General features: G+C 47.5%; 2 long non-coding RNA genes across 3 annotated transcripts; both read right to left on the bottom strand.

Moving 5' to 3' along the window:
• Positions 1–46,900: 46,900 nt before the first annotated feature.
• Positions 46,901–60,477, bottom strand: LOC128817493 (uncharacterized). 2 transcript variants are annotated; one of them, XR_008440206.1, is made up of 3 exons: positions 60,296–60,477; positions 58,220–58,298; positions 46,901–46,990 (listed from the first exon to the last, which is right to left on the bottom strand). It is a non-coding gene; the product is annotated as an uncharacterized LOC128817493 (long non-coding RNA). The 2 variants fall into 2 exon arrangements; XR_008440205.1 differs by lacking the exon at positions 46,901–46,990 and adding an exon at positions 49,890–50,653.
• LOC128817494 (uncharacterized) lies at positions 57,345–57,959 on the bottom strand. Its single transcript, XR_008440207.1, has 3 exons — positions 57,890–57,959; positions 57,572–57,677; positions 57,345–57,479 (listed from the first exon to the last, which is right to left on the bottom strand). It is a non-coding gene; the product is annotated as an uncharacterized LOC128817494 (long non-coding RNA).
• Positions 60,478–71,809: the final 11,332 nt, after the last annotated feature.

Genomic DNA, 71,809 nt, shown 5'->3' with positions numbered 1-71,809 from the left:
GCCCCATCCAGCCTGGCCTTGGACACTTCCAGAGTGAAGCCACAGCTTCCCCAGTGGTGCCCAGCCTGGTTTCAGCCCCTGCAGTTGGGCTGCACCGTGTGGAACAGGGTGTGCTCAGCACTGACATCCTCCCACCCTCCCCTCAGTCTCCTGCAGGATTTGGGGTGCAGTTAGTACAGCACCTGCCATGTTCAGCTCTTCCTTCCCTCCTTTGTCATTTTAAAGCTGCCATTGTGAGGACTCTCCTGAAATTATGTAAAGCCCGGCTGGTTAGATGAGGGCAACCTGTATTTATAACCCCAGTGTTGAAACACATACTAATTCCACATAAATCTATGGCAAGTTAATCATGCCTGCATTTCCAATCCAGTTTTATGAGGTCAGAGCTCTCGGTCCAGCACTCCTCCCGTGCCTGAGGTGGTGGTGGCTGTCAGCTGCTCCAGGCTGTGACACCCCAGAGCTGCCCCTCCACCCCCAACAGGGAACCAGCTCCCCATGGGCTCCCCCAAGAGGGTTTCCCTTTCCAGGGGCTTTCAGTTCCCCCCAGACTCATCCTACAATGCCAAGAGAAAGCAGAGGGACCTGCTCTGTGTGTCCCTGCTGATTTAGCTGATCTGATCTGGCTGTCGTGTGATCTGCAGACAGACACGGAGGGGTGATGGCACAGCTGCCACAATGACCCCGTTTTGTTGTCAGCCACAGCCCCTGTTTAAATCCAAAGCAGTCAGTGCAGCCCATCCCTGGATTCATGGCTGCTGGAGATGGGGAAAGGTGGCACAGACACCTGGGGCAGCCATGGGGCCATGGCCAGAGTCTACGACCGACAGGCAGCTCCTCTCCCTCACTTCTCCGTGGAAGAGCCTTTTATACCCAGACTTCTTGAGACCTCCAGCATTACCAGGAGCTTTACTGATACCTGTACAGCACCTGAAGTGGGAGTTAAAGCTGGTTAACTCCCAGCCCTCTCATCCCAGCAATAGGAGCAGATACCACAACACCTGCAGCCTCCTGTGGAGCTGCTGCACACACCAAGGTGGGAGCTGCTCCCAGCCTGCCCCGATTTTCCTTCTCTGTGCTGGGAACATAAATCCTTGCTCAGCTCCTGGTGCTGCTGCACTGCCGACCTTGCTGAGGCTTGGCAGTGGCATAGATCTTTGTTTGGAGAAGCAAGGAGCATTTGGATCCCAGCTCAGGATGGTTTTGGCACGGATGGACAGAGAACAAACAGATTTCCTGCCACATGGAATTGCTGGAAGGAAACAATAGCTGGAGGCAAAGAAAAGAACCAAAATCAGGGGCATGTCCTGTCGCTTCCCATTTCTGCACCTGCATGAAATGGCCAAAGCTTTGAGGAACAAAGCTGAGCTCTGGTGTTTCACTTGCTCTTCCCTGTGGATGCAGTTACTGAAGCAGAACGGGGAAAGGTCACTCAGCCTCAGTTATGGTTCCAGTCCATTTCAGGGTTTTAGCACTGACATCAGCCCATAAATAGTAAAGGCATCATTTTGTGAAATAGATTTTTAAACTGTTCTGTTTATACTCGACTCAGTAAAACATGTAAGGGCTTCCCACAGCAAGCTTTTGGAGGGTTCAGAAGGCACAGAGACCTCCAGAAAATAAAGGGAGAGGCCTCTGGCAGTTTAAAGATCTACCTTTTTATCTTTTACTTTATTTTCTAGATATCATTATTTTGCAATAAAGTACAATTTTCTAAACACGTTTCTTAGCTGGTAAATAAATTGGACAGCAAGGTGACTCTAAAATATGCAAAAGTTTTCCCAGAAAAACATGCAGAAAGCGCCACCAGGATTTCTGTGCTTGGATATCTGGCTGCAGAGTAAGCTTATCAGTTTGCTAATAACCATCAGCTCTCCATCCCAGTCACGCTGCACTTCCAGGAGCTGAAATTAAAAATATTGACAGAAACAATTTCTGCCAGGCAAGAGAAGTTCACACTGTTACTGTAATTTCTTGTAGGTTCCTATTGAAGTTTCTATGTGTGCCCTGTATTACCTGCCAACTGCTGCTCTATTTATTTTACATTTCTGAAATGTGAAATATTCACATGAAAAAAATATAATACAGAATGTAATTTCTCCTGCAGAACGTGGGAGGAAGCGAGCTGGGCGCCTCCTGAGCTGTGGTTCTTAGAGCAGCACCTCTCCCTGGGCTGTCCCTGCCTAAGGAGTGGGTCCAGCCAAATCCCAGGCAAGAAGGGCCTTGGGAAGGAGCTGGGACACCCAGGGAAGCTGAGTCCAAGCTCTGTGTGCAGGGAAGATATCACAGGAGAAAGGCTGACAGCTCCTTGTGGCCCTCTGCAAGGTGCTGACCCTGGTGTCCAAGGGGGAATTTCCCACAGGTTCAGAGCACTTTGGGTCACAGGCTCCAGCCACTGATTTTTCATACCCTTTATTCCACATCATTTCTGCTCTCCATCCTCCAGCAGCCACAGCTTAAGCTGCACAGCAAAACCCATTTATGAGCCCTTTTGCCTTAGAATTCCAACCCTTCCATGACTTGGGAAAAAGCTTTGATATGAGACTTTTGGTTCAGGCCCATTTTACACCAGCAGGTTACAATAATCCACTCTTGAACCACAAACCTTGTTTGGGAGGCTGCAGGCCACCAGGAAAGGCTCCCAGTTAAAGCCAGAGATGAAAAAGAAATCCCTGTCTTGGTGGCACAGACAAAAGTTGCTGCAGTGGGTATAAATGACATCCACCTCTTCCTTGTGGGCCCCCACAGCCAGGGCTGCGAGGAGAGGAGGGTGATCAAGACCAGCTCAGTTTCCCAAAGAACACAACACAACCCAATCCTACTTATTTAGGATTGTTTGGAGCATTAAAATAGGGAAAAACCAGAAGAACAAAGCTGTGGTAATTACGCTCAGTGGGACGTATTGTACTCAATTCAAACGTAATGGGAGCAGTGCTGGGTAAATGCACACACAAGAACACTCCCTCCCTCCACACCTCCCTCATTCAAATGGATATTGCAGGCACAAAATATACTTTTAACCCAAATATATGCAACACTAGGATTATTTTTATTAGCTGAAATAAAGGAACACCACGCTGGGTGTGCAGCTACCTCTGGCTGATGTTAAAGTTACACAGACCCTCCTGCAGATGCTGAAGTTACACAGACCCTCCTGCTCAGGCACAGCAGACTTTGCTAGAGAATTTCTAAAAGATTTAAATGGTTTCAATTTTCTTTAGCTTGTGCACCTTGGTTGAGATAGGATTACTATTTTTTTGCAGGTGTCTTTCCCGAGATCATTTACAGGCCTCTTAAATGAGAATTAAACCCCTATTACCTCTGAGATCAATAGTCAGAGCAGGGCTGCCCCAGACCTCAGGGGAGGGGAGGGCACAAGGAGCAATTGTCCTCAGAGGGCTCCAGGTCCCTGCAGGTACCACTGGAGCCAAGATTATCACCCTCTCAGAGGCCAAAATCCAGCAGAGCAGGATCCCCTGACATCCACTTCAGATTCACCTTTGGCTTCAAGAACCCCTGAGCAGCCAAAATCTCCTCCTATTTTTTTTTTTTTTTTTTTTTTTTTTTTTTTTTTTTTTTTTTTTTTTTTTGCCTGGGCCTATCTCTTTCAGTGAGGACAGATGATCTATTTTGAGTTTAGGTACTGCACGTGGGATTTCTCATTGTTGTTGTCTCTTGGACAGACTTTCCCCTGGCAGAATTTTGTCCCCTTTCCTGCAGAGAAGGCCCTGGAGAAGGAGCATCCCATCTCCCTGCTTTGCATAATCAACCTCTGGAGAGGGCTGGGAGGCAGGAGGGGGCTGTAACAGACTTGCCATCATCTCTGCTCTTTTTGCACCTTCTTTTCAGCCTCTCTCTCTCTTTTTCCCCTTACCAGCTTTGCTCCCATCTATGAAAAATCAGCAAATAAAAAGTTACATTAACCCCACCCTGACCTCTCCGACATAATACACTGAGGGCTGATGGGCTGCCTTTGGAGCTTCGCTGAAAAGCTGTCATTCCTCGGCATCCCAAGCACAGCCCAGGGAGCATTTACCGGATAATTAATATATTAAATGCATGAAAAATAGTTACACGCCCCCCCCACCCCAACCTGAGCTTCCCCCCTCCACACATACCCTGCCATCTTTTCCAGGGAAAAGGAGGGATGTAGAAAAGGAAGGGGGAAAAAAAAGATAGATACAGCATGTGCACCATCAATATAAAAGCATCCCCTGAATAGCCATCATAAAAACTGTTCATAATTTTATAGCTTCATTCGTGCTGGAGCACCATAAAGGCAGGCCATATTTTTTACACTCAGGATGCCTCATAAAAAAAAAAAAAAAAAAAAAAAACTGAAAAGGAAGGAAGGAAACTTGGCATGGGGGACATGGAAGCACAGCAGCGAAGCCATCAGCTCACCTGAGGAGAAGAGCTCAGGAAAAGGGGGTTGGAATTTGTCCTCTCTGACCTGTGAGGTTCTGAATCCCACTGAGGCCATCAGAGTAATTATTAATTGGGAAGTCTTTAGGCTTTTTTCCCCCCCTCTTTTTCTCTTTTTGCTGACTGCATATTTGCCTTTTTAAAAGGATGATGGAAGGCCAGGGAGGCAGCCCTGCCCTCCAACTGTGTCCTTCAACTTTAAGTGGGCCAGCATCTTTTTTGGTGCTGTGAATCCCCCTCCCCTTTCCCTCCCCAAATGCAAAATTCATGAGCTGGAGCATGGATTAACAAATAAATTATAATGAAGGCAAATGGGTGGCAATAAAAAATAATAATAATAAAAAAGGAGGCCTCACCTTCACGTGACAGAGGCTGAGCAATATAACAAACCAGCTCGTTTATTTTCACCCAAGCCTGTTCTCTGGCTTGGGAAGGTAGGATTTTAAAGCATTTTATCCTTTATTTCCTGTAATATATTTGGACAAGGTAGCTGTAAATCTGAGGCACGAGGAGAAATCAAAGAGTGGCAGGAGAAGATGGGGGTCGAAGGGAAAGGAGCTGTGTTGGTTTGTGGATATGGCCCCTGAGCTTCTGTGATCCAGGGATTTAGAGCAGTCACCTACACACCCCTGGCTGGCTGCTCTGCCACGCTGCTGCTCCCAGCACTGCCAGCAGCTCACACCAGCCTTTATTCTACACCTGCGTGCTCATTTTGGAGTGGAATAGGTAAAACAGCAGGGATGCCCCTTAAAAATGTACACACAAGGCTTGTTACACTCATCAGTCATCCAGAGTCGAGGGGAAACCTTAGAGAAATCAGCTGGTTTATCTAATAAGGCAGAGCAGCTTTAAGAGAAATCCCTGGACACCAAATTCTTCACTCAGAGACAGTTTCCTTCCTCCCAGAGCTGTATCACAAAAATGAGCCTTTTCAACCACAGGAAAGTTTCAAAGTAAACTTCATTTCAATTTTCAGTCAATATTTGGTGAGTTTCATTTGGGCTTCATTTGTTTGTTTTGTAGGTTAGGGTTTTTTGGTTTTTTTTAATGGGATTTTGTGTTTGTTTGTTTTAATAAATCAACACTAACACCACCAACATCCTGCAAAGAACCATTAAAAAGACTTCAATATTTGGTCCCACATTAAGTTTTCTGATTGAAGGAAGTTTATCAGAAAAAAAAAAAAAAAAAAAAAAAAAAAAAAAAAAAAAAAAAAAAAAAAAAGGAAGAAGCAGTTACAATTTTTTGCCCCATCCCTCTCCAAGTCCTTCCTTCAGCTGAGCTGGTCCCTCGTGCCCTAAATGTTGACCAGAGTGGGAGAGGAGACCTGAGTCCCTTTGGGCATGGAGCTGGCAGGTTCTGGGAAATGCTGAACTGCCTTTGCCTGACAGGACCCTCCAAAAAGCTTCAGCAGAACACGTTTATCTGCCAGTCCGAGCGTGGCTATGCCAGTGCGGCTCCAGCCTGGGGCTCTGGGTGCCGGGAGAGGAGCCCAGGCTCCGCACCGGAGCCAACAGCCCCAGAGCAGCCCCGAGGAGCTGCCACCCCAGCTGGAAAGCCCTGGACATGGCAGGGCTGTGGAGCAGTGCCTTTGGGAGCCCTGGCTCTGGAATTCCTGCCTCATTTGTCTCTTTCATGTTTATTCATGGCGAGCTGTGACAGGATCCGGCTCCGTTCGGGAGGTGCCAGCAGGTGGCCTAATAGTGGGAATTAGTGAGGCACAGAGCCACACTGGGGCTGCCTAATGCTGCCGGGATTAAGGCACGCTCAGAAATGAATAAAGCTTCTTCGAGGGGAAAAAATAACAGCAAGGGGATGAAGAGGAGTAGGAGGAACCGAGGGGGAGCCCAGTGTGCCGCGCTCAGCTTGGCCAAGGCTCAGTCATGGGAAAGTGTTCCTGTGCCATGCGTGTGCTGGCAAGAGCCCCTTCAGCCATGGCACAGAGAAACGTCCTGGGGGGAAAAGCCCCGAGGTGACCTCTCCATCCCGGGAGGTCTGCTGGCCTGCAGCATCTCCTGAGGGTGGCTCCTGGAGAGAGGGGGGAGAGCTTTCCTGGGCCAGGTGCGAGGCACCGGCAGCTCCTGGGGCGCCAGGCACAGGAAAACAGCCCCGAATCTCTGCCAGCCTCATCTCCTGGTGCCTTCTCTCCACCCCTGTTTTTCCAATACTGTTTCAGCCCCCACGCAGCCTCTGGAAACTCCTTGGGAAAGGATGGCAGCGGACTCAAGGTGATTTTGCTGCACAACACCAACCCTTTTCACAGCCTTTCACCTGCTCCTTGGGAATCAGGGCGGAATTTTACAGAAGGGAGAAGAACGAGCCCTGCCCTGCCATGTCCATCCATGGCAGGCTGTGCTTCCAGTCATCCTATCCTGCCTCGGATTTTCACAGCTAGCAGCACTACAAATAGCAGGAAGAGGAGCTTTGTTTCTTCTGCTCATAATTATTTTCCATGATAAATGTTAATTTTGTGTTTTCTCCAATAGCTTTGAATTATTTTTAAATGCCAGACATATACAGGTGAAAAAAAAAATCTCAAACCACAGGCAAAGCCCCTTTGCTCTCATTCCTGTTTCTTGCAAATAGGAATCACACACAGAGACACATCCCACCAAACACACACAATTCCTGCCTAGCACTGCAAACTCCTCTGTCTTATTCCCTCTTTATGAATTAGGCACCCAGTTGTTGGTTTTTTCCCCTTTGGAATTTTAAACAGATTTCACACCTGGTCTGACGAGGGTTCCAGGTAAATTACCGAAAAAGCACTGACTAATTTGAAAAAATATTTAAGAAACTCCAAGTTCCCTGCCTTTTTTACTATCCTCTGCTCCATAATTACATTGCACTGCCTGATATTTTCATGGAACATTAACCGAAGTCAGGTGACTGCCCCCTTACAGTCTACGCCTATCCGTTACCCATAAGACCCCCATGGACCTTGACATTATTAATAGTCCTATTCATTAAGTATTACTCTTGTAGAATGAGTAGCATAATATTGGCCTGGAGATAGGAACAGGCAGAAGGAATAAGTCAAATTAATTTTCCGCAGCAAACGCCCCGATTCTGTAAATGACATTCTATACTGTTAGCATTTTAAATGTGACACAAATGGCAGGAGATACAATTTGAAAGCAAAATAGTAGAAGACATGGCTCAGGGTGTAATGTGCTGCATAAAAATCCAATAACATCAGTTACATGAAGGAAGGGAATGAACCAACCCGATGGAGGGTTTTAATTTGCATTTGTTTAAAATGGCAGGTAAGGGAGCAGCTCCCTGATTGGGGTTTTCTCCCCTTCTGCTCGGGATGAGGGTGCAGAAGAGCTCAGAGCCATTCTCACACCTTCCTGCCACCTCCACAGCTCTGCTCTGATGGTGGCCAAGGGGTAAATCCCAGGCTGGCCCATCTTAAAGGCTCCGTGCGAATCCAGGAGGAGCCTGCAAGCTCAGCCTGCCATGTTTCAAGTCCCTGCAGACAGCTCAGCTTTGGCTGCAGCTTCCCCAGGGAAAGGATGGGAAAATGTCTCCACTGGAAGGGTTATCAAGCGTTGGCCAGGCTGCCCTTGGAGTGGTGGGTCCCCATCCCTGGAGAGGTCTAAAAGAACGCGGCTCAGTGGTGGCCTTGGCAGTGCTGGGGTAGTGGTTGAATTTGATATTAAAGATCTTTTCCACCCCAAATGATTCCATGACAGTGAGTGGCTCGTTGGTACCACGGGCTCAGTGACATCCCCTGATTTTCCATGTCAGGGACCTGCTCTGCAACTCAGGATCTGGACATGGATGATCCTCATGGGATCCATGGGATCCATGCTCAGGATACTCCCTGAGCTGGTGAATATCTGATCTACAGCATCTCCTTCAGGAAACACCAAAGCCACACAGCCAGCTCCTCTGGGCTTCTCTGGAGCTGGGGCCAAAGCCTGAGCCCTGGATTTAAACCCAGCCAAGCCCAGACACTTCGGGGTGGGGTTCAGACCCAGAGCTAAAGGCACATTTTTGAGGAAATGTTGCCAACTTGGCAGCGGTGCAAATCAAACTCTCAGATCTACAGTCCCCAACAGCTGCCCAGAGGATGAATGGGGCTGAAATTCAACACCAGTGCTGAATCCTGGGCTTTCAACTTTTTTTTCTCAATAATTTTTTAATATCTAAAGGCATCTGTTCTGGGGGAGGTACAAGAATGCAGCTCTCCAAGCCATTTTGCATTTTTCTTCATTTCCTTTTGCCTTCATTTTCTTCCTTACGAAGTTCACTGTACCAAGACAGCAGACCATCAGACAGCAGAGATCTGATCAGAAAAAAAAAAAAAAAAAAGCAAAAAAAAAAAAGCCTGACCTCCATTAGCTTTACTTAGGGTAGAGCCCTGCACTGTAGTTTATTTATTAACAACATAAAATGACACTGCCTATAGAACATAGAATAAATACACATAATTTCCCCAGAAAGAGCATTGAGCTGGCTTCCTGAGGGGGAAAAACTATCACTTAATTGAAGCAAGAAATGTTCAATCCAATAATCTATAATTAGATATTTTATGGAATACGTTACCTAGAGATGTTTATTTATAAAATGCTTCCATCGATAATAAGTTGTTGGGAGGGGGAAGAGAAGGCCCTTTCCTTGGCTGCTGGGATGAGTGTTTGTGTTGGAGGGAGTTCCATGGGCAGTAAAGGAAGCTGTTCCTGCAGCTCACCCTCTGGAGCTCAGGATTCTCCCTGAGCATCACCAGAGAGAGAGCTCAGGAGTCTGGAGAACAGAACTCCAGCCATGGAAAGGAAAGGAAAATGCTTTTTAAATTTTTTTTGGGGACGTGTCCCTGCCCAATAATAATCTTTGGTCCCTTCCAAGCCAGTCCAGTCTGGGATTTTATGCTTAAAACCACCTCAAAATAAAGAGATCCAGCACGAGGAGCAGGCCTGCGAGAGGTGTGGACACCTGAGAGCCATCGCTGGAGCCACAACCTGTGACACTGCCATTTCAAACCCATTCAATTCCCTCAAATACCCTTGCTCTCACATTCTGTACTCCCAGAACACATTGGGCAGCTCACAGAGGGGATGTGAGCAAATATTTGAACGCTCTCTTGGCAAACCAGCAGGACTTCAACGGCAGAGGAGGAGAAGATGCCTCTAAGAGTCCCACAAACCCTGCAGCCCCAGATGACACACACAACCTCCACTCACGCCTTCCCACTGCTGTTTTTCCTCCAGACAAATTATTATTTCTGCTGGTTGCAACCCTACTGCCATTCTTATTACAAAGGCAATTTTTCCTCTCCCTTTAATTTGGGGTTGCTCAGTGCTCCAGCTACTTCTGCAGTGTGGCAAACTGTAAATTGTGTTTGAAACTACAAAGTGCAGAATAAAGCAACTGATTGAAGCAGTAAAAAGGAAAAAGAAAGGAGCAAATGCACGTTGGTGGAAGGGCTGTAAAAAAGAAGATTCTTCATTCATCAAGGTAACAAGATTTGGGAGGGAATATACATGTCAGAGATGAAATACAGGTGATAATTAACAAATATCCTACATGAGACCGTGCTGTGGCATAGAAGTACCTGGGCAGAACTTCCGGTGACTTCCAAAAAATCAGACTTAATAAGATTTGTTATAATCTCTAGCAGTTCACGGAGTATTACCAGGTTGTGACAAGAAAAATAGTCTGTCCAGAAGTGGTGGATTTGCACAGATACTCAAGACAGGGAGGCATTAACAACAGCAAGTGCTCACGTCCTTTTTTTCTCTTTTTGTCCTAAAAACACAGTGGGAAGTGCTGGTGCAGGGAGAGTTTGCATTTGCTCAAAAACTGCCTACGAAGGGCTTGTTTGCCCTTGCTGCCTCTGTGCCAGGCAGCTCCCGTGGAGCAGGGTGTGCTCTCTCATTAGGTGACCGTGGGGACAGGGGACACCAGAGCCGAGCTCAGGGCAGGCAGAGCAAACAAAGCCTGCGAGCACCGCGGAGCCAGGGCTGCCCTCGCCCCGAGAACAAACAATTCCACTCCTCAAGTGGGACTTGGGTTTGGTGACCAAAGCAGCGTTTGTGGGGTGCCAGGGAGGTGACACTGCTGAGCTGCACAGAGCAGAGCTCTCAGCCCGAGAGCGGGCAGCGAGCGCGGCGCACAGAGCGCAGGGCAGGGAGCTGCCCTGGCGTGGAGGAAAAGGCCGTTTTCCACAGAAATGCTTTGTCTGGCACTTTGAGGAGGTGCCACCTGCAGCCATCACCAGCACACCGGGGCTGCCCAGCCCCTCTCCCCATCCCCATCCAGTGTGAGGCAAGAGCTCGGCCACCGCCGATCCATCAACGGTGTTTACACTCGGCTCCCTCACTCTGCCACGAGCAGGAAATGGGGGGAAAATTATAATAATATCACAAATGAAATTGAATGAGTAACAACATTTTCTAAGAACAGAATAAATACAGTTGGTGGTGCCTTTTTTTTTTCCAATTTAGTATTGTTTAATATGCATTTAATCAACCCATTCAGTATTATAGAGTCTATGTACCGTGACACCCTCCTATGCCACAGAGGAAGCATTCATAGGCCATTAGGCTAAAGTAATATGTATGAGGAACCACTTTTCCCCAGGGTGTAGTAACTATTTTTGCTCCCCAGTCGTCCCCATTAAATCATTAAACCTCATGACTATGCTTTCTGAACTCTACCCTGATCTTTAAAAAGCAGAACATTAAAGGGCAACTGTCACCCTCCATTGCACAGGCCTTGTGTTTTATATATTCAAAGCATTAAGCCTTTTGTCAGTCTATACATCATAAGCACTGGAAGAGTGTATGCACAAACAGGAAATGTTTATAACTGATGTCCCTTTTATAGTGGATGTGCGAATGGGCAGGATAAAAAAGCTGAGGCTCGGCTATTTTATGGAAACTGAAGCAACGTGATTTTCCCCAGCTGCTTGCAATAAAACCATCTCCCTTACTTATCTTTATGTGGCCAGTTGCAGGAGAAAAGAGCAGCAGAGTAGCACAGGCAGAGAGTTGGAGGAGTCGCCAGCTTTGGACTTGTAGATCCCATTTCCCTACTTCATGGCAAAAGCTTAATTAGAGAACAGACAGAGAATCTACTGAGAAATGGTTGGGCTGGGCTTACGAGATTCTTCCAGCTCCCAAATGTCTCTTTAAATGTGTCACTGCTGAAATGCAGCCACATCTGGGAAGAAGGAGGGGGTGAACAAAGAATGAGAGGTGCAGCCACCTCTACCACATCCCTGACAGGTCAGTACTGCTCACTTCTCTTGAGGGGTTTCAAAAGACCTTCCACAGCAAACTCTTTGCCATCTCCACTTTGCTCCTCCTCACACTGGGGGCTACAGGTACAAGGAACAAGGAGAGGTCTCAGCCTGAACTCTGTGCTTTGCACAGCTGGAAAAAGCCTGGGAGACCATTCCCAGCTCCCTCACAGAGCCTTGGAAAAGATGGCTCACTGCTGCCTTGTGAGCTTAAATAAAATAATAAATAATGCTTCCTATGGCACGTGTTCAGGGCAAGGTGGTTTTGCTTAGGCTTCTGGAATTCTCTCCTGGGTTTCTGAGGAGTAAGGTGCTGCAGAAACCCTTGTGTGACTTTGATTAAGATTTTGGGCAAATCGCTTCCCTGCACCTGTGTTCTGCCCTGTATGACCTCCCAGTATGACAGCCGAGCTTTACAGACCATGAATATTCTCATGAGTAAATTGGGAAACAATGAGCACAGGGCAGAGCTTTGCCAGGGCTTTTAGCACTGGGGCAAGGGGCGGCAGAAAACAGACCCTAGGAAGGGTAGCTGAGATAGGCACAGCAGCAGCTCCAGAGAAGAAAACCGGGAAGTTCCTTGCAAAGCAGGGAAAAAGAGATCAAAATAAACATTAAGGTCAGGCGAGGGGCAAAGGACAAACACACCTCCATATCCTTTAGGCTGTGTTGCACAGGTAGCACTGCACAGCTCCTTCCCCCCGTACCACATCCCCTCCCCATCCTTAGGCAGCTGAGGACACTTCCCAGTTACCTGCAGATCCCTTGTAAAACAACAGGGAGTGTTAGGTTAACATGACTTAGGGAGCGATAGCGGGGCTTGCAAAATGTCACAGCTTTCATGCTGTATGTTAACTTCCCAGCCAGCGGTATCAATCTGCAGCAAAACACAGTTATTTCATCATGACATCAGTTCACCTTTAAAGGCATATGGTAAAGCCTGCTTTGTGGCTTGCAGCAGATGAGCTTCCTATAATTACAATTTGAACTGTTCCACAGGCAGCTCTATAGATAGTGGATCAGTGATTAAAGTTGAAATCACAGGGTAAGTAGTTCTGTGACACCGTGAGTCACAACAATCATCAAAGACTCAACTCTGGTTTCTGATGAAGTGGAGATAGCGCAGTGATTCAAGTAGGGGACTGAGACTCAAGTGCTGCTACTTGGAGGCAGGAAAAGAGCAGACACATTCTTGAGGAAGATACTCAGTGCGTGCTATTGACTGGCCCCAAGCAAATCTTTAACCCTGCGTCTGGGAGAGAGCATGACTGTGCATCTCATTGCGGCGGGGCCGGTGTCACACCTGAGGATCACAGGCTGCAGTTAAACATTGCTGCCGCCGATCCCCCTTTGATTTCAGGAATAATGCATGCCGGGCGCAGGACTGCCGGCACTGCGGGGCTCGGCAGCAGGCTGAGGTGTGCGTTTGTTTTTCCCTACAGAGCTTTCCTGCTCCGCGAGAATCCCGGCAGCACACGAGGCGCGGGAGGGAAAGAGATGTGCGCTCACACTGCTGTCCCCCTTGCTGGCCCCCAGCAGGAAGGGCTCCGTTTATTTGTGTTATTTTAAACATGCAAGAAGCCTGGTCTGCCTGGCAAGGAACTGAGGAAATCCAGCCACTGCCTCTCCTGGAGGATAATGGGCTAAAGCATTCCCTTTCCCTTGTGTATCTCCATTAGACTTGGGTGAAGCTGATGCCGAGATAATTTTGGTCCAGGAAAAAAAAAATCAATGGGTTGAAATTTGTACGAAATAGCCCACAATGGAATTGCTACAGCAAAAACCCAATGCAGGTAAGAATTAACTTAACTCCCAGCAGAGAGGAGTCTCACTTGCATGTACAGTAAAATGAATTTTAGCACCTGCAAGGAATTGGATCTTTTCTCTCAGGCTGTAAAACTTGCTCCTTCTCAGCCCTACACATTCCCACTGCAGGAATGCACAAATCCAGGTGCTGGAGAACTTCTACCAACCGTAAAATGGAGGAGAAGGATTAACTGAGGCACTGGGGGATGTTACAGCCATGGCTCAGGTGACACCAAGCCACACAGCCGTGTCCCAGCCCAGGTGGACTGTGCTGTGTCCCAGGGGAAAGGGCCAGGAGAGGACCCCATTCCAGAGAGAGAACCTGTGCTTTTAAGGTGAGCCAAATCCTGTAGCTGGCGTGAAGAACTGCCCTGATTTTGAAGGGAATCACTTTCTTTTCTATTTCTTTGAAAGATGAAAGACACTTCGTGTGGCACGGGGAGGGGGAGGAGTGGCATGCAGGACTAAAAGCCACAAGCTGCTCCTCAGAAGGTCCTCAGAAGGCTCACTGGAAGGAGGTGACCAGCCCTGCCCAGCTTTCCCACCTCACCAGGTGTCTCTTCATACAGCTCAAGGTGGCTTTAAAGGTGGTACACAACCTTTGTATTTGGGAATATCTGTGCTGCACGCTGGTGTGAGGAGGGACTGACAAAAGGAAGGCAGAAGAAGAGAAGCTAAAGAAGAGAATAAATGTGACCCACCAGGTTACAAGGAAATCCTGGCAAGAAAATGTCATCCTGGGGACTTGTGACCACCCAACACTCAGAGAACAACAAAGGCTTTAGCGCAGGAATTGCAGCTTCTGAGGAATTTACCAGGAGGTTTGGTCCTAACTTTATGGTGCTCATTTTAAGTGGATAAACCAAAGTAAATACATGAACTTGCCTGGGAAAATTATAAAATTATTTCCCACAGGATATTTTGAAGCAAATATTCATAGGGTTTTCAGAACCACAACCCTACACACTTCCTTAAGCAGTAGAAGACGGAGCTTCCCGTTTTCCTTGTCCCCCCCCTAGGAATTCTGAGCAGGTTCTGGTTTTCATCTGGAGATTCAGGACCCAGCAGCCTGGCTGAAGGCCAGCACCCAGACACCAGCACAGAGCATGCACTGCTGGAATCCTCTGAGCAGGGAAGGGTTAAGCCCAGGGCACCTCCAGCAGTGCAGCACCAAGGTCCTTCCCAAGGCTGCAGGAACAAAGCAGCCATCAGTCTATATTTGGCCTTTGCCCTTGGATCATTTATGACTTATTCTTCACCTCCGATGACCACCGCAGCAAGCTTTCAATCTCTTGCTCTCTAGCCTCGAGCAAGGGCTCTCCCAGCCCCCCTTTCAAAATCGCACCATTTGCAATTAAAAGCGACTGCCTGAGGAGGTCTGAGCAAGTCTTCCCTTGCCCCTTTGTGCCCTTTGCCTTGCAAAGACCACACTTCAGGCACCATATCACACCAGGGCCGGGATGAGGTGGTGCTTCTGTCGTGTGAGGATATGGGGAGCAGGGAAATGGAGACACCTTGCTAGACTGCAGCTTAGAGTCCACCCTTCAGCCTGAGAGGAAAGGTCCACAGGCCGAGGTGCTGGTCAGAACAAAGGCTCTCCCCTGTGAGAACACGCTCATGCAACCAGGAGCTGCTGGGATTACACAGCTGGGTTTCACTCAGGAGAGCCTGGGTTTGTTTGCTCAGCCCTGAGCTGAGCGTTTTGTTCATTTCACAGCCACGTCCTCTCCTACTTCACTCAGAAAAAAATCTCTCTGATGTAAATATACAACATAATCCCGAAAATAAAGACAGAAGCATTCCTTGTTCTGAGAACACCTTTATCAGGACTTCAAACAGCTCCTGGGAAGCAACACACAAGTGTTCAGGAGCCAGACTGTGCCAGGCCCTCCCTGTCCCAGTGATGGCTGGAGAAAGCTGATGAGCCAGGCTGGATGCTCCCCTCAGGTGTTGTGCTGGTCCAGGCACTTTGTGGTGAGCACTGGCCCTCAGCCACGGGAGCTGTGCCCATCCAACACCCCCTGAGTGCATTCCCGGGGGCAGGAGAGGAAGGGGAGCACCAGGCTCTGCTCATCTCCTTTGCCAGACGGACAAGGTGGAGAGTTCTGCATCCTTCGCAGTTCCTGCATCCTCTGCATGCTTTGCCCAAGGGCACAGCAAGGACACAAACCCAACCCAAAGCACCCCCTGAGATCAGAGGACACTGATCTATTTTTCATGGTAAGAAGGAGAAGGTGAGTGAATTCTTTTTTAGTGTCTTCAATGCTGCCTTTCCAGTGTTTGTTTTTCAAAGACCAAAGTCAACACTCCACTGTCTGGCAGCTCCTCACCCTGGCTGGCCAAACCCAAGGTCAGCCCTGTTCCTCTCCCTCTTTTTGGGAACACAAGCCACTGACAAGCGTCTCCTCTTTGGAGTCCAATCCTGCTCAACCTCACCAACCCATCCTGAAGTCAACTACATCCAGAAGGGCTGACAGTATCAAGGGACGAGTCAAAAAGTCAATTAGCCTTCAAAATCCTTTCCAAAAACAAAATAAAGGCGAGAAATAGACACACACTGGATCTAAAGCAATTGCTGGTGCCTCATCACAGAATAATTTGATTATTTTCTTTCACACTCAGTATGTTTGCACAACTGAGCATCAGTTTGAGACCCTCTTTCCATCGGTGGCAGTGGGCAGGGGAGAGGAGCAGGGGGTGCAGCTGCAGGGGTGTTTTTGCAGGGAGAAATCCGTGCATGCAATGCAACAGCACTCGGCTCCTCCTCCCTCCCAGGCGCAGTCACTTGCAGTTGGTGCTTGGTGGGGAACTGCAGCTCTGGAGACACGAAAGGGATTCCAGGATTGTTCCAGCTTTATGTATTTGGAGGAACTATTTTTCCCTCTCATGCAAAGACTTGTCTCCTCCAGCTCGCAGCACTCAGAGTTGCAATATAAAATATGCTTATTTTTCCCCCAACCAAGCAAAAAGAAAATGCTGCTATTTTCTGCTGTGGATTTGTTTCTTTTTTTCTATTTTATTTTATTAAAAAGCCACTTCCTTCAGCTTTAACTAGCTAATTTTCCTGCAGAAACAGTACATTTCTTTTATGTGTTAATTTTTCTTCCTCTATTTGCACTTCACAGCATGTAGTGACATGCCAGGCATTGAAGAACAAGCCTCTTCCACTTTTTTCTGGGATGACAAATATTCCTGGTGCAGAAGACCAAAATGCATCTGTGAATTCAGCTATATTTGTGCATTTTGCAAGAAGAGGCTTCTCCTAATGATGCAATTTTCACTAATATAATTCAATTCATCTCGTGTTAACCTTGCTCCAGACAGGTTTACAGGGAAGTTTCTAGCTTTGGAGTCTTGCAGGGAGCCTTTCATCCAAACCATGACACACACCTCCCAATAAAAGGTTGGTCAGCCAAGTTCTCACACATTTGGTTTCATAAACTCAAGATATTTGGGGAATAAATGTGTTTTTTTCCCAAAATATCCATCTAGAAAGTAATTTGTTTTATCAGAGCTGTTCAAGTGAAACACATGAAAAATTCCAGGTACCAGAAGGGTCAATTCCTGCCAGCACCACCACAAATAACCCAAGAGGGACCCTGCTGGACTGGCACAACTATTTGTATATAAGAAAGCCCCCAAAAATTGCAAGTGGATGTGAAAAGAAGCCTGGAACATGACAGGAAACATCTCAAACTACTTTAACCCCAGGCTGCCATAAACAATTCCACCAAACACACGATTCACCCTCTTGTTAGACAAGGGCTCCACTTTTCCCTGCTGCACATCACACACTCAGCCCACTCAGCAAAACATCTCAATTCAGAAGTTCATAACAAATAACCCCATCATTAACCTCATCCCCCAAAAATCTCAGCTCCACTTGCAAGATATGACATCTGCCCCTCCTGTAGGTTCAGAAAAACACCATCAACATCTTCAAATAGAACAACAGGAGCTGGGCTCAAACTGGAAAAATAACCCAAAATAAGAGGGGTTTTTGTCCCCTTCCTGAGCTGCCTCCTTGTCTGAGCTAAAATTCTCCGTGTCCAAACCCAAGGTACCACAGACACCAATGAAACTGCCCAGGTCCCCCTGTAGAGCAACCATTGCTCCCTAAAATATAACCCCACCCCATGGGAGTGAGAGAGGGCAAAGCACCACAGGGTTTGTCCCATTCCTTTGCAATTTCTTCCCCCAGGAAGGCTGTGCTGGCCTTACAGGCTGTCCCCAGCACTGCTGCCAACAGCTTCAGACCCTGAGCATCCCTCCTGTCCCATCCCTGAGCACCCCTCCTGTCCCATCCCTGAGCATCCCTCCTGCCCTGTCCCATCCCTGAGCATCCCTCCTGTCCTGCCCCATCCCTGAGCATCCCTCCTGTCCCATCCCTGAGCATCCCTCCTGCCCTGTCCCATCCCTGAGCATCCCTCCTGTCCCATCCCTGAGCATCCCTCCTGTCCCATCCCTGAGCACCCCTCCTGCCCTGTTCTGTCCCTGAGCATCCCTCCTGCCCCATCCCTGAGCACCCCTCCTGCCCTGTTCTGTCCCTGAGCATCCCTCCTGTCCCATTCCTGAGCACCCCTCCTGCCCCATCCCTGAGCATCCCTCCTGCCCTGTTCTGTCCCTGAGCACCCCTCCTGTCCCATCCCTGAGCATCCCTCCTGTCCCATCCCTGAGCATCCCTCCTGCCCCATCCCTGAGCACCCCTCCTGCCCCATCCCTGAGCACCCCTCCTGTCCCATCCCTGAGCACCCCTCCTGTCCCATCCCTGAGCACCCCTCCTGCCCCATCCCTGAGCACCCCTCCTGTCCCATCCCTGAGCACCCCTCCTGCCCTGTCCCTGCCCCTCAGCACCACCCTTGCCCTTTCCCTGGTGTTGCAGGAAGATTTTTGCATCCAAAATGCGAAGACAACTTTGCTTCCCCAGGCCCCAGTTTGCTGAGTATCGGCATTTGCCTTCCCCTCTCCTCTGCTGACAACTGTTAATTTTGTCACATCAGCCACTTTCGTAGATTTCACTTTGCTCTTCTGCTCCAGCCATTGTAGCTCGATAATAAATCAACGGTCTGGAGGCTTCACGTGCAATGCAAAGGCCTTTATGGTGCATGTGAAGATGGGAATCTTTACATTTTTAAGTAGGACTTTGTCACATTCAGGAGGGGTCATGAAAAAATTTACATTTTGACTTTCAGGAGGAAAATGTGGTGGAAAAATGTGGCTGTTGGAGCTTGCTCAGGACGCTCGCCATGCCTCAGGGCCCACAGAGAAGGTCACACTGCACCTCCCAGCCAGCACCTCAGCTCTGCCCGGCAGAAAAGGGTTTGCAACCTTCCCTGAGGATGCAGAGAGGCCCCCTTGCAGGTGATGCCAGGTTTAACTAGATCTTCCTGCTGTGTCTCCTTTTGGAATTTATTCAGCCCCTGCACAGGGAGAACAGCAGGACTCGCCCTCCAAGGCAAAGCCTTCTGAACCACCCTGCAGGTGAACCATTCCATGGAATTCCACAGCCTTACTGAGATAAGTCCTTATCTGTATACACGTGGTAAAACCACCCCCGTAAGTGGGAGCAGAACAAAGCATTCCCAGCTCTGAGGCTCAAAGCTGGCATATGTCTGTGCATTAGCCACAAGGCAGCACTTCCTTGAAATTCCTCCCAGGATCCATGTCAGACAGCCTTGGCATCCCAAAGGGCACGTGATTCCTGCCTCGCTCCAGCAGCCGGAGGGAGCCGGGCCCGCTCGCAGATGGCAGCAGAGCCTCCGAACGCGGCAGCGAGGGACGGCTCCCCCCGCCCTGCTCCGGGCGAGCTCCGGCCGAGGGCACAAAACCACGCAGCAGAAGCCGCTCCGCAGCCAGCAGCTCGTGTAAAACGGGGCAGCCGGTTCCGCGCTCCGCTAAAAGGACTCTAAACGTGTTCCCAGGTGCGGCGCGGGGCCGGCCGTGCCAGGGCTGCCCGCGGCGAGGGCTGGCGGCCACCGAGCCGGCACGGCCACCGTGCCAGGACAGCCAGCCGGGGAGGGCAGCGGGGCCGCAGCGGAACGGCACAAACGCTTAAATGTCTCCAAACCCCTCTCTGCAGACAGCTTTCGGGGAGGGCCTCCCCTGACAGGAGAGCTGCCTTTCAGGAGGATGGTGCGAGCCCGGCGTTTTCCGCACGTTTTCCCTTCCTGTCGCTTCCCTTCTGGCCGCGGCTCGCAGGCTCGCAAATGCCAAGGGTCCTTGCGGCGCGCACAGGCAATCTGGCCTTTCATGCGCTCTGCCAGCTCCCACCAAAGATGTAGAGTGTACCTCGGAGCGAGGCAGGGAAGGGAGGCAGCAGCCTCCTCTTGCCCTGTGGATGATAACCTCACATGGATATTACTTCCCACCATAATCCTACTGTTTTTAATTAGTGCGCTGTAAAAGGAAGAAGCACCACATCTCCAAGGGGAAAAGGAGGAGGGAAGAGGGGAGGGAAGAAAAAAAAACCAGCACAGAGGATTCTGTCCAACTTTTCCAAAAGCTTAATAGATTTTTAAATGGGGTTATTAACACCACCTATGAATTATTTTAGGGACCTAATTATAAAAAACAAAACCCAGTTAATTAGGTTTCCTGAACTCGCCTTGACATAGGTGAAACAAGATCTCTAAATGCAGGAGGATTGAAAAGCGAATCACTTCAAACAAAGAATCAATGAGTATTATTGCAGAACCAATTGAACAATTACTTCTTTAATTGTTGGCACCCTGCTACCTTCACTTAACAACAGGATGGATCAGCAGAGTTACTTAACCTCCTCCAGTAACTAAAAGTGCTGCAGGAGCCGAAAGAGGCGGCGGCGCTCGGGAGGTGAGCTCCGTGGGGCTGCGCTGCCCCTCGGGACCGGCTCGGTGCCGAGCCCGGCTGGGATCCGAGCGGTGACACGGAGCTCACCCCGCACCTCGGACAAGGTGAGTGCGTTCCTTTCAGGGTGTGCGCGGACACCGCGCAGCCGAGCAGGACCCAGGGCTCCTCTCGCCGCCAGCCCGGGGCTGCGGGGACATTCAAACACCGCTGCGGGTGAAAGCAAACCCACACCCCGCAAACCGCGGGGGAAATCCCGGCCGGGAGCCTCGCTGCGCATTCACTGTCCCCAAAGCCGAGACACAGCGATGCCAGGGGGGCGGAGGGGGCGCTGGGTGAGGATGGCACAGCTCCAGTGGCACCGTCCTCCCGCCTGCCCGCAGGGAACTTTCACCCTGCGCCGGCACATCCCGGCTCCCGGACGCGATGGAGAAGGAGCGGAGATGGCAGAGCGCCCTCTGATGTTGTCAGAGCGGGGAGAGGGGGGCGAGGGGCAGCGCTGGGGCACGCCAGAGCCTGGCCCGGGCTGCCAGCAGCCCTCTCCTTCCTTGGGGACTCCCTGCCAGCCCCGATAGCCCTGTGCCTCTGCCCGGCGCGGCCAAGGACACGGCCGGGAGCATTTGTTACCCGTGTGATGCACGGAGGGGGTTAGCTCTGTCTGTACCCTGCCAAGAGCACAACAGAGCCTCCTGCAGCCTGGTCAGCACAGTATTCCCCGAGCCAGAGCTAAAACCAAACTCCAGCCAGCGTGAGAAACAAAAATAAATCCCGGCCACACAGGCTGGGGGGTCCCGGGGAAGCTCCTGCTCCACACAAATAACAAATAATCCAAATTAGCCAATAACCTCCACATCACACATAGCTCACTGTACATGAACCTAAACTGTGCATGAACCTCAACTCCCCCCCCGTTACACGAATGGTGTGGCAAGTTCAAGCTCCACAAAGAGATGGATCAAGAGCCCCAGCTTGCACAAGCTGTTTGCCAATAACCCAAATTTGGAACAGCCAAGAGGTCTGACCACAGCCAGACAGCAGTGTGGGGTGGGGACAGCAAAAGGGCTGCTGGTACCTCTTGTGCCCCACAGCCAGCCCCTCCAGCCATGGCAAATAACAGAAAAGTGCTATTGAACAAGCCAATAAAATGCTCAAAATACAGAGGTAATCTTTTCTATCGGCAGCTATTGCTGGAAACTGGGCTGGCAGTTATCAGAGTATAAACACAGCTTGGGAATGAAGGTAATAACAATGGAATACACTTTTCTCTAGGTTAAAAAAAAAAAAATCCCATTTTAGTATAGAGAAGCAAGAATTTCTGTGCTCAGAAGACAGAGAGCAGATAAGGGGGAAGCAGGCAGCACAGGGCGCGTGTTTAATGCTCCCGAGTTAATCTGAGCACAGGAGATTGGGTGGCAGAACCTCGGCCCTGCGGAGGTGAGCGCTGCAGATGATCACTGCTCACGGCCATTGTTTCAGGCACATAACATTTCACCCTCCCGCGGCACTTTTCACCTCAGGTGACTTCCCCAAGTACATCATTTGGCAGACGTGGAAGTGCCAGCTCTCCTGTATATTAACAAACGCTGCCTCTCGCCCCTCATGGCAAAGGAGATGACAAATGCAATAACCCCTCAATGGTGGGAGCAAACAGCACGCAGCAAGTGGGGATTGCAGACAGTAAAAGTGAAAAGAGCGGGTATTTCTGTACCCACATATGTAGGCTAACCCCAAAAAATCTTCAAAGCAAAAAAAAAAAAAAAAGTCAAACACAGTCACTCAGGTGTCACCAACAGCTCATTTGCAAACAGCCACTTGAGGCCAAAGGAAAACAAAAAGCTGAAAATCAGGATGCTTGGTTTGGCAGCACAGCAACAACTGCCTTATCCAAACTCCAACACAGCAAGTGAGAATGGGTTTGCAAAGGCTCGGGAAACCTGGCAGAAACACTAAAAATGGGTTTGAGATCTTCCTCCTTGGCCTTCAAGTATTGCCAAAATCCTCCAGCAGTGACTCTGTACTGGGGTATTTTGATTTTTCTTTTCTAAAAACTTATGTGGAATAGCTCCTATTTCATCCACTGCGATTAAGTTCTAGTTTTTCATAAAAAGCCTGTGTTTGAAAACGGAGATGACACACATATCAGGAATTACACTTCCTATAAAGTACTGATAGCCACAAATCAGACCAGAAACGCCATATTCAATCTTTAAAAGTAGAAGCAATTAGGAAAAAACCCTCAAGTTATTTTTCCCACATGCCTCTTTCCTCACAGGGGAAAAAAAAAATCTCTAATTTTGACCATTTTATTTATAAGCTCGTTTGAAGTTAGCTGTCTTTAGCAGACAGTTTGATTTTACAAGAGCCCAGTCCTTAAGAGGTACCACCTATTTAATTTTGAGATTAACCTCTTAGAGCCATGCTTGGATGTGGCACAACAGAACACCCAAAGCCAGAGCAGCTGCCACTCCCCTCCATTCACCAACACACCACCTGCATTTTTAATTTAAACCCGGACTTCTCAGACTTGTTACCATTTTTACTCTTATATTCCAAGCCCTTCTCTTCCGTGCCCTCTGCTAAAGGGGGAAACGTGGGGTGGCTGTGCCAGGGTGGTGCTGGGTGTCCCTCCAGCCTGGATTGCCTGACCCAGCGTGTTTGTGCTGCTCAGCTGGTGAAGGCTGGCAGTGGCAGGGGAGCAGGGGTGGTTTGTAGTTTTATTTTCAGCAGTGTGGGGCAAAGCCAGCCCCACCCTGGGTGAGTTATGCCACCGAGCTCCTGCCAGCCCCCAGCCTCTCCCGTAAAGGGCACCTTTGTGTGCTTTAAGAGGAAAGGGGGGAATCACTCCAGGCTGGGAGCACAGAACACCCCCGCCTTCCCTTCCTCGCCCTGCCAATTAATCTGAACCCCAGCGTCACCCTGACACCCCGGAGAGGCTCTGGGATGCAGAAATGAGCTGATCAAATATGCAATAAGCGGTCAAGCAGTGTCCCCCACAGGCAGCAGAGACTGGGCTCGGTTTGCGCGGCGCTCGGCAGCCGCTCTCGGATCCCGGAGCCAGGGGACTCTCCTCACCTCCACAGTGCCACAACAACCAGATTTAGCTCAGGAAAACACACTACATTAAGTAAGGGACCTAATGATAGTATACTTGTCCGTTTTTTAAATTAAATGATGTTCATTAAAGGAACATCACCTCCCCATAATTAATTTTGCTTTGAGAAGGAAAGGAAAAAGCTACAGACAATTAATGTACCATGCAAGCTCTAGTAGATGCTCCATATATTTCCTCCCTACAACCAACCCTCCTCCCTAACAGCATCTCTGCTCATCCCCCCTCCACTTCTGCAAGCGGGGACTGAGTTTTTTGGCAGGGAAGTGGCACAATGACACAGCAACCCCCCATGCACTTCAGCCAGCCTGACAGCACTTCAACAGGGTTACACGCTCATGTATTGATATCTGCAATCATATTCCACTCTCCCCGACTTACAGAGATCCAAGAAAACTGTTGAAGACACCCAGACAACGAAATCAATGGGACAGTGATGAGTCTTTACAGGCTAACATGTGCAGAGATGAATAAAAGTGTTTGGGTTGTGGCAGCACAGAGGCAGGGTGGTGGGGAAGGGGGGAGGATTTCTTTGGGTACTTTGTATTACTGTGAACAATTTCCTGAGGATTTAAGCCTGGCAGAAAGAACAAGTGCGCATGGCCGATGAGCCAAAAATAAGAGAGTAATCACAAATAAAACAGAATTATTCCTCAGCTGTGAGTCAGTAGACAGCACTTCCTACAGGCCAGCAGGCACAAGACAGTGACACGTGTAAGGTCGGAGAGTGATAAAATCAATAAGTCCCCAAGCAGGGAAGAAGAGCCCAGTGGTTTCAGCAAATGACACAAATTAGCCCTCTCTCCACAGCTGTGTGCCGCTCTTTTGGAAGCCTTCAGGAACGAAACCCTCCTCGCCCCAGGAAGGTAACAGAATCCATGCCCGTGTCTCCCTGCCCCTCTGTTTATACAGGCAGGGAAAAGGATGCAGCCTGGAGGTGTTTGCTTATTTTATCAAACAGCAAATTGATTGTAGCTGTTGGATAAAAGCACTGACATTTCATAAACTGCACAGAAGAATTCTGCTGACACAACTCCAGACGAGTCCAATTTGATTAAACTAACAAACTCTCTCCTGGAAACACCTACAGATTTGTCCCTGCTTTTACCAGCCTGAACTTTTACTGCCTCGACTCCTAAACACAGAGGTGTTAGCTAACAGCCCAGCCTGACCTGAGAGGCATGGAATCAAACCCCCCTAAGCCCCACACTTTTAGCCAAATTGGCACCACGCTGTGTTGAAACCAGGACCGAGGCTGTGAAGCTTTGAGCTCCCTTGTGACAAACAAGAAACACCCTTCTGAGAGCTGAGCAGAGCACCAGCCCCCGTTGGCACCAAGGGTCCCTCCAGGTGAGAAGCAGGAAGCTGTCCCAGCCCCGTGGAGTCTGAGCTCACACCTGTGTGCTATCCACACTCTGTGCTGATGCCAAGCTGGAGTTTTTCACGTTTTTCCCTCATCCCAGGGTGCTGGCAGCAGGACAGTGCTCAGCCTGGCTGGAGGGCTCTGCTGTGCCTCTCCTGCAGGATGTTCTCCTCCCCCCTGCGTGTGTTAGGGCAGGCAGGAAAACACGAGTTCACAGGAGCTAAAAAGCCACCCTGAGGACAGGCAAGTGAATCCTCTCAGTCCTGCCCTTGGCAGGGAATCGGCATTTACTGAAATATCTGTGAACTGAAACCCACTCCCCATTTAGGTTTCGATTCTTGGAAGGCTAGTGTGGATGTCCAGGTTTTGCTGGAGATGATAAATATTGCAAAGAGGCATTTTTGCTTCTTTTAACGCTTCTGCACAATTTAAACCACTTTCTCAAAGGTGCTGTTCAGGCAAGACCTCACTGGAGCCCAGAGGGCTTTGTTCCTTCAGGTGGTGACAGGCCAGGCCCTTTCCCTCTCCCCAGCTCCAAGCTAATCCCTCTCCTTCACACACATCACACCCGGCCTTAGGGATAGCTGCATTTTTGAAAAACTGTTTGTGTAATGTATGAAGACTAACTTGGATTCATGAATATTTGATTTAATATACATTTATTTCCCCTAAAGGAAGATACATTTTATTTAATTCTGATTGCAGTTCTTATTACCTTCCTAAACCCAGCACACCACTCAGCATTCCAATTATGCCAGCACGCTATAGTTATGGCTGAGGAAGCACTTTCATTATAAGCTTCTGTTTTTAGACACTTGTAAAACTCCTACCATTACATGCTCAACCCCCAGCCCACCCTGCAAAATAGTCCTTGGAGCTGAGGATGCTCCAACTGTTTCTCAGCCCAGGCAGGGAAAGACCTAAACCTCCTTGAGCCAAAACTTCTTATTCCTGTTGGTTTAAAGCTGTGATCCAGCCCAGATCTGACAACAGCCACAATATTGTCCTAAAAAACCTGGATAAAATCAAAAATAAACCCTCACTGCTCAGTTTGCGTTGCAATAACCGCTTGAAGTGATTTTAAATCTGGACACAGCTTTAATTCAGCACCCTGTGGAGGGTGTAACCCACACAGAGCAATCCCCAGACCCCCTGGCTGCTGTGGCACTCTGAGGCCTTGGATCTGGAGCACACACAGAAGGAGCACCAGCCCAACAGCTCGTATATTTTTCCTCACAAAGCTTGCATTTGCTGAAGAAATCCCTCCTCTCTCAGGAGATCAATTGCATTTATGGAGCAGAGTTACTGCTGAAGAAGAGGCAACACTTCAAGTGACATTTTGCCTGGTGTCTTTATGTCCCTGGCTGGGATGCTGAGCATTCCCCGGCCCTCCAGGATCCCTGGCTGATTTAGGACAGCTGTGGACTTAAGAGAAAAATACTTCCCCCCGTTATCTTCATGAGTGCAGTCAATCTCAGCAGCCAACATTTGGAAGAGAGTTGGTTGGCTGGTTTTACAGCTTAAACGGTGCTAAAAAGAAACAGCACAGGCCATTCTGCTTCCTCTCACCCAAAGTGTTACAGAGCACTTTGTAATGCCCCCACCAGCCTCAGGTTTGACTTGCAGCTCTCTCCAGCAGCTGCCAAAATGCAGCAATTTCAGAGGTGAAAAAACGGCTGCTTCCGGACAGGACCAAATATTTCAGTGGGAGACTCAAAAATATTACTTATTCAAGTAAAATGATTACATGAGCTTAGATAGGAGGGAGAAAGTAATTAGCGATTTTTAAATTCTGACCAGGATAAAGAGTGAGATAGGGGAGCAAAGCGTGCCGGGGAATTGTCCGAGGGTCACAAGTGCAGGAGCTGCGTTCTGCACGGAGCAGGGCAGGCAGGACGGGGCAGAGATGAATAGGAATGCTGATTACTTCTACCAAAGCTCGGGAAATGCTCTGCGATCTCATTGAAGTGCCCGGAATAGTATAATTGGTTCAATTGTCTCACTCAATCCGCATCTGCAGCGATCCATTGTCCTTTGGCAGCCAGCCCCCTCCTGGCCCCGGCTGCATCCTACTCGAGGCCTGTCCCATATTATAGCCCAGATTAGATAAGTGGTGTTTTGCTTTGTGCTGTAATGTGTTACTGTTTCATGCTGGGATGCGTAAAGGAAAAATGCAATCACGGACTGAAGGGGAAGAAAGGGAGGAAAGGAGGCAGGGAGACATTTGTTTTGAGGCTTCGTTACTCTCTTTAATAAACAGATTTTTCAACAGGTTATGATCTGACTGCTTGCGCAGGTAATAGACGGGTTGGGATGCAAAATGTGGCACGCACCAAACCTGGCTGGAGAGCTGAATGGTACGGGATGCTTGGAAAAGTCACCTGCTCAACATCGCAGCCCCATTCAGGACCCTGCTGCCATCGGGAAAAGTCCTTGCCCTGAGGAGCTCACCGTTGGAACTACAGCGAGGATCAGACCGCCAAAGGCATCGCTAGGTCAGGAGAACGATGGAGGGCTCAGCCGGGGGCTGCCGTGGCTAGCAGGAACAGCGAGGGGCTACCTAGCTGTGAGCCCGAGGCCAGCCTGGCTCAGCACCCGCCGGGATGTGCTCCCCCTGCACCCCCTGAGCACATCGCTCCTGTCTTTAATGCTCATCCCACTGCAGGCGGAGCAGCCCATATTTACCCAGCCGAGCCGAGCCGAGCCGGTGCGGGCTCCCGGCAGCCGGGGGATCACACCCGGCCCGCTCCGCATCCCTGAGCCGGCAGGAAGCGGAGCGTGGGGCCGGGGCTGTGCTCAGCAGACGCTGCAGCCCTTTGCACTTTCCCAGCGCCTTTCCCAGCGCTTCAGCAAACAGAGCGAACCTGCCCTGCCCCTCTCCGGGGGAGCCACAAATCTCCCCGTTTCACACGCCGCAGCGCCAAAGCTCGCAGGGATTTAAGGCTGGATCCCACGAGCTTCCAGCGAGGGAGCTCATATCCCTCCCTCGCCGGGTGCCCCGAGGCAAAGCCCCCAGCTGTGGCCGCAGCCCCGGGGGACAGCGGTGGCCGGAGCCATGCCCGGGGTGAGGGCTCCCTCTCCCGTCACAACCGCGGCCACCTCTGCCTTTGGGGGAAGCCTCAAAGGCCAGGGTGCATCCCGGAGGAAGATGTGGGATTCTGGGAAGGACGCAAGGAAAATACTGCCAGGGCTCTGCTCAAGAACTGGAGTGGCTGTAAACCAGAAACTATATAAGGAAGGATATCCCCAAAATGTTTCTTTCCACTGGGCAGGAATGCCAGGGTGAAATGCCAGCAAGCACGGGTTTGTTGGGATTCTGAGCACCAGCACAGAGCCCTGCCTTGGCAAATCATCCAGAGGATTAGTTTAGTGTTTACCAGCGGCCCTTCCCCATTGCTCCTTCATGTTATGCACAAAAAAAATCATCTTTGCTTCCTTGAGACTCCCCTCATCCGTTACAGCCTGGCAGGGGGAGGAGGGAGGCGTGGGGTGAGACAAGTGAGCATCATCCTCCTCCTCCAGCCCTCATCTGAAATCTGTCTTTCAGACCTTCATCTGAAATCCTGGTCCTGAGCTCAGCCCCAACATGGGCATTTCCTGCCTCTTGGCTCTGCCTATCAAATCATTATTAATCGCTCTGGCCTGTGTATATTCATTAGATAAACACGGAAACTGTGATGGTTTTTATTGTCTGCTCCGTACACATCATAACCCTGGGAAGACAAGATGAATTTGACAGCTAATGTAAAAATTACAGCAGGCAATATATCTTAGATTTGGGTGGAACACCAAGATGAGAGTTAATCAATAAAATCCTAACTTAGGTATTGTATGAAATGGCACTTCATTCATTATTAGGAGTTGGTATAAAACATGATTTACTGGTTTGATGTATTGGCCATTCACCTTAGGGACCTATTTTCAAATCCAGTCCAATCCAAAGTGACTAAAGATCCCTGTAGCCCGAGGGCTTGGGAAGGATACCACTGCCAGGAATTTATGGGAGGTTGCTTGTAATGAAATGTTTGTAGGCACAGGGATGCTGGAAGGGTTAACCCCCAAACCAGCACATTCACACAGAGTCAGCCACTTCCTCTGAAAACATCAAGTAAAAATGAGCATGTGCTGGGCACTCCTTTCTCTCCTCATGGATTCTCCCCACCCCCTCGACAGCAAGTGCTGGATCACACACTGCTTTCCTCTTTCATTTGCTTCTCTCCCTGCTCTAGAAAGCTCCAAGGACTTTAGTGGTTGGGGTTTTTTGTTTGGTGGTTGGGGTTTTTGTAAGCCCCCAACATGAAAGGCACTTTCTGACCCCTAAACAAAGATACAGGGGTCACAAACCCACAGGGCAGCTCAGGTACAGCCCCCATGCTCCAGAGTGCTTGGCTATTAAACCAGTGAATTCCCCAGTAATTTTAAAGCCATATTCACACATCAGATTTTGAAGCCTGATCCATGTAAACAAGGCTTGGCTTCCACAAAGAACCAGTTTAATTGTAATATTAACTACAGTTTTAATTATGATGGTCCAAGAACAGACCTCTAATGGAGCTGCTCTGCCATGGAGCTCCTTTATCCCCACCCCCCTTCCACTCCAGCAAGAGAGGGAAGAGATGCTCCTATTGTATCACACTTGAAAATTAAGTGGGGTTTTTTTTGTTTTTTCTTTTTAAATCCTCACAATTATTTTTGCACTGGGGTGTGCACTACTATGCACAACACAAACTCAATCCTCCTACAATATTTCAAGATGAAAAAACTTTAATAATTCATAGAGAAAACACATGGCAGCACAGCCCATCCTCCCTGCTCAAAAGGGCACAGAAAGCAGTGGTTTGCTCTCCTGCTGTCTTTTTACAATCAATTGCTCCAGGAGACCTTGTACAAAAGACCTGGCTCAGGTGTCCTATGAATCCAGTAGCCATCACAGCCCAGTAAACCTGAATGAGAAGTGGGATGATTTAGATGCTAATGACTAATGGAGTGATATCTGTCTGTGCAATTGGCAGCCATGCAGGGATAGCAGGGAGCTCGCTCAGGTCTTGTCTGTGCAGGGAGAAGAGAAAGATCCCTTATCGCATTTTATAAGTTTGCATTTATAGGGCAAATAAAATAGAGCATTTTTAAAACCAGGAAGCATTTCAGAGGACAGATTTTTTTTTTCCATATAAAAATCACAGATAGAATTTAACTTTAAATACTTTTCTGGCTAGGGAAAAAAAAATCAATTGAACTGATTACCTTGTTGAGTACCAGTGAAGATTTTAGTTGTCTTTGTAATTGCAATTTTTCCTTGCTGGCTTTTAAACATAAAAGGAAAGTGACTTTACTGCTGCAGTAAAACCATGGGCCCTAGTCAAAACCAACAACGCAGAGTATTAACCCTCTCTGTGCTGTTCCAGCTCCACAGGCACCTTTAAGTCTTTCTGTTCAGAAGATCAATGGTAAATCCATCTCATGTGCTTTAGAGGCAACATTTTAATTTTTTCTCCTCAAAATCAACCAATTTTGACAAGCTTCTAGGAAAAAAAAAATTAAAGCGGCTGATAATTACTGTAACCAGCAAAGTGGCTCCCACTCAGAGGGCAAGGGTGTGCCTCAGGCTCCCAGGGACCCCAGGGAACAGAAGACAGCTCTGCCCAACAGCCATGCTGTGGTCACCCTGCTGTGATTCCTTGTCCCATCCCACAGCAGCCACCTGCATTTTTTCTCCCTGTTTTTCATGTCAAGAGCTGCAGGGCCCTGCACTGGTACCACTTCAGCACCTTGAGGCAGAAAGGCAGAGATGCCTGCCCTGGGGATGGAAAACTCTCAGACCCCTCTGCCCCAGCAGCGAGGGAAGCTGTCCCAGCAGATTAGAGCCCACATCCTGATGGAACCACTGATCTGCTGGAAATACCACCTAAAACTCTCCACAGCCCTCCCAAACTGGGTCGATACCACAGGATTTTGGGTCAGTACCGAAGGTTTTAATGTCAACACGAGCCATGAGGTCAGGACAGCCCATGGCAGCAGCAAGAGCTGCCCGTGGCACGCTCTGCAGTCTGTTGGTATTGGTGCCTCCAGCATTCCCCCTGCTCTCCCTAAGAGATGGAACCCTCAGGCCAAGCTGGACCCTGCATCCCCCTCCTCCCCAGATCACCATATCAGAGTGCCTTCAGTGCCAAAAGGATTTTCAGTGTCACCTGTAGTGATAAGATTCCGCACGTGTCTCCTGAGATTTATATTTACACATTGCTCTGTATACAACACTCCCCACTCATAACAGGCATGGTTACAAGACAATCAGTTACAGGGAACAAAAATAGATTTCTCAAACCAGACATCATAAATTCAGCCCTTCACCCCTCCTGGTTTAAAACCAGCACAAACTGCAAATATAAAAGTGACACTTTGAGGCTTCTGCAGGTCCTGCTGGCTCTCTGAACAGGGACCAGAACTAGGGGAGGCAAGGACTTGAGCTGGAGATGCAGCTTCCCTCCAAATAATCACCCAGGAGCGAAATGGACTTTCCTTAGACAAAACAGCAAAGATTCTGCCATTCAATAACCATTTCTGGTCAGAATTTACTTTCCTTCTACCACCCCGGATCCTCCAGACAGCTCTTTATGCATTTCCCCTGCCACCCTAAATCAGCAGCTCCATTGTAACACTTTTATTGTAGCCCATTCACAGGCACAGAGAGTCACTGCTGTGCAAGCCAGGCTGAGGAGGGTGCCAAGAGAGCAGCCCCTGGCCCAGGAAATGGGGCTGCCTCCAGCCTGAGCCTCACTCACACAGTGCTCCCACCCAGGGGCACACAACTCCCCAGTCCCATCACACTTGCTGTTGGATACAATTTCTTAAGACAGAATTCCATTTCTAATGCTTTTGGGATCCCCTAAAGGTCCCTCTCTGGATACTTCAAGAGGTAGGAATGGTTGAAGTCACACTTCATGTTCTTTAGGGCTCTGTGTTTTCAACCATGTGGCTTTCTAGAGTCACTACAACCTTACCCAGTGAAACCAGCTGGAAACAAGCCCAGCTAAACCCAGCTTTACCTCAGTAATGATCCCAACCTCAAGAATGATCCTCTAACACTCCCCCAAGTCCTCAGCAGTTGTCACTGAAATATCCCAAGCAAGGAAGAGGAAATGCTGTGAGGTGTCAGAGTCACGGTTTGAGAGATCACCAAGTCAAAGGCTGCAGAGCCTCTTCTGGGGCTGACAAGGAAGCGTGGTAGACACTTGCTAAACTCACAGTTTGCTCTCACTCTGCAGAGCAGGGCTCTTGTGAAACCAAATCCACAACACTTTTGGTGGGCAGGAGATCAAAGGTGCATCTACTCAACGACTTCAGCACTTTCGTCTGGGCAGGAAGCAGAGAGTCAACAGAATTTCTTTCGTTCCTCGATTCTAATACCTTAAATGTCTTAGAAAGCCACCAGCCCACGGTGGTTATGCAACACTGCACACACAGGCACAGAGACTCTGACAGGACATTTAGGAGTCCTGAGAGTTGCTCTGGCTTTTAGAGAAAGTCCCTTGATCTGGCACACAAATTACCAGGTGTCTACAACGCATGGGCTTGAACACAGAAAAAGGAACAGCAGATGGAATTCACAGTGAGAGGAACAAAAACTCTGAAAAAACTCTAACTAAAATATTGAATGGAGTACTACTCCTACAACCAAAACAGTGATCCCATGCCCGTTTCAGATGTCAGTGCTGATCACCCTGCTTGTCCTGACCCAGGCTTCGCAGGTGGCTCTCACACCAAGCTGCCACCAGCCAGGGGTGGTTTCTGAAGAGCACCTCCCAACACCAGCGTGTTTAATGCCATGCAAGGCTCTTCCCCAGCCCTGCATCCCCAGCCTCACACTGCATGTTCCTGCCCTCATTCCAACTGAGGATTTAGCTCCTTGTTGTCAGAGGATGAATGTTTTTATTCTGTTTGCTCCCAGGCCAGTATCAAAAGCTCCCAGTACATGGGTTAACCAGATGATCCTTTAATACACAAAGGACCCCCAAACAGCTTAACCTTAACCCATCCGTAAAGATTCCACCCAGCCTGCTAATGCTGTCCTGAATCGTGTTCTCTATTATTACGTCTGAAATCCGTTAAAATTTCACACAATTTCCTGCACAGCAGTGTATATAATAGTGCTGGGAGCCAATATGTTTCTATAATTGGGCCTGTAGTGGGGCAGAGTCCAAAGCAATTAATCCAGCCTCCTTCCTTGTTTGCGCCCCTATAAAGCTGACAGGGTAGAGAGTAATTGGAAGTGAGCGGCCTCTATCCCCTACTTTAAATTAATATTTTCCTGTTCTGATTTAATTTCACCCGGTAACAGTGACACAAAGACACGCCATGTCAAGCACTAAGTAATCTGCAGCAGCTGCCTTAGGAGGAAACTTTTATTCATCAGTAATATAGTGACCTGTATATCACTCCCCACACTGTACACAATATTCCTCTCACACTGACAGCTGCATTTAACTCTGTATAATCAGCAGAGATGGGGGAAAAAAATAGATATATAACATGTATAAAGTCCTTTCTATGTGTGTTTGTATGAAGATACAAAACAGAAGCAGGAATTTATTTAATTATGAAACACTCAGCTTTCCAAAAGGGGAAAAAAAATTAAATGGCAAATATAAAAAACATGCTAATCAGCAGAGCCAAGAATCCATGCAAATGAAAAGCCAGAAGTAATGGCCAAAACAGCCAGGCCATTAAATCAAATCACTGAGAAAATAATGGCTAAACTCTCTCTTACTTGTAACACTCAATTTATGTAGTCAATATGGCTCTGAATGAATGAGTGAAGGTACTAAGAGCACAAATCTAAATTCAATATACATATCTTTGAAAAATCCCCAGCGCCCGCGCTGACGAGGCGCGGAGAGCGGGCCCGGCGAGCGAGGGAAAACAGAGCTGCCTTCAGCTCACATCATCCCCTGCTTGCATCACACTAAACATCCCAGTGCCCATGGGTTATGGCAACAAGCCCACAGCTGCCAAAGAATTTATGGGAGCCTGTGGCAAGCTGGGACCAGGCTGCCGTCCTCGGGAGGTTGGGAATTGAGAACAGGAGTTCCTTGGGCTACCCCGGGATCTGCACAAGGTCTGGGACACAGTTAAACACAGCCCTGGTGGGAAACACTAAAGCTGTTCCCCTTCAATACACACTATATTCATAGACAATGTAATATATTTTTAATTCCTAGACTGCTCAGACCAGAAGCAGGAGCTCACTCTTGAAGTGACATTACTTGTTGGAAATAATGGGTTTGTTTTCCAAATAAATAGGGCTGCTCAGTCTTACACCCCAGATTTGTTTTCCAGGGAATTTGAAGGCAACAGCTTCTTTGTCTCCAGCCCACATTTGAGAAGCACAGTAGAGTGGCATGGACAACACCACAATGGCTGCAGCTTCCCCAGCCAAAGCACAACAAAGTTCACCACTAACACCCTGCAGGCTCAGCTCTCTGTGCCTGGGAATAGAAAGGAGCTGAAGGATCTGTTTGTAGGGTGAAAAACTGGAGATTCCAGTTTACAAGCTGGTGCTGGATATGCAGCCTGGAGCAGTGACATCCAGGTTTATCAGGGACGCAGAAGTAGCTGAAGGAGGTTTACTTGCAGAAAAATGTAGTCTCAGGGGACTACCAAGGGACATGGCAGCTTAGCCCTCTGTGGATCAGCAGCTTATTTCCAGTTGCTTAAATTTTCTCCTCCTCTCTTGTTCCTGATTCCATTGGATTTTCTCCCTCTCACCAGTATTACATTTCCATTTACAGGCAACGTGCTTAGGCCAGAGCTGATCACCAGCACGAGCAGCTAGAAAGAGAGCTGACCCTAAGAAGTCCCCTGCACTAAGCTCAGCTCAGCTGCCAGCTGATCCTACAGCAGTGGCCATAGCCCTGTGAGACCCCTCCTGTACCCGCTCCAGGAGCTGAGGCCATGGGACATCACAGTCAGCTATCACGATATTGTCACTGCTTGCAGAAGCAGCTCCTGCCCTGGCAGGGGACTTCCAGAAACATTCTCAGCCCTGGGATTGCTGTCTCCCCAAAAACCCCATCATACCACTACAGCCCTGCCCCAGCTGTGCTCACAAGACTCCCAAAATCCCAAAGGCACAGACTTTGCAACATCCTGCCCAGCTCAGGCATTTGTCCCCCAGCTGAGGACACCGAAGCTCCTTGCACCCACAGGTTTGTGCCCCCACCAGCAGTGGTTATTTTGGTGCTGGTTTTGCAGGAGGAAGGAGGTTTGGTTCTGCACATGCTTAGCTCTGTTACAGCCTTATTTGTTACTGCTACTCCCCCCACCTCCCAAATCCGTTTACACCGGCAGACATTTCTAAATGTGGCCTTGTTTTTGCACTCAGGTGACAAAAAGCTTTTCCCCAGTAGTGCTTTGGACACAGCTGCATGTGTCCCGCTGCTCTTTTGCAACACAAGGAACCCAAGCAGAATGGATGCCATGAAGAAGAAAAGTTTTTACTTCAGGGCAGGGTTTTTCTCCTAAAGGAAACCATAAAATGAGCTGCTGCAGCATCCTCCAGCATCCTGCCTGCAGGAGAGAGCCAGGGTGGGCACTTTGCAATACAGAAACACATCCTCCAGCCAGGACAGAGATCTTCCTAGGCTAGCAGGGCAATCTGCAGTGGAGGATCCTTTTTATTCCAACAAAAACAAGCAATGACACCACCAGCACTACATCTAACCACACCCCCTTGCTCTTACTCAGCACTTTGTCTCACAGTGGCACTTGAAACAATCCCAGCCTTTTTACCATTTTTTCTTACTTAATTTTGCTAAATTCTGCTGTCAAAAATAGTAAATAGGAAGCAAATAGATCACCCCGATTCCACTCATTATTTCCATTGATTTTAAGTCTGGACAGGGCTATTACGATCATGTTACAAATTGTCTATTTGGAGAAAGAAAAGTTTAAAAAATGGCAAGTTATCTGTTCTTGACCCAAAGCGATGGGCAGCATTATAACCAGCTGTTCCCCTTCACTCCCGAGGTGGCTGCAGTTAGTGGCAGAACAAATGATCCCTTTGTGCAGTTTTGCATAAATGTTTGTCAAGTGTCTTGGGCTTCCCTCACAACGTTGGCTATTAAGGAGCAGAAGTAAAATTCCCTGGAGCAGAAGTGTGTGTGGGGGGGAGTTATCCACTTAGGCTAAAATCCTCGTCGATATATTTTTGTCTCGGGAGAATCCCCATGCAAATGGCAGGATAAAACCCGTGATCACCATGCAGAGGGTGGTTGCAGGAGGACAGGCAGGTGCAGGGAGCACTCGAGCAATCCTGCAGTGGCACAGCCTTCTCCAACTGGCAAAAAATGCTGGGGCCAGCTTTAAAAAAAAAAAAAAAAAAAAACCAAAACACAACCAACCTCAAAAGCTTTTGAGCATCAGCCTTGCAGCCAAGCACACCCAGCACACTTCGATTTTGATGTACAGTTTGAAACAAATCAATAGCAGTATAATAATACTCAGCACGCTGTGTAATTTTTATATCATTAGTTTTCATTTTCCGCTCCCCATGCATCAAAAAACTTACAACGGGCTCGTAAAGTTTATTTAGTATTCCATGAATTCCTAATCAGTTTCATTTCATAATGATTCAGAGCGGCCGTTGCCAGGGCCCTGGTGTCAAAAAATCGATAAAACCAACACACTTTTCCTGATGGCGGCTGCAAAAGGATCTATTGTAGGGGAATTATGATTTATGTCTGGGCTGCACCACGAGCAGCAGCAAGCGACAGCCTGGCTCAAGAGCTGAGATGTTCGCCAATAATGATTTATATGCGCTCCTCTCCCTCCCCCGGCCCCCGGGGTCCCCCCTGTGCTCCAGCCCGGCCCCAGATGCCGGGAGCAGAGCCCGGGCTGCGTGAGCCGGGCTCAGCCGGGCTCGGCTCCCAGCCCAGCCCAGCCCGGCCCGGCCCGGCCCAGCCGCGCTCCCAGCAGGGCTCACCCGGCAGCGCTGGCCTCGCCCGGCGCTGCCCGCTCCCCCCCTCGCCCTGCCCTTGTCCCCAGGCTCTGTGACAATCTATTCAGCTCCAGATGAGCACGGGGACCGTTCGATTTTCAGCTCTGTGCAGAAGGTGCCTATTTATCTTGGGGCACCCGCTCTGTCAAGGCTGCCCGGCGTGGGGAGGGTCCGTGCGAGCGGGCTCTGTGTGTCACCGAGCCGTGCCACGGGAGGGTGGAACAAAAACTCCGCAGGGAGACGGGGACACGCAGCGTGAGGGACACGGAAAGTTAAAGACTTTCAAAGAAAAATCCTTTTCTGAAGAGCAAGAACCCGAAATCTGAAGGTCGCGGTTGTTCTCAGTCACATGGCACAGCACACAGAAAATAGGGATGTTCGGGGCTCGGAGGGTGAGGGATGGCTCTGCTGGCAAGGTGGAGGTTGCTCCTGCTCCAGGAGGAAGCAGCAATGCGCAGGGCTAGCAGCGGGTTCTGCTTCAATTCATGTGTTAATCAGCTTGGTGGTTCTCCACCGGGGAGAGGCAGGGCTGGGGAGGAGCATTTGGAAACAGAAAGCGCAGGTAGAGCTTGTTGTTAAAGTCCTGTTTACAGAAAGGATTAACAGCATCACTTAAACATCTAAATTAATTTATTGAGGTGCCTTTACTACCCTTCTCTCATTTCCATAAAAAATTTTCAACAGCCCTGCTCCACAAGGAGCTTCCCTGCCCTCACTCTGCTTCACAAAGCTGTTGATGCTTTTCCAAGCACAGTCCTTCAGCCTCCAAGGCACAGCCACCTTTCCACCCTAATTTTAAACATTAAGATGTACAGCAGCATGTATGATTAACAGCTTGCTTTCACTTATCTTCTGAGCTTATCTTCTGAGCTCCAGAAGGAAGAGGATGTGTTTGGAGTCATCATGACCCAACACGAGCACCAGGAGCTCCAGCAAAGCCCCCTCCACCATGCCAGTCAATAAAGTAAATTATTGGGGTTTTTCCTAGAGCAGAATCACCCTGCTTTATTGTGTACATTAGGCAAGAGAGAGGAGCAAAGGGGGAGAGATATTCAGAAAATAATCTCCCTTTCAGGTGAGCTGCTGACCAGAAATCAGGCTTGTGGCCAGCACACAGTGCCCTGAGCAGACAATGGCCTCACTCACACTTTTAGCCTCTGGTCATCACATAAGTGCTCAGTTTTGGGGCTGGCTGGAGAAAGGAGTGCACATAACCTTCTATGAGAACAGTTCATGCAAAGCATCACCTCCCTTCCCTCTGACAATCATCACAAGGTTTTTTCTCTATTAAAACACAGACCTGAAACTTTCTTATAAGTGTAAAGCTGAGGTTCACACCCAGCTCTAGATCTCTGAGTTAAACACTGCTTGGTCCTTCTATGAATGCAGGCAGTTAGAAGGTTGAAAATTAAGTATTCAGCACAAGCTCCTCAGCAAGTCTCTAGTAAACAAAGGGGAAGTTTAAGTTGGAATTATGCCACTTGGTTAATAACAAGCAGTTATGATGAGATGATTCAATAGCTTGGGTGAAATGAAGGTCCCAGAGATAGTATTGCCTCCATTTATTTACATACCTCGTGTTCACACACACACACACACACAGTGTTTGCTGATTATCTTGGAAAAGCAAAGGTTGAGATCCAAGCTTCTCCTGCTCTCCCTGCTCCAGTGTGAACACAGGCTTTGTAAACGGAGAGTACATCAACCAGCAAAGCACTCTGAGGCACCCAAGGGTGCTGGTGTTCTTATTTGGGGAGCAATTCCATGAAAAAGCCTCCCTGGAACACAGCAGCCTCTAACAGGAACATGCAGACAATTACACGAGTCTCTGACAGAGCAGTTGACAGGTGTTTGCTGCCAGCATGAAGCTGAGTCTAACAGAAGTAATTAGCCACCAGCTTTTCAAATTTATATTCTCTTTCTGAAGCAACAAAACCGATTTATTTATTTTTAAATTAGGCTGGTGAATGATGGTGGTTTAGGGAAACTGAAGCCACTGAAGGAGGTTTTGTACAGTCGTACAATGAACAAGTTTCACTCTCTTTTCTCTCCCTGAATGAAGCCCGGAAAAAAGAGATCTGGTGCAAGGTTTGGAGGTGAAAAGAAGCAAAATGTAGATGGTATTGAAAGAGGTAGTTCAGGGGGGAAAGATGCATGCAGGGAATGAGGATGAAACTCTTCCATGAGCTTTGCAGCTACAAACTCCTCCTGTTCACTCACAGCTCACTCACTTTTGCTGCCTCCAAGATGTTGAACAAAAACTTTTCAGCAAGGAGTGAATTCTCTTAAAATCCACCTGAGACTCCCCATGAGTGAGGGGACAATAACTGGGCCAGCAGACAGCACACCTGCATGTGAAGAATTCCGCTAGAAAAGGCATAGCCCTACTTTATCACCTTTGAATTTAACCCAGGAATTACTGGATGTAGTCATTAAGACCTGCAATCTTATTTACAAGATATTTTTCAGACAGACAAAAAGACCTGCATGGACAACATAATTACATTTTGGTTAGCATAAGTTAGCAATTTTGGTACAGCCATATTAAAAAGAAAATAGAGTTCTCAAAAAAAAAAGTAGATGTTGTTTAGAACTGCACTTTTACTATGTGAGGGGGGAGAAACTGGCTAAAATATTGAGATTTAAGGGAAAAAAATAATCATGGGTTTATGTTCCCGGGCTCCTGTGAATATTTTCAGCATATTTCACCATATCATTGCACGGTGGGCTCTGTTCCTGCTGCCAGAATGGATGTTCCATCATTTCTATAGTGGGCCTGTGTGACATTCATTAAGTGCAGCTACAAAGGGAGAGGGTTAAACAGCGCGGCCTCTTTTCTCTGATTTGGTCATACATCAGCAGGCGCTCCAGGTTAAATGCCCAGGATCCTGCAGCAGATGGATCGGGAAAGGCACGGAGGCAGATACTTCACCCCACACTACTTAACCCAGGGAAATGAGTCTCGGAGTCGGTGTCATGGTAAAATATGGAAGCTCACTCAGATAATGTGCAGTTGAAAATTTTTTTTCCCGAGCCTTTACAAGCGACTGCACGTTAAGATCCCGCACACCCCCTTCTGCAAACTGCCAGCTCAGTCCTCTACAGAGCCTATTTTTGAGTGCAATTTGTCTTTATTGACTATCAAATAAGAATTTAAACCCATAGTGCAATCAGTGGTAGAAGCCCCAAATATTTCTTCGTCGCCTCTAGCTTCACCCCAAGACAAACTGCGCATGTAGGTTTATTTTTCCTTACCCAAAAGTCCTTTTGAAATATTAGAGTGGACATTTACTTTAAAGATATCACCCCACTGTGCTTTATCTGGGTCTGAAGAACAGGTCACACGCTTGCCTGTTTCAGGAGAGCTCTGGGAGCCCTCCCCGTGCCAGGTTCTGCACCAGGTGGGTTTCCTGCGCTGTCCCCCAGAAGCTGTGCACCTCATCTGAGATACCTCTGCACTTCTGTCTCATTCCTGACTGCTGTACTTCCAGCTCTTGGTTTCAGTTTCTAATTCTCAGTCATTTGTCAGCTAAAGGCAATGCACATCTTCAGCTGTGCAGTGTTTCAGTATTCTGGATTAGCTCAGCTCCAGAATGTGTTCCCAAGAAGTTTTTCAAGAACACAATTCCAGCATCTTTTGGGAAATGCACTGTTTAAAGCCCTGTCACCAGGATGCTGCCATTGTGGCATGCTTGCAATGCATCTGCAAGGCATCAGCCAAAAGATGTAATAGTTCTGCAGGTCAGAGGTCCCATCTGAGTTTTTTCAGTAATGGCTGAAGTGCTTTCACTCCTCTCTAAAGCTAAATTGCAAGTTTTACTATCCCAGTTCACATACAGAGAGGAGGAGCAGGGTAAGAGTAAAGACACAGTGCTGAGAGATCGAGAACAAAGCACTCTGTGCTGTCTGCCTTAGTTTATTCCATCCCCCCCTCCCCAAAAAAGAAAAAAAGTCAGACTTCAACTAATCAATGCAAAGAGACACAAGTTAACACACCAAAGTGTTGCTACATGGGCACACATGCACACAGGATCATAAGGCGGTGCCAATAATTCACATTCTGACATGGACAAACAACTATCGAGCTGTGACCACAGTCCTTCCTTTCCCCTAATCCTAATTGAAAATCCAGAGCCCTGCAACATCTATTGTGTTTTTTAATATCTCAGAAATAATTGCTAATCAAAGCCTCACGCGGCGGGGCCAGTAGGAAGTGGATCCATGTCCTCAACACAAAATTTTCATGTGAGCTGGAAGAGTGGGAAGATGCAGGGACACCTAATTTCCACCTTGCAATCCAGCTCCATCTGATGAAAAAGATTGCCCAGCAGTCAAAAATCAAAGTCACACTGTCCTGGGGAGAGCCGGAACGGTGACAGGTCCGAGCATGCCGGGAGAGCAGGCATGCAGGCAAGTGAAAATTTGGTCTCCACTAGGTGTGGAAAGTCAATGTTATTTGTTTTTAAAGTTATTTTAGCAAACATGTAGCTTTTGTTCTCTTATCAAGACTGATTGGACGCAGAGGGGTTCCACTATCTTATTAACCTTACCAAGTCTTTGCCATTTTATCTTATTTTAAAAAATTATTTCTGTTCATTAGTGCCAACTCCACCAGAAGAAATCCAGTTGGTTTCCCCCAGCCTGTGGTGGTTACAGCGGTGCATGATTTGTTCCCTTCTGACAGAGGAAAGAAATCTATACAGAAAGAAAATAATTTAGCAGCAACTCTTTATCACTAAAATATTTAACATCTAAAAGCATTTTTAAAGCTTACACAGTACACACATAATTAGCAGCTTGCCTCGCTAATTAGGTGACTCCTTGCTAATGAGGTAGCAATAAGCTGAGCAGCAGTCACAGAATGTGCAGACAAGGTCTTCCCTGGCAGTTTGCGAATTCTGTCAAAACAACCAGCAACACTTTTCCTTCCCGAACAGCTTTTTCCTCCCCCGAAGCCGCCGCAGCTCGGGATGTGCTGAACGCGGCGTTAACAGCCCCAGGCTGGGGTGTCCCTGCTCCATCCCTGCCCCAGCGCCATCCCAGCAGCGACACTTCTCAGCCCGGGGAGCTCCCGGCTCCGGGTGAGCCGGGCGGATCCGTGCAGCATCCCCGGCTGTGCCCGCAGAGGCTGGGCCAGATTTACAGCGTTCAGCCACCAACGCCTCTCATCCCGCCCTTGCCTCTGCCACAAGGGCAGCTCCCAGCCAGATTGTCCCCCAAAGGGAGGACAAAGCCTGGATGTTCAGGTGTCACCACACACTGGACAACGCACGAGACTCCGGGGCTGGAAACCAGAGAAACAGGACAGGTGACACATTGGAAGAGAAAGCTGAGGCTCACACAAACCACAGCTGCTGGTCCCTCTCATGCTGGGGTTCAGCCTTACAAGCTGCTCCTTGATTCCTGATCCAGTGCATGGACAGGGGGAAGGGGGCAAGGGAGCTGTCCAGGAATCCTCTCCCACCTCTGTCCAGTCCTTATTATCATTTAACGATACCACAACACAGCTCTGGAGCAAAGAGGCACTTCCAGGGAAAAGCAGTGTTTGTTGTCTGATCCAAACTGAAAACGCCGATAGAAAGACCAGAAAAGATGCCTCCAAAAATCAACCTTTCCCATGGTCTTGTTGTGCAAGTGCCTCCCTTGCTTCCAGAAAGGCTCCTTCACATCCCTAGCACAACAGCTTGACCCTTCCCAGTGCCCAGCCCCTGTCGTGTTGGAGGGAACCGTTACTGCATCGAGCAGGAGCTGCAGCTGCTGCGCTGAGAGGAGCAGTCCCAGAGAGCAGGAACAATTCTCATCAGTGCCTAAAAGCATCTCACACTCACAAGAGCTGATTTCCAGTCAATATCCAGTCTCTTGGAAATAATTGTGTTGAATAGAGAGACAGTTGATGGTGACAGTTGGTTGTTTCTTAGTGAAACAGATTTGGGAAAATTCAGATAAATTTTGTGTCTGGGGTTTAAAATAAATAAAGAAAATAGAGAGATGCAGGCCAGAACAGTAGGAGTGCAAGGGGGGAAAAAAGGCAGGCACGTGAGCTCTCAGGAAGAGCAGGGTTCCTTGCTGCCACTGACAGCTGCAATTTTAACAAGCTTTGTAGCATTTAACTCTCATACATGAATTTTTTGGCCAAGGCTGCAAATCTTATATTGCTATTTAGGCTGGAGATAATTCCAGGACCAAAGTGATCTTGAAATAACATGTTTTAAGATAGAAGTGCTGCCTCAACTGTGAAAGGTGCTGCTAACAGTAAAATTAGAGTGAACAAGGGCAGGAGCTGGACCATTTGTGCCTTCTACTGCCAATAGCATGTTTGTGTCAAGGTAACTGATTTCCATGGAGTGCCCAATACAGAATCAATAAAATCAACCTTCAGTGGTGTTGAACTTTGCATTGTGTAACGACAATAGCTCAAATTGAATTTTAATTCTTTTAATTATAATGGTGCTCAGAGGCCACATCACGAGAGGATTTGGTTCATCAAGGAAAAAGAAGCCACAACAGCAGCTGGCAAAAGATGTCAACATTAGATATTTGCACAAGCGTACAGAGGCATTCTGGGCTTTATCCTTCACAGAATAGCCAAAACCTAACTGTCTCTTGGCTAAAAAGCAAGGCTACACTTCCTTTTCCAGGGGTTCTTCACAAATAATAGCTGTTTTTATAAAGAAAAATAATATAAACCCTTAAACTCCATTTATACCATCCCTAAAAAAAAAATATAGACAAGGGAGGGGGGGAAGGAAAGGTTAAGGGATTAAACTTTGCAGATGCTTTGCACAGCCTGGCTAAAGCTCTGGAAAGACCATCTCAACCTTTGATCCCTTTGGGGAAAGAAGCAGTTATTTGAGCAGGCTTTTTAGGAACACATGCTGGGGACATCTGTGTCAGCAGACCCTAATCAAGGCAGACCCATAGCGCTGGAGCAATTTGTGTTCCAGGATTCAGACAAGAATATGAAATTCCTGATGGGATAACTAGCTACCTGTAGGGGCATGGATGAGTTTCCTGGATAGATTGTGAATGAGTGACAGTTTAATCCAGGTTTTTTCCATGTCTGTTTTTTACAGGTTTTTTTCCTTCTTTATATCTAGGAGTCTTTAAAAGTGATAGATGTCCAGGGCATTACCCAGAAGTTCACCAGCTTCAGGAAGAAAATTACTGTTTTGCTCTCTGTATTTCCATCTCCCCCCTCTCCCAACTTGAAGTAACTTTAACAGAATTTCTCTATGTTTGCACACAAGTGGTCCAACACAAGGTTAGAAATAAGAAAGAAGAGCATGGGGTTAAAAAAAAAAAAGTATAAAAAGCTCCACAGATGACCAAACACACCCTTAGTTTTCTTTCCCTTATTCCCCAAATTATCCACACAGCAAAAAATGGGAGCGGGCAGCCCAGTTGTTTCAATAGCACAGACTCACACAGGCCTGTGGCACGAGGATAAATTTTGCCCTGAATTAACAAGAGCAAGAGTAACTGGAGTCTCAGAGAGCACTGTCAATATTTGCTCCTCTTGTCATTGACAGAAAGCACAAATCCTGTGGCCTGAGCACATTTCCAAGCCTCTGAGCCAAGCAGGCACTGCTCAGGGTGTTAATGAGATCAGCACCCTCAGAGACCTGCCCAGGCACAGCCCCATGGGTGGGACCAGCTGGGTGAGCAGGGCAGCAAAATCCCACTGCTGTCATGGGAAGTGTCGTGGCTCAAGTGACACCAGGCAGTTGCAGCATCTATTCCGTGTTAGAGGTAAATGCTTCATGAGGACAGGTGTTCTCCTGAGAGCACCTCTGTGGTATGAGAAACATTTAGCATCTTGCTGGTTACAGCCTTACAGGAACCTTCATAAATGATCCTAAACCCTTGGAGATTGTCTTTTACTTCCCCTTGGCTCCTGCCTGAGACACTGGCACTGACAAGGAGTTCCCAGGACCTGTGCTTCCAAAAGCAGTCATGCTGATGGCATTTTCTGAGCTGTGTTCATTAGACTATGCCACTGGATTCTGAAAGTCTTTCCTTTCCTGGATGCACAGACAGCAGTATTTCCTTGGCACATTACTGAACTTCTCCTTCCTCCCCCTCTAGCAGGAAATACCTGTGGGAAACTCTTCTAGCAGGATGCAATGCCAGAGGCATGAGTTTAAGGTGGCCACGTCAATGAACAGGTGGCAGCCTGCTCCTCTGGCAGGGAAGTTCCTCCTGATTTACTAAATTCACACAGCAAACTCAGTGAACTGTGGCAACACTGCCAGTCCAGGCTGGGCCACCATTTCAGCTGCTCTGCTCAGCCTTTGCAGCAGGCTGGGATAGGAAAGAACCAGATTTCCTCTGTGCATCCCCTCACACCAACACCTGGAAGAAAGCTGAGCTGCTGCCTGCTCTGCATTTCCTGCATTTCTCAGGGCTTCAGGGGGCTGTCCCAGCCAGACAAGGAATCTGCAGTCTGGAGACCATCCCTGTACAGAAACGCCACTTGAACCCTGGATGAGCAGTCCCATTTCGTTAGAGCAATCCAGCTGCACCTAATTCAAACAGCAATGAGCTTGCTGTCTGCTTTCTTACATTACTTCTTCCTGAATCCTTCTGCTCCACTCTACATCAAGGGGGGAGAAAAAAAAAATAATTTCTTTCCTCCAGAGCTAATTCCCACACACTGCAATGAGAGAAATGCAATGTTCTGAGCAATAAGAGCTGGAAAGTGGAATTATTTTCTGCACCATTCAGATGGAAATGAAGCCTAGCCTCAATTCTGCCACCCACCTGGAGCCATGGTATGATCCTATAGATCTTTGGATCAATACTGCATCATAGCTACAAAACTAGAAGAGGGAAAAAGAAGAGGCACAAAATCAAGGAGTGTAAATTTTAACTAAATTAGTTCTGTAAGGGTTCCCCCCTTCACTGCCGCTCTTTGGAATAAAGTACAGCAGTCAGCCGGGGGACAGAGGGCGGCCAGAGCGTTTTGCTTCCTCTAAAGACAGCTGGTGTTTAATTCCGAGGGCCATTATCCCTCACCCCAAATAAATGCGCGAGATTATGTTGCATATTTTCTGTTTGGCTGTGTGTGGAGAGAACAAGAGAGAGCGATACACCCCGTATTATTTCTTAATGACTCACTAAATTGCAGCATCTCCGCGGGAGGAGTGGTTCGAGCCGCCTCCCTGGCTCCCATCCACCCAGGCACTTTGTTCCAGGCTACCAGATGAGTTTCTGCCCACACAGCAGAGAGATGAGGAACGACAGGGGGTTGTGTTTGTTTGCTTGTAATTTAGGGCTGCCTTACATCACAGCACGTGGCTGAACACGCTGAACATCGGCAGGGAGAGACGATGCTCAGCACAGCTTTCCCAACTGCCCGATTCCCTGGCTCTCCAGGGACAGCTCATTTGTGCCTGAGGGACTGTTATTTCACGGGCTCTGGGACACGGGCTCCAGGGAAGCACTGCTTCCACAGAAACCAGCTGAGCGATAAAAGGGAAGAAAATCTTGTTCCACGGATTTATTTTGAACTCGGAGGAGACTCTGGCTCCTACCCTACAGCTGGCCCAGACACGGAGAGCACTCTGCTGCAGAGGGCACACATCTAGGCACATTCCCAGAGGCCAGAGGACGAGGAACAAACCATCACAGCCATAAAAGCCCTTCACTTTTTACCAGGCAGAAACACAAGAGGCCAAACACAGCCTGATCTGAACACAGGAACACCACACTGCCACACCACCTCCTCTACATCCCAGCCTTAGAGAAGAAAGCAGGAATGCCTTATTTTTCCTGGGAGATGAACCACACGTGGGAGCCAAGGCAGCAGCTGTCCAAAGCACACACCAAGCAGGTCATACTGCAGCAGCCTGGCACAAGCACCCCTCACCCTGCTCCTCTTTTATTTCCTGGGTTATCACCCACAACTGGAGGCCCCATGGCAGTGAGTGTGAACAGGTTTGCCTGGCCCCTTCCTGCTGCCCACCCAGCCCCTGGCCCCTGCTCAAAGGCCCACGCCCAGGGTTTGGGCTGGTGCTTCAAAGAACAAGTTGTAGTGGCCTGGTGTTGTGTCCTAGTTCATATCTGGGACCAGTGTGGTGAACAGGGCTGTATTTATCACCTTCCAAATCACTGATGTCCTTCTGCAGGTTGCTTCTTTTTCTTGTTTAGTCAGGAGTTTTACAAGACCTGATCCTCTCCTTAAGTCCAAGCTCCTGAAGTCCACTGAATTCAGCTGCCTTTTCCCTTAAAAAACAAAAAGAAGTCCTTGGTATTCCTACTTGATGGGAAATGCCAAGAGATAAAGATCCTGACATCCACACTGCAATCTAAAAGAGCCCACAAATTGGGGTTTTTTTAGCTCTCAGTAATTCCTGAGTTATTCCATGGCTGTGAATGCCCACAGTTGCCAACAGTGTAACACTGAGCCCAAATCCTTCCCAGCTGCACCCAGGATGTTCCTGCAGTGATCAGCCCTGACCCCTCAGTGGGACACATGCAGGCAGACCCCTGTCCAAAACAAGGCACAGAAGTTCTTTCTCCTGGATTTCCTTCCAGGTTTCTAATCCAGGGCAATGTTTATAACCCTGAGTTTATTTCTGTTGTGTCCCCAAACACTTTAGCTAATAGAGATGAACCTTCTGGTACCAGTTTATCTTTTCTCCTTTATGCTAATATTTAATGCCTTCTTTCATCCACTTCAGTAATGAATCATCTGGTTTTGTATGATTAGGGTTATGAGCAGCTTGGTTCTTGTACAGTGGAACATTAGGGCAGGGATAGAGATGCCCATAGGTCAGAGATAAGGATTCATGAAAGAGGAGACTGGGCTGATTCAAGAGAAATGCATTTAAAAATGCATTAGTGAAGAGCAACAGAATGAAAATACTTGATGAATATTTTAAGTGGCCAAATATTAAAAGTGTGTATTCACAAAACCAAAGGCACTGGTTTTAATGTCCAACCAATCTGTAATTTGCATCACTGCTGGGATTTATCTGAATTTATCTGAATTTAGGGGATGAGTCTGTGAGGTGCTTCAGTTAGCTGGCATTGACCGACAGAAAAACCCAGACACATGCACAGGTTTCTTGAAGACTTCCCTGGGCACTCTGTCCCAAAGCTCTACAATCCCTTCCACGAGAATCTTTCTCCTGATACTCAATCTAAGCCTCTCTGGTGCAGGTTCAGCCATTTCCTGTCATCCTCTCTCCTCTCTGGAAGGAGAGACTGAGCCCCCTCACCACAACCTCATTTCAGGAAGCTGCAAAGAGCTGGAAGGGCCTCCTAAAACCTCCTTTGCTCCAGACTGGGCAGCCCCAGCTCCTTCAGACCTCCCCCTTGTGCTCCAGCCCCTCCACAAGGCTTCCTCCACCCACAGACAAGAGCAGCATCCTCATTACCAAAAGCATGCGAGGCTTCTGCCAGCTCAGAACACCTCACAAACACTTTTAATTAATTTTTCCAGCATGCAGGATGAGTAAACACACTATTGTTGATGCTGTCAGCTGTCTGATATAAGTCCCAGACCTCTTTCAGTTTCACTCAGAAATACTTTGACCTCTGTCAAAAACTCATTGACAATAAGGTCTCTCCAAGTAAATGTTTGCAGCAGCAACAAAGGAGGAGGTAATAGTCTGCCTGCTCTGCATACAGGAGGCACAATACTGCCTCGGATTTTTATGGTAATTTCTTCAGATACAGTATCAAGCTTTGGCGACTTTTTAACTGCTGAATTACAGTCCTATTTCTCCCAAGGAATCCTGAAATCTGTGTTCCAGGCAGGAAAAACTCATTTGGTAGATTTTGTACCATGCAAAACACCAAATATTTATTTATTTATGACCACTATGCACATAGGAAAGGGTGGCCAGCAGTCTGTGAAATTATTGTTTGCATCTAAATGTAGTTAGCACAGCTGAGGACTTAATACTTGGCTAATGCCTGTGATCCTTATTAACATAAATATTGTCCCAGTCAGGCGGGATGGAAGTCATACACAAGATAAGATCTTGTCTGTTGCTGGTGATATGATCTCAACACTAGTCAATTAAAACTGCTGGGGTATTTTGTAATCATTGTCATATCAAATTACTGCACCAATGCATACGTTAAGTAGGAAAAGTTATTACATTGCCACGTGGGGCGAGAGAAGGGCTAAAGGAATCCTGCAGTGCTGGTAGTTTATGGAGACATAAAAATTACAGTGGACAGTGTTATAGTTATTGCAAGGACCACTGTAATTGTATAATAATTCTGTTTACACTTGTCCATCCTATTTTTCTTGTAGAAAGTTATCTATGAAATGATTCTATGGGACTGTTCAAGGGACTAAGATATAAACCCTTGGAGATTGTTTTTCCTCACTCTCTCCAATGGCACTTTACAATGTGCTCTCCTTTGCAGAGCCTGACTTTGGGTAGTCAATATAACATATTCCTATAAGACTGTCAGTAGGATTGGTGGGGTAATTTGCAGAGGTTTTGTGGATCTGCAAATTGAGAATCAGCCCTTGGAGGATTAAGGTTTCAAATTTAATTTTACGCTAATTCTAGGCATTTTTAAAAAAAAACAACAAGCTTGGCTTTACTGCCTCATATACAAGGTTATTTACTTCTCCTTGGGCAGTTTTTATGGTTTGGGGAGGATCCCAAGCTAATGTAACAGTGGCCTGACTGCTCGGAGCTGCAGCAGCAAGGCCCTGGCTGACAATTCCACTGTGGAACTCACCTGGAGCAAAACCAGCCCCTGGTGTGGGGGTGCTGAGGCCCAATCCTGCTCCTCACTTGCAGGAGAACGTGAGAGAAGGCAAAAGGCATGAGAGTCACATGGAATGATCCCCTCCAAAAAGATCTGCCATTCCTGTCAATCAATTCCTTGGTTTTCTTATGCTGCTAGTATCAGTAGTTTATGTTTTCAATTGGAATTATCTCCTAGAAAACCCAGCTACTGTCAGGGCCCTGCTGGGAGAAACACTGCAAACACAAAGTTAGAGCAAGTTCTTGCCCCAAAAATCTCCACTCTGAAATCTCTGCAGTGTCAAGCACCATGACCATAAGCAGTACACAGACTATTGTTTTCTGAAATAAATTGCAGATTGTTATTTTATTTAAGAGGAGAAAAAAAAAATAAAATTGGACAGGACTTGTAGAAACGAGGAAGGTTTCACCTAGTGATAAAGGTAGTTATGCTCCAGTAATGAGGAGAAAGGGAACTTGCTATCAAGAATTAATGAGATCACAAAGAACAGGCAGGGGAAGTGAACGTTTTTAAAATGTCCCTGCTGAACACCAGGAATAATAGAGTGAGAAAAAATGGAGTAGATCCCTGTGGTAAAAACTATTAGAGGCGGCGAATTATAAAACTATTAACCAGAATGTAACTCCCAATTAAAAGATGATTTAACACTGGAATCTGATGGATGAATTTTGATTAAATGGAGAACTATTAGGAGCCCTGGGAAATGGACTTCTCCTGCCAGTTCTAAAAGTTAAAAGGCAGTTTGATATAAAAATTTATAAATTAAGGTTAATTACTTTAAATAACATGGCTGGAAGCAATAAAAAGAAATTTATAATATTCTCTGGAGTTTTAGGAAAATAATATAGATATCCACCTCTCAATGGAAAATCGAATTAGCATCCCCAAGTACAGGTTGACAAAGACAAAGGCAAAATAAACTGGCTGACAAAGGGGCTGAAGGACTCCTGGCCTTTGGTCTGCCAGGAAACTCTGTCCGGTGCCACAGTGACTCTGTTCCCAGGATTTTTTGTGTGGAGGAAATGCTCTTCTTCCCTTCAGCCTCTGAACGCCGTGCTGAGCACGCTGCAAATCAGAGGATGGATGCTGGAGATGTCCACAGGGGCAGGCTGATCCTCCTGCCCTTGAAGAAAGGTTTGGCTCTAGGAGCTGGCAGGGAAAAGTGAATATCAGGTAACCAGATCTGGGCTAGCAGTGGGAGGCAGTAGCCTAAAGCAAGGTCAAAGAGTCCTTCTCTTCAGGGCTCATCGTTGTTACTTACCAGCCTTTAAATACTGTGAGGGGGGATCCAGGCTAGGTGAGGAACGGGCTGGTCCCGGGAGCTGGTGTGGCTGATTCAGAAATGTGGGGCTGGAGAGTGAGCCCTGCCCGGCTCCCAGAGACCCCCGGTGTCTGCCCCAGCTCCCCGATGAAGGACAGGGAGCTCAGCTGGAGGGGGGTTGCGTTACATTACAGCTGTTCCTGTGGAACACCCTTTAATGTTTGGATAAGGGACTTAGTTCAGCTGGAATCTCCTTTATCCTTTCAAGTGGATCCCATGGAGGAGGTGGGGACTGAGGAGGAAAAGCATGTGCCCATGTCACTCCACATTAACTGCCTGGGCTGGATCGTTCCCCGAGGAAATGCAGCAGAAGAGGAGAAGGCTTCTCCTGTGACAGCCTCCTGGGGCTTTTACACAACCATTGCCAAAGGGGGTCATGGACGAGGCAGAAAGCCTGAAAGGTTTCCACAGATCCCAAGGGATTCCCTGAAAACTGGAATACAGAGATATTCTTCACTAATGGAAATGTCCCCTTGTCCCCTGCTCCACTCTGACCCAGCTGTCAGGGATGTTCCTCTAAGCATTGCAGCCAGGACAAGAGAGCATTCCCCAAATCCCCACAGGTGAGGTCACACCAGCTTCCCTCAGCCAGGATGCTGAGGAAGCTCCCTGCTCCTTTCCAGTGTCCACACCCTGTGTCCATGAAGATTCCCACAGGAAGCGTGGAGCGTGCTGCACGCTGGCTCCAGCTCCTGTTTTATGCCTGCCCAAAGGAAGGGGCAGATCTCTGCAGGCTGACTGGAGAGCCTGGAGCAGACCCCCATGTGCTGTGCCCCTCTCTCCATCAGCACCCAGCCCTGGGGAAGCTGAGCTGGAGGAAGCATCCCTGCACCCCATGTTGTGCTGCCCCTCCAAGGGGATGTGTGGCCCTGCCTGCTCGGAGCCTGGCTCCTTTCTGTGCCTCCTGAGTGGCTGTGGCTGTGTGCCCACCAAACTGTCCCTTCCCCAGCTCTGCTCTCCCACTGCCCAGCGTACCCGAGTCCCTCCATTTACAACCACACTGTTCCAGGCTCCTCCTGTCACCTTCCTCCCCCAGTGCCCCCCCAGAAGTAATTTTGTGCCCATCCGCTGGGATCTGAACCCAGAATACCCTCCCCAACACAGCACAACCCACCCCGCCCTCTGAGTCACCACTGTTCCACACCGTGATCAGAAACCTCTCTGCCGAGAGAGCAATTTTTTCTATTTTTGGTTCCTTTGAGTGTTGACCCTTGAAATTTCCAGCTCCTCCCCACCCCCTTCCCCACTCCCACTCTCAGAGTCACCCCGTGCCCCCCGTTCTTTGTCTTGCAGGCTGGCCTGCCCCAGCCAGGGCAGCACAGAGCTGCTCCTTTAAGGCTCAGTGCCTGTAAGTGATTACTCTTGGCTATCACTTTTTCTATATCAGACATGTCATGGTGAAGAATCTTCAACCTTGACTCTTACAGCTGCCCTAATTATAGGACATATTTTTGGTGCTGTGTCTTTATTCCTCTCCGTGCTGGCACTCTGACCCCGGTGCTTCCTCCGTCGCGCTTGTGTTAACAAGGTTGTCCATTCTCCAGTTTCCTCACTCTGATTTGTAACTGGAAATTACCATATCTGGCTTTCACTCACTGACAACCGTCACTTTAAATAGGCCTTTTAAAGTTAATACGATGTCCATTCTAAAGTGCAGTATTACTTTTCAGTGATGTTAAATGAGCAATTTAAGGAGCTGTAGGCTTTTCTTATAAGAAAAATTAAATTTTATCTGCCACTTAATTTATGTATAGGGCTAACCCTAAACAAATCTGTCATAAGCTGCTGCCACCCCTAAAAAAAAATAATAATACAAGAATAACTCTAGTTAATGGTAGTAAAATACTGAAGAAATATATGGATTATTCATAAAAACATGTCTAGCTCACACTTTTTAGAGCCTCAGGTACATGGTGCAGCAGGCATATGCTCCTTTTTGGGTCTCATCCAGTAGATTTAGTGGATCCATGGCCAACAGGGGCAATATCAGTGGCTGGGAAATGTTTGATCGGTCATATCAGTAAACAAAACAGTTCCCATTGTCTCTGGGAAGGACTAAGAAATATTTGTGCCAAGATGAACAGACTCCAGCTCCTGCTGGAGAGGGCTTTGTCCCATTCCTTCAGCTCCACAGACGATCAGTGCAGAACCTGACCAGCTTTTTGTCAAAAAGGCTTCACAGCCTGCTGAAAGGAAGGGGATAATGACTCCCTGCTGGAGCCAGGGGAGCAGAAGATCCGTGGTTATCCCTCACCCTGCCATGCCATGCTCCCTGCCCACGCTCTCCAGAGCAATGCCCGGGTGCCCCAACTCTTCTGAAAGTCTCTGATTCCACCCCTCTGCCTTCCACTCTGCCTGAAATCTCCCGCTTCTCACTGCGCTGTGAGAGAAACGTCCCTCCTGTTTGGCAAATGATTTGAGAGCAAACCTCCCTTCCTGGAGAAAACCCCTCTCTCCAGGCAGCCCAAGCAGCTCCAAGCTGCCTGAGATTTCAGTGTTCATGTGGGATCAACATGCTGGGCCTGATGTTTTTCCCTTGGCTTCTGAAAGGTCAGAATGGCAGTATATTGAATCTCTAAACACACTGATCACACAGCTCTGCTAGCTCACTAGAATCCATTAATATCCAAGATACTGGAAGCAAAAGGGAAAAAAACCCTTCCTCCATGAACTTAAATCAATTAGCTGGGACTAAAAAATGTAGATTCTTGTGGAAGAATAAAAAATGGAAAACACCAGTCCTCATTATCCTGTCCCTGAAGTGCCAGAGGGTAAAATTATCTTTCATGATGATGTTCTGCATTGATTAGTCAAACATGTAGGAAATCATATTAAAGATTTGACACCTGATGTGGGATCAGAAGAGCTGTGTGCTGCAACAGCACATGCAAATGTTATGGTATGTGCCTTGGCCAAAGGAAAGGAAGACAAGAGTGTGGAAAAAGAAAACTTGGAAAATTCCCAGTGGAAGAATCTCGTAGATTTTAATGCTCTGTTCAAGGAAAAAAAAAAAATCTCCTTCAATAGAAAGTCCTTCAAGAAGGTATATAATAATTTCCAGATCATTTCCTCTCTGCTGATTCCTAATTATCCTGTGGAACCCTGTGCCACAGAAGCTGACTAGATGCATTGAGCTTCAGCAGGAAGGGTAAATTCCAGCCAGCCATATGCAAATCTCAAAGAAACACACTACCAACGTTTGGTGCAGATTCACTAAAAATGCCCTGAAACAGGGGATGGATCAAGAGGTGGATTGAACAGACAAACCTCACCCAACTGCAGAGAAGCCACAGTGCCTTGCACCACCTGGGAAATCAGGAAGGGGGGAAAAAAGGAAAGAAAAAAAAAAAAACTTTTAGGACTTTTACTGCCACTACCATGGTGAGTGACCTGGCCTGACTCCAGACACAGCTCTGCTTCAAGGATCTGCTGCTTAATATTGGAGCCTTGGAAAGCACAGCCTGCCCAGAGTGGGTTTTCCAGTGGCTCTTTCCTGCTGGTGAGGATCCAATGTGCATCTCCATGATCAAAATGCTGACTGCCTTCAAAACCAGAAGAACCATTACAGGAAAACATTGTACAAAATCATTATAGGCTGTGCTCTTATCAGACACCCCTAATCAGCAGCTCTGGGATCTTCCAGCACTTCAGGGCTAATTTCTACGCCAGTGTTAAGTCAATTCCATGGCATGGATAACCCAAATGATTTGGCAGATTAGGTTGCAGGAAGCATGGCAAACATTACTCAGAGCATTTTTAAAACTGCTGTACAAAGTGCACTATAGTGAGAAAACAGAGCAATGCCTAATTAATATGCAAAAAAAAAAGCCCTATAGTTAAGCAGTTTTAACCCCTTCCTTACCATGATTCTTAGGAGGATGTGAACAGAACACAGCCAACCATGGAAGGTCTGTGCTGCCCTCAGCAAGGTTCTCACCCATGCATTCCCACTTCTCCCTGCTGTCCCATCAAAACTGATTTCTTTTCTTCCCTGGCTTTCCTTCCATCTCATCCTCTGTGTTTACACCCAGCAGTGACCAACCACAATTGCGTGTGCAGACGTGGGGCACGGGGCAGAGCAGATTTCAGGATGCTTTATGAGCCCACACAGCTGTATTCAGACTGGAATATTTGAACTCCAAACCAAGCAATTGAACTCACATACAAATTGCTGCTGACAGTGTAACTAAATAAAAGACCTACTTTTCTAATCCCTGAGGCCAGTACAAGAAACCGTGGTGAAGAAATGGGTATTTTTCATCCATCTGGCTGCAGTGACCATCATTAAATTTGAACATAAAGCTCAAAAGACCCATGTAGTGTCACCAAAAATCCTGGAGTGGACTGTCAGATGGTAATAAATCACTTGGAAATGACCTTACTGGTGAATCATAAACTGATTTCCAAGCAAAATTTTAATGAAAAGTCACTGAGTTCTTGGAGAGGGGAGGAAAGTTTTGAATTTTCCATTTCCTCCACTCTTTTCTCTCAGTAAAGAGCACCCCACCCCATCCCACCAACAAATTAATCAGGTTTGAGTTCCCAGTTTAAAATTTCCAGGGGAGCATCAGTCTGGTTTGTCTGTACTTACAGAGGGACAGAATGTCCTGTTGAAACCCCTGAGTTCCTGGTGATGTTTGTGTCACCCTGGAGCCCACAGTGTGAGAAAAGCAGGTGAAATCTACAGAGGAACACTTTATGGCCCAAAGTTACAGAGAACCACTGACAAGAAGCCAATACAGCTGATGCACTTGCCTGGGCTATTTAGACAAATGGACCACACAATATAGTCCCACTGGCAGCTCTGTGAGTAGTGGGGTAGCAGGAGGCAAGAGCAGTATCCATATATTCACAGGTACCTTTAATGTACACAAAAATATATAATCAGCATCAGCAGTCTTCATTAGAGTGCAACCAAGAATTATGGAGATCCTAACCTTGCAAGCCAAATAAATTATTGCCAGGGGATTATTATGTATTCTAACAATATCTAATGTACCTCTTTGTCTCTCATAAATTACAGGGCATCCTCTGGCTCCTAGAACACACTCTGTCTCATGCATAGCCACTACAGAGCCTTTTTTTCCCCCTAAACACACACAATAGGGTCTCTAATCAGCATGGGCTCGTATAGGGATTTTAATAGGCGAGAAAAACGTAATCACATGTTCAGTGGCCTGGTGTAACTGTTTCAATACCAAAGCAAATTGGGCAAAATTGAAATGTGCTGGTAAAGGGGAAGTTTGTTTGGAATGTGTGTGTGTGTCAATGTCCTCATTGGCATTAGCAATTTTGCTATTGTACAGATTGTCTCCACAAAGTGTCTCCATGCCGTGTAGGCTGTAGTGGAGTCTCCACGATTGACTTTCTGCCTTTCAGTCAAAAATTGCTAATAACACCTGCTCTGCACTGACTTCTCCAGCATGCACTCAACAGTGACTCATCAAACTCAGCTCACTCCAGCACCCACACAAAAAATATCCCTTGCATTCTGACACCTTCCACTCACGACCAATTGCAGATGACACCTGGCAAAGCCCTGGTGGCTGTGTGTGCATCAGCATGAGCTAAACATGCCCTCAGGTGATCTCAGAATTAGCAGAACTCCATGCATTTGTCCTTCTTTGATGAGCATTTTTGTCCTCATCCAGGCACTGGAATTGGCTGTCTATTGTTTTCCAGCAGATTTATCCAGACATTGGATACCCACTCCAAGACTGTGATAAACCAAAGGGCACCTTAGACTAAGAAAGCTCTGTACCCCAGAACCAGCTCTTTCATTGTCCATTTCTGCTGGGAGAGACGTGAAAAATACGTTTGGTTTTGCACTGCATTCAAACTGCAAACAAAGCCAAAATTACTTTTAAACATCCCATTCCATCTACAAGACCACAAGGACAATTGTTTTGCATTATTCTCTCAGTCCCTTGTGCTTCAGGTTCCTTTTACCACTCAGACTGTCACATATTCACACATTCACATCCACCTTTAATATGAAAAGTCCAAGAAGGATATTGTGTATAATCCTTCCTGGGCTGCATTTTTAATATATATTAACAAGGTGACGGGTACCCTGAGCAGACTGGTCAGGGAACGAAAACGAAGGCAAGAAATATTCTCAGGGTGTTATTGATTAACTGTTTTTCAGAACAGAGGGAATCATTTTTAACTGGTTTAAACTATGATGGACTCAAGTGGAAAATGCAAGCAGAGTTAGCAAGGAGTATAATTGACTGGGCATGGAACTAAGTAACCTCTCAGCACGCTGGAAGTGGTGGAGCGAGGGGGGTTACAGCTGGGGCTGCTCGGAACCCTGAAGCCCTTTCTTCCCAAAGTGAACTCTGCCAGCAGCCACAGACGACGACAACAAGTAAAGGGAGGGGAAAAAAAGGAAGGGGAAAAAAAAAAAAGGGTCCAGCCACTCAGTTACATGATCTAAATTCTAATCAAACATCATTTAAAGCATGTTTTATTTCAGCCTCTGGAGAGATAGTCCCTCCTGACTCCTCACCATGGCAACCGGTGTCTCATTTCAGAAGTGTCATGCCACATTATCATCTTGCCGGCTCACACACTCCTGCCTGACAAGTTCTCTCTGCCCCTTGTGACAACCGTTCCAGGCTTATGCTGTTTATTTTTGGTGTCAGGCTGGCCCTGGCAGATTGAAAGGCAACCTCAACCCCTTGAACAACAAGCACCACACCCCACTTGGCGATAAGAGATGATTTGAGAAGATATTTGCTTACATGTGTATAAGCAATTTGCCGCACGGCGCAGCCCCGCGTGCCTGCGCGAGCGCAAGCACGGGGATGTGCGTGCAAAGGGGAAGGCGACGGACAAGCGTGAGGCTTCCTGAGAAAGCAAACAATTCATTTCAGATCCCAGGCAGCAGCTCTCATCACCACGTCCTGTAATTCACACGGAACACGGGCCAAAGAGGCGTCCTAGGGACTGAGGCAGGGGTGCAAAGCCAGACATTGTCTCTGCAAAACGCCCGCGCTGCGTCACCGCGGAGCGCGGCGAGGGACCTGGCAAAGGCACTGCACGAAGGACTGGGACCAAACCTGGTAGGCATTGCCAAAGGAACATTCTAGAGAGACACCCTGGGCCAGATTCATCTCTGCCGAGCGCAGCTCTTCAAACCTCTGCAGCGATTTGTCTGAGCTGTCCTGGCAGAGATGGCCAGGCTGCGACTCCGACCTACAGAGCTGCAGGGAAAGACTAATTCCAAACGATGCTCCCTAAGACAGCACTGGACAGTGACCCCGGTAACAGTGGCCACACCGGGGCCACAGGGAGGACAGACATCAAGAGCAGGGCTCCTAATGACCTCTGGTAGTGATGAGTGTTTGGGACAAAGCTGGGATCAGCCATGCCTCAGGAGTTGTTCTCACCTCTACACAGGAAGGAGCCCACGATGGAAATGAACGTGGAGAAGGCCAGAAGAGGAATGGTCTGAAGCCTGGCACAGCACTGCAAAGCAAGGTGGAACAGCGTTTTTAAAATGGCTGTAAGAGTTTCCAAACTGAGACAGCCCAAAGCAGAGATTCTCCAGCACACACGCCTCGTTAGGGGTACCAACAAGCAGCACACACAATTTGTGGGCAGCATCTTGCCCCTACCAAAGCCCTCAGTGTTCACCCAGCATGTAACCCAAAGAGGAACGGCAGCTAGAGCAGGGGATAAAAATTCTCCTGAAAAAGTGAGACATGCTGACATCAAGTAACTCTACACAACAGTTGTGCTTTTAATTTAATCTACAGGCACATGTCCATGTGCTGCTCTGGTTTTAGGAAAGAGAACCAAGTGTGCTTTACCATGAAGTTTATGTGGGTCACAACACAAACAAAACTTGACCCAGTTATCTCAGAGAAAGAATCATAGACTGGGCAAAAACACACAATTAACTCAGAGGCAATCTTTGATCAAATAAAGAGCTAAATGCAAAACAGCTTTCATTAAAAACAAATAAACAAAGCAACATATTTGTTTAATTTTTAATCCATTTTTCTGGTAACTGTACCAGTGAAACACAGAGGCTTACAATAGCAAGGGATCTGTAAACAAAAGAGGATCACCCCAAGATACACTAATGGCATTTTACAGAGTTTGGAAGAGTAGAGCTTGTAGATTTTTAAAATCATAAAAGGAGAATTAACATTAATTACGGAGCAGCAATGAAATGCCAGAGTTGCATGTTCCATAAAAAGCTATAAAACCAGTAAATGCTACAGGAGGGTTTTCCAGACAAGAGAAAAGGAAGACAAGGGGAATATTCCACAATATCCTGACTTGGAAGGGACCCACAAGCATTGCCAAGTCCAACTCCTGGCCCTGCTGAGGACTGCTCCAAAAAAAAAAAAAAAAAAAAAAAAAAAAAAAGGGGTGTAAAAAGAGGATACCATCACTTCTTTGATGTTTATTTCTTGTTTAGCCTTCCCACGCACAGGGACTGAACAAGAAATACTGTGGGCCACTGAATATGGGAATTAGAGTGAGAGGAATCCCTTCTCTAGCCTGGTCTGTGCATTGCTGTAGCTGTTTTTAAATCACAGTGTACACGGCATGGCAGATACTGACAGACAGAGACTGGCTTTTCCAGGAAATAGATAGGGCTTCCCAGCTTTATCCTTCCAGAGCAGTGTTAAAAAAAAAATAATAGTAATAATAAAACCAACCCTGGACCAACATCACTGGTGAAAAATACAAAATGCAAATGAGTGTTGCTGCTGGGGGCTCTCCTCAGTTCAGAATTCCAGGTTTAGAGCAAGGCTATAATTTTGCAAACTAATAAGATGAAGTTGGTGGCGAAAGAAGGTGGTGGGGAGGACGGAAATGGAGCCTGACTTTGGGGAGAGGAGGAAGGAAAATGCTGATATTTACTTACTGCAGATGCAGTGCCTATAAAACCTTCCCCGGCAGCAGCCCGAGGTGCCAGGCAGACAACGACAGCAGCACGCTTGGATGAAGTTGTGTGTTGTTTTGTGAGAGGGGCAGCACTGAGATTAATAACAACCACTGCATTTTTCATGCAAGTTATGGGAACATCCAAAACTGAGCCTGGCACGATGAGTGCGGCACTGGTGCTGCTGCTACCTGAGTGTCTCACCCCTGGGCTGTTTGTTGGTTTTTTTCCAAAAGGGAATGGATTTCTGGGGTGCTGCCTGACCAACACCGCACGTGGCTGTTCCTGCCAGACAAAGGAACCCGCCTCACCAATAAAACCTCTGCAAAACTCCCCATGAGTGGGCAAGGGGCGCCTGTGGAGACGCGTTTTGTGCAGGACTCTGCCTGGCACAGCCACCAGGGATGGCAGAGCTGGCATTTCATTGCTGCTCCATAATCAGTGTTAATTCTCCTCTTATGATTTTTAAAAATCTACAAGCTCTACTCTTCCTGACTCTGTAAAATGCCATTAGTGTATCTTGGGACGATCCTGTTTTGTTTACAGAGCAGAGCTCCCGCCGTACCTCACAAACTCATTGCGGGGATCAGATCCCGGTGATGTCCCGCATCTTTCTCGCGTGTGGGAAGCGGGAGGTCAAAGCCCTGCAGTCCGGGACGGCGTGCGTTAATTGCTGTTTGTGTTTGTTTAATGAGGTGTGGAGCAGCCTCTAGTGGCGGCCGGCGGCCACTTCGGCCCAGCCGGGGATGGCGGCTGCTCGGCTGAGGGGATGGCGGCTGCTCTGCCCGGGGGCCTTCACCTTCCCCTCCTGCCCACAGAGCCGCCACTCTCCTGCCTTCCTGCCACCCCATAGGCCCTCCACCCTCCCCAAAGTCCCTCCACCTTCACCACAGACCCATCACCTTCCCCACAGACCCTCCATATTCCCCACAGACCCGTCACCTTCCTCACAGACCCTCCGCTTTCCCACCTCCACCTTCCCCACAGACCCATCACCTTCCCCACACACCCATCACCTTCCTCACATACCCTCCATCTTCCCCACAGACCCTCCACTTTCCTGCCTTCACTTTCCCCACAGACCCTCCACCTTCCCCACAGACCCATCATGTTCCCCACAGACCCTCCACCTTCCCCACAGACTCTCCGCTTTCCCGCCTTCACTTTCCCCACACACCCATCACCTTCCTCACACACCCTCCATCTTCCCCACAGATCCTCCATTTTCCCGCCTTCACTTTCCCCACAGAAACTCCACATTCCCCACACCTGTCCCCTTCCCACCTTTCTCACAGACCCTCCATTTTCCCTCCTTCTCCACGTCCCTGCTTTCCCCACGCACCCTCCATCTTTCCGCCTTCCCCACAGATGCTTCGGTTTCCCACAGCACTGTCCCCTTCCCGCCTTTCCCTCTGACTCTTCACTTTCCTGCCTTCCTCATTTTCCCACCTTCTCCATAGACCCATCGTCTTCCCACCCTCACCACAGACCTTCCACGTTTCCACCTTCCCCACGAACTCATCACCTTCTTACCTTCCCCACAGACTCTCCACTTTCCTGCCTTCCCCGCCATCCTCCCCGCACTGGAAAGTCCAACTCACCACATCTGCTGGTGGCTCTTCAACGTGCACTTACCTACTTCAGCAGTGCTTGGAGTTTTATTTCGTTAAGGGTGTGTGTGTGTGTGTCAGAAATCGCTCATGGAAACTTGTTGCAGAAATACAAACTTGCCCGGGCGGTGTTTGGGTTGAACTCTTGCTCGCTGCTTCCCCACCCAAGCCAGGTGCCCTCAAACCCTGGTTGGGTTTGTTGCCTTCCCCTGTCCCTGTGCTTCCCTCAGTTAAATTCACCTCAATAATCACTTTATCCTGAAGTTCTCTGCCATCACACTCTCTCCAAGCACAAGCAAGTGCATCCTTAGTCAGTGGCAAGAACCCATCAGCCACTTCCACGTTCTCACCCTTCACTTTTACTCCAGACTACACTTCCCCACTGTGTTATATCCAACCTTTCCTGCCACAGCAGAAGTTATATCTTTTGGCTTTTCCCTGGCCTGTGATTTGCATTAATTCCTCAGAAAGCTGCTGTCAGTTTTGTTCTCCCTTTATTGGCACGGATCCCAATTTTTAAAAATCCTTGATGGTTTTCCTTAATTAAGCTCATAATTTCTCTTAACTATTTCTCCAGTGCAACTCCAGATTAAAACACATTCTGGCCTCCTCACCATGCAAGGCACCTTCTTCTGAACCACCACCTTTCCTTTCTGAAAACCTTTCTTGGACTTGACACTTGTAGGATTTCTCCATTACTGGTCTTCAAAGAGGTTCTCATTTCCCTCAACAGATTTTTCATATGTTTTGCTGACTTGGCTCAAAATCCTGAAGGGGGTTTGACATGGACCACATGCTTTCAGGGTCTTTTAACACTCTTAATTTCTCCGTCACCTCTGCCCAGTTTCCTTCAATATTTCTTCTTTATGCAAAAGGATATTTATCTTTCACTTTGGCATCTGCCCTGCCACCCGCCTTTGTGAACACGAAGGCAAAACTGTCAGGGGTTTCTTTTTTTATGTTCTTTTCCTTACACAATGTCTATCAATAACTCTCAGCAGCTTTTAGAGTCTTCCCACTGCTGATCTATTATTCCTTTGGCCCATGCTACATTTCTTATTATTTATTATAACCATTTTCACAGTTTTCCCTTCATTTCCCATGATGGCTCATCTCGTCACTTCTTTTGCTCCTTGCTTCAATTCTGAATTTGCAGTTCCAGGACCACATGTTGGCACATCCTTGTTCCTCCTGGCAGGCAGGTCTGCAGATCTCCCAGGCAGGCAAGCAGCCACGCAAGGTGGGAGAATTCAAAGGCAAAATTCAGACAGTTTTGATTCCACACATGCTTGGCACATGGGAGGGAAGGCAGCAAAGACCTTGTGCTGACTGTGACACACAGAATCACAGAATGGTTTGGGTTGGAAGGGATCTTAAAGCCCATCTCATCCCACCCCCTGCCATGGGCAGGGACAAACCTTCCACCATCCCAGGCTGCTCCAAGTCCTGTCCAACCTGGCCTTGGACATTCCAGGGATCCAGGGGCAGCCACAGTTTCTCTGGGCCATTTTATACCAAGTGCATATATCACGTATATAATACCATACATTGCCTCTTGGAAACCTACTCTTGTATATTTCCCCTTTCCTTTCATTTTATTCTGATTTTCTTCCAGCTTGCTGCTTCTTTTTCCCTCAAGAAAAATCTCTCAGTTCCCTTTCCTGAAACTCAGTTTATTTTGTGTTATAGCAGTCACAGACTGTGGTTGCTACCTCTAGTCAGCATAAAGTTCCAGCCAGAGTGAAACCATAACTGTGAGTTTTAGTTTATATTCAATGTACACTGTGAGGGTTCTAAAAACCTGTGAACCTTCGTAACTAATGCTCCCATCCCTCTCAGCAGAGCTACACGAGGAAAAGGTTTGCCTCTGTGAATTTGCAATTAGATACCAAGGGAATAAATCACTCCTTTTCCCAAGAAGCAAATTGCCCTGGCCTATGTAAACAAAATCCCTCACCAAAGGCTATTTCAGGGTTTTTTCTAGCTGCAACTTTCAGTGAAATCTTCTTTGGAAACCCTCTCTTTTTTTCCCCGCCCTGTTATCCTCAGCTGAATTTCCTTGCAGCTTATCTCTAGTTTTTAATAGCTGTGACCACCTTAACTCCTACAAAAGTAAGTGCTGAAAAGCCACAGCCCTGAGGGTCAAATAGAAATGTTCTTTATTTATAGGGAGCACATTTAACTGTCACACAGTTCCTGCCCATTTTTTGTGTCACCATTATTAATAGTTTTCTCCAGCCATCCCTGCCTCTGTATGTGCTCAGCGTTTGAGGCTGAGCAGCACCACCTTGGACACTTCGTGGGACAAGGGAACCAATAAAAAGACATTCATGAAAATGACCATACCCAGGGAGATAAAATATCATTATGTGAAATGGATTTGCTGGCAGTCCTCACCAAATTTACCACCTATTAAATTATAGAAACCATTATTCCTTTATAGAAGAAAGTCTGAAACTTTCCTTCAAAGATATGTTTTATTGTTTTAAGTGGGGCTTGAATGCATTTTTTTTCCTCGTGATAAATTCCCACACATGAATTTTCTTAGCGATACAACAGGTCCTTGTCCTACTAATAATTCTATTGATCAAACAGGGCAATACTTCCCTTTTCTTCCAGCACAGTGCACTCCCAGGAATACTTTCTGCAGGTGCCCAAAGGGAAGCCTTGCTGCCAATTCCCAGCGGATGCTGGCACAGACACACATCCAGGAGGTGAATGTGGAGGGGAAACACGAGAAAGGCTGATCCCCTTTGATCACCAAGCATGGAAAATCTGGATGCACCTCTGAAAACAATATTTCTTTTCCTCTCCCTCTTCCTTTTTAACACGAAGAAAACTTTGAAACACCTGCAGCGGGAAACAAAAGGTTAATTAAAAAGAACCCCAGTCTTTGCACTAAACTGATTGCTGGGACTCCTGCCAGCCTGGGAAGGTTAAAGAGCTCAAGCATGCGTGGGCTGCGGGGGGAATGGCTAAAATTTACAGCCAGCTCCCTGGAAAGTCACAGTTCAGCTGTTCTCCCGGAGCAGGTGCTCATGGGAGCGGGCCTGTCCCTTTCAAAGCGTGAAGATTGATGAAGCCTTCGCTCTCACCAACTGTAAATATACAACCAGCCTTGTCAGAGCAGGTTTGTAACATCACTTGCTGACAGCAAGAAATTTTTTTTAACCTCCTAAACACACACACACACACATGCACCTACCCCACACAGGCTCACACGCACACGTAAAAGTACCAAAAAAAGGGATTGTCCCGAAAAACAGGAAAGTAAATAAATAAAATGGTGGGAAAGGCATTTTGGTTTTCCCTGCTCAGAGAAGCAATAGGTAGAGGACATATGTGGGGTGATTTCATCCTGTCCTCCAGAAAACAGGCAACATCTTCCTCAAACTGCACAGTTTATGGGCAAGTGCTGTGAGGCAGCTCTGGAACTTCTGGAGAGCTGAAATCAGTGGGGCTGTGATGGAGGACAAGAAATCATAGAGATGATACAGCTCAAATCACCATTTTAGTCTGCCCAGCTGCCTGCAGGCTGAGGATTTGTAGTGGGGTACAGAGAGGAATTGCCTGTTCCTTACAGATAGGAATTTTTCCTTACAGATAGAAATTCCTTGTTCTTACACTGAACAAAGTTCTGCACACTCGTGTTTAGATTGGGATTTTCAAAGAGGCGAGTCCCACACAGAAAGAGCACAGCAAAGCCATGGGATGGCTTTGAGCCCTGGGCTCTCTGCCGTGGGGTCTCCCTTTCAGCTCTTAACATCATGCAGATAATGCAAACACTCCTCTCCTATAATTAGTGATTTCATTCCCTGAAGGCGCCACGGCAGAGGTGAGTCCTCAGAGAGTGTTTTCACCCAGAGAAGATTGTCCTTCCTGATTAGCTTGGGATGGGTGTTCTGCGCCTGGATAATTGGGTAAAGGGCTGGACAACACCCTGCAGGCACAGCTGCCTCCCAGGACTGAGGGGAGATGTGATGTGCGAGGGAGTAATCCACAGCAGAGACAGAGCAGCAGGACAGAGGCGGCTGCTTCTTCAGAGAGGAAATTATTTCCACTAATAACTTTGAAGAGTTGCAGAGAAATCCAGCAGGAAAGAATGGTATTGGCAAGGCCTCCCTGAAGCCTCTGGAAACCAGACAGACTGAATTCACTCCTGACTTCAGAGACTGAATTCCTTGGATGACTGGAAGCAGAATTAATATTCCAGTATGAATTTCTTTACTGTCCCACTTCAGGATTCATTTTTAGCATTGCAGTCAGTTTAACTAAAATAATTATTCAGCATCCTTTACTCAATTCTTTCCCAAGGAAATTCCATCTGTGTTATCAATTCTCAAAGGCAAAATTTCAGGGTAATAGAAAACCTTCAGCCTAATTTCCTAAATTTCTTAGGTTTGATATTTCCAGTATAGTGTGGAGGAATTATATTGGTGATTTTAGGAAACATCAGTACATTTCAAACACCCCATAATTTTACTGTGGAAAATAATCAGGTTTTGCTTGGTGGAGTTTTGGGGTTTGTTTTTGCTTCACTGCTTCTGTTTTACTGCTTTCTCCTGCTTATTTTTAATAGATTAGTAAAGACTGTCGTGCCCTGTAGGCAAAACCTGGCCTTGGATAATTTCCTGAAATTTTCCAAAAGCCCTTTGATAATCTCAATCTACAAGAGGAAGAAATTTCTACACACCCAACAAAGCCCCAGCAGTCCTCACTTGCACACAGACTCGTCCAGCACAAAATCCATTTGCATTTCCTCCGAGACACTTCCAGGATGAACGCACCTACGACAAAATCACGCAGCAGAGCTTTTGCAAACTATCACGTTCTCCCTTTTGCTCCCCCTCCTCTCCAGCTCCTTGACTGACGTGGCTGTTTGAATTGCTAACCCTCAGTGATGAGGACTGTCACTGTCACCTCGGCTGTGTTTACCCAGTGCTGGTCACAGTGGGGTTCCCTCCCCGGCACCATGGCACATGCTAATAAAGAGGAAGAGAAAAAGGTACTTCCCTCTGCAGCAGCAGCAGCAATGTAACAGCCCTGATGAATAGGCCAGCCACTGGGAATGTTTCCAGAAGCTGTAAGGAGAAAAAGAAGTAATTTATTGCAAGTGCTACGAATACATCATATACCTGTGAATACAGGTGACCATCACTTGCTCAAACGGCTGGCGCTGTCCTTGGAGGGAAAGACCTCGAAGGTCTCTCTCTACCACAGTGAGCAGCCAACAGCAAAGTCCTCCTGAGCTTCAGGAAGAGCAGGCGCTGATGTGTGCGTGCCTTGCACTCCTTGGCAGGGCTGAAAAGCCTGAAATATGATTACATTTCCTCGGTAAAATTACATTTGGGTCTTCCCCGAGATCCAAAATGGTTAAAGCAATTTTTCCATCAGCTTCGTTATTACCCTTCAGACAGTATTGGCACTCACCTCCAGTTTTATTTTGCCTATCCCTTCATTAAACTCTGCCTGCTGATGTTTCAAATCCGTGGTTATTTACCTGTTCCTGCCCCATCTCTGTCAGCCCCAGATCTCCCTGTCTCTCTTTGCCACAGGATTCTCCCTCTCCCTCTCCCTCTGGAGGGGGGCAGTGAGGGAAGGGGGGCACCCACCCCCTTCACACGTGTCTAAACCCCCCATCCCATCAGGGCTGCTCCACAGGGTCCCTGCTCTTCTTCACACCTCTGAGATGGAGCTGTCATTACCTGCTCCAGCCTGGACCTGGCTGCCCCACTGTCAGAGCTCCGAGTTTCCAAGGGGTGCTTTCAGCCAAGCCACATTCCCAGGAGCCTAAATTAATCAAGTTTTTAAAGCCCTACGAAGGACTGCTCCAGTTTTCATCCACTAAGGATCACACCAAACAACTTGCTGGTTTTTACTCCCTTTTGCTAAGAAGTTGCAAAGAGAGGAGCCAAGGCATCGTCTCCCATCCCCCTCACCCTGTAGCTCCCTGTTCAGCTGTGGTACAGGGAAGAGGAGGAAAATGAACCCAAATCACTGCTCAGCTCCTGTTCTCCCAGCCTGCCCATCCCACCCAGTGAAACACATGGCATTAAACCTTCTGCAGCTGAGAGGATCTGATTATTTTTATGGAAATTTGCTCCAAGTTCAGAAGTGGATCAATGACAATTTCTTGAGCTGGCTCCATTTTGAGTACCAGAATTGACTTTTGGAGAAGCTGCTTGATTTCCCAGCTTCCCCCCACCAGAAAAGAGATTATTGCATAGGCATGTGATGTAATTCAGCTCCAAATAGGGTCTGGGCCTATTAGACCCCAATATAAAACTCACCCAGGCTCCAAGGAAAACAGCAGAGCTCCCTTCTATCCCCCTCCTTGTCACACTCAGGCCAGACAGAGATGGGAGTGAATCCACCTGCTAATATTCCATACAGCACACAGATATAAATGGCAGCTCAGGACGTAGCACAGGAGAGACTCATTTTGGGCAATTTAGTTCAACTACTCCTTTTCTGAGTTCCCCAGTTTGCCCTGTTTCTATTGCCCAGCCATGCCACTTCTTTGCTTTTATCTTGTCTTGCTGTCTGCCTGTCTCTCTGCTCCTTCTCCTTTCTTTTTCCATTTGAAAGTACTTTTCTTCTACTTCAAAGGTCTTTTACTGGAGTGCAAATCCCACTGTTTTCCTCCCACCCATCACCTGCCAGGTCTCTGCATCTTCTTGTCACCACATGGGCAGCAGCTCACCAACTTTTTGGCACTGACCCCCTCCCCAGCAGGGCCAAGTGATTGTCACAAACACAGCCCCTTTACTCCTTCACTTAACATCTAAAAATCATCCTGAGGGCACCAGAGGTAACAAAGATTGAAGCTCTTAATGCAAATTCCTGGCTCCAGGTTAGCACAGTGCAGGGCTTTCTGCAAGGCCTCTGTAAAGAGGTTTTTAATTTAGCACTAACAGGGAGGTTATTGTATGTTAAATAAATACTAATTGATTATTTAATGTATATGCGTTGAGGGTTAACTGCTATGTAATGAGCTCCTCTCCATTAGCAGGGCTGCTGAACATCAATTAATATGGGTTTTATAATCAATTGATATTTAACATGCCCTGTTTAGACTTAATGGGCCAGCATTTCCAAAGTGGACAATGCCAAGAGGTTTTTTTCTTTTAAAAATTAAGAAATATTTGTCAGAGGATTTACAGCAGGGTGGGAAGTTATGAATGTATTGAAGGCTCAGCAAATCAGCTCTGCAGAACCGGACACAGCAGGGTGGGAGCTCCAACCCCGAGAGCTGCACAGAGCAGAAACCTCTGGAAATGGGAGAGGGAAGCCACATTGCCTTAACTTCTGTGGACCTGGACTTGTTTTTCTGTAGAGAGCTTCCCAAAAAGTGCTCTGCCCTGTTTCAAAGCTTTATGCCACGGCATGAGCTGGGCCTGGCCCCCGTCTGATCCCAGCTTCGCTGTCCAGTTGCACTGAGACACGCCCTGGAAATGGGATGTGCAATGCCCCTTTTGGAAACCACTGCGAGATAAACATGAGGGACAAGTCTTCCAAGGATGGCCAGGGGATTTAGACATGCAGCTTCCATTTATTTTAATAAGCATCATGTCTCTAAGTGTCCCAACTGCCTTTTAAAACATCTCATGGCAAAGATTTTATTCCCTTTGCCTCTCCTTCCCAAGCACACACAGATAAATCATGTGCAAGCTGTTTGTGGTATACACCAGGGAGAAAACAAAGAAATTTCTAATGAAAAGAGTGATCATAATGCATTTACAGCCATTATCTAACACTATTTCTTACTCATTCTCCTTACTGGCAGCTTTCACACGGTTTCACGATGCGGCAGAGTTTAGCTTAGCTTGCCAAAAATTCAGGCTGGAAGAGAACATACAAGAAAGTACATTAGCCACAGAAATTTCAGTTTCCACCTGAGAGCATCCTATTCAGGTTTGCTCTCTCTGGTCCCCAGCACCCCAGCAGGTCACTCCAGGAGCTAAATGCTCCCTGTAAATATTGCAATATTCCTCATCAGCACAGCTGGGACAGCACGAAGAGAATGGGGCTTGAGCAGCACCCAGGCAGGGTCAGGATGCAGATAATAAAGATTGGGAAAAGAACAAAGAGGAGCATGTGGCCAGATCAGGGTTTGAAGCCTACAGGCTGATGTCATCTGAGGATCTGGCCCAGTTAGATCTAATTTTAACATCCTTGACAAATTCCCTTTAACTGTCGAAAGGGAAACTTCTCTCCACCCCTCATCCTTCCATCTCCAGGAGCTGCTCCCTGTGACAACACTGTTCTCCAGCAGTAATTGGCAGGATCATTCTATTATCACTTATTCTTAAGGCCTGAGGATTCCGTCCCTTGCAATTTTCCTGTTGTACAAATTCACGTCTATTAGTTCAAGACGTGTGCGTGTTCGTGCATTTATTCCCTGCGTGCGTCTGAGGATGGAGACAGGACTTAAACCCGAAAGGGCCCTTGTCTTACCAAAAATTAAAGGAAGCAAAAGAGCTAATCACTGATGACACATCACTGGGGGTTGCAGGAGGAGGTACCTCTGGTGTCTCCAGCAGAACAGTGGCAATTCTCCTTATAAGCATTTGAAATGGATGATGATCCTAATGAACTTAATAGCATCACTATCCAAGGACAGCATCAACTCATTGCCATCCTGCATTTTGCAGAAATAGCTTCCCTTTAAACAGCGTGCCCCTGCTTTGAACAGTAATGGTTTTTAAAAGTGTCTTAGCACACAAAGGCAAAATCTTTTTTGAAACAGGGTGGAATTGGTTGGTGATTATCACTGAAAAGCTGGCAGCCACCAGCTAACCTTCTAACAATGAAATATGGGAATTTACCTTCATGCTTCAGTGCTTGCTATTCAGCTGTCTACCAGGGTCTAAATCAATGATTCTACACCCTCCACTCAAGGTTTCTCTTTCAAATGCTGCAGATATGACCTTAAGTTCATCATCTAAACAATGCAGTTCACGTTTAATTTCATTAATCTAAGATCTTCCATAAAATTGCAATATGGCACCATACCTTTCAAGTACCTTCATTAAAATCCATGTTATTTCTAAATCCTATGCATATCTATGAGGTCACACGGTGTTTTATTAAAATGGATTTTGAAAGGCTCAGCTCTTTTATCACCAATTGTCATAAGGTAGTTTACAAAAAAAAAAAAATTTAAAAACCCTAAATCCTTCCAATCTCTTAGGCAATGAGCAGATTTGAACATTTCTGCAAATTACCAGCTAATTTTTTAGCTTTTTTTCCAAGGATTTGGAGAGGAAAAACAAAGAAATTATTGAACCCTCCTTGTTTGTGTATTTTCTGCTGTTTACTATGTCTACTGCATTTCCCTCTTGATACAAGCACATGGGGAGGCAGCCTGGGGAGTGCAGAGGTACCAAGGATGCTGCTGTGAGACATTTCACAACTCAGACTGTAAATTCAGTCCCTGCCCACACACTGAGGTGAGCAGCAGAGTGGTCCTGCCTTCCCTCCCTCCCCCTGGAGCATCCCAGACTGTGCCAGGCCCGGTGGGAGCAGCTCAGGGATACAGGCAACAATCCCAACCTCCCAGGCTCGCTGCACTTCTGGTTTTCAGCAGTAAATTCTGCAAGTCTGGAGCCTACCAAAGCCACTGGAAATCTCCTCTGTGTGCATGGGCTCCATTTGGACCTCACACGTTAAATAATTGCAAGTGAGGCTGAGTTGGAGCAACCATTGCTCCCTCCTTAATTAAACCTGAGTTCAGCACTCACTCTACTGACCTCTTCCAGGAAAACCCTGCCCTCCCATTAATGCCAAACAAAAATCTGGCAAAACCTAACGCAAACATTGGAGCATTGAGATTCTTCACAAAGGGAAAGAGCACACCAACGACAAAGGTAATGTTCCAGGATGTTTCCATCTATTAAGCAAAACATTAATCACCCTGAAGAGGCAAAGCTGTCTTGCTCCCACCCTCTGCACTGCTCTACCGAGGCTTCAGCAAGAGCTGCTGCTGCTGGGGTGTCCTTTGAGACAAACCTTCCCCAGTAGATATTGCAGGATGACTTCAACCCGATACCAGCATCAGCCAGATAGAAACTTTCTGAGTTTCTGGTTATTTATAGTATATTTATAATATATATATGATATACTTTCTAAGTTCTGGGTATTAGAAAGCTCCTCGTGCTGCAACCCTTCCTCTGCTCGAGTGCCCCGAGCGCCAGGTAACAGAGTTTTAATCGCGCACCCTGATTGCATATTCATGAGCCATCCCCACTTACTCGATGCATATGTATTAATCTACTTTACATGGTCACACCCCTAATATGGTTCTTCGGGGTCGGTTTTCATGTCCGGTGTCCTTGTTCCTCAACCCCTGCTTTTCAGTGAGCACAATATCATCGTTATTGTGCACAGCTCCTGCTTTGCCAGCCTTGCAGAGCTGGGCTGGCCTCCTGCTTGCGTTTTGCGTGGCTTCTGTTTGCCTGACTTCCATC

The sequence above is a fragment of the Vidua macroura genome, chromosome 20, assembly GCF_024509145.1.
Source record: "Vidua macroura isolate BioBank_ID:100142 chromosome 20, ASM2450914v1, whole genome shotgun sequence".
In the NCBI taxonomy this organism is placed as follows: domain Eukaryota; kingdom Metazoa; phylum Chordata; class Aves; order Passeriformes; family Viduidae; genus Vidua; species Vidua macroura.
Note: the sequence above shows the minus strand (reverse complement) of the source record. Positions and strands in the feature narration are given on the sequence as shown.